The sequence below is a fragment of the Phaenicophaeus curvirostris genome, unplaced genomic scaffold, assembly GCF_032191515.1.
Source record: "Phaenicophaeus curvirostris isolate KB17595 unplaced genomic scaffold, BPBGC_Pcur_1.0 scaffold_213, whole genome shotgun sequence".
Lineage (NCBI taxonomy): Eukaryota > Metazoa > Chordata > Aves > Cuculiformes > Cuculidae > Phaenicophaeus > Phaenicophaeus curvirostris.
The window spans coordinates 1-71,480 of NW_027206828.1; the positions used below are offsets into that span (position 1 = coordinate 1).

The following is a 71,480-nucleotide window of genomic DNA, read 5'->3' on the forward strand; positions in this document are numbered from 1 at the left end:
CTGCACCAATCAGCGCTGTTCCCGCCTCCTCAAGCCCCGCCCCCTCACCCCTTATGTCAATCAAGCCTCTTCCCGCCTCCTCAAGCCCCGCCCCCAGCGCTCCTGCTCCAATCAAACCTCTTCCCGCCTCCTCAAGCCCCGCCCCCTCCTCCCCCGCACCAATCAGCGCTGTTCCCGCCCCCTCAAGCCCCGCCCCCTCACCTGTCATGTCAATAAAGCCCCTTCCCGCCTCCTCAAGCCCCGCCCCCCGCGCTCCTGCACCAATCAGCGCTGTTCCCGCCCCCCTCAAGCCCCGCCCCCAGCGCTCCTGCACCAACCAGCGCCGTTCCCGCCCGCTCAGGCCCCGCCCCTTCCGGCGTTGCCCCCGCCCCCTGGGCGGTGCCGTGGGAGCGGGAGGCGGCGCTGCCGCTGCTGCGGGGGGTGGCGGCGCCGCTCCGGGGGCGGCGGGAGGCGGAGCGGCTGCTGCGGGCGCTGGGCCGGGCCCGGCCCCTCCCCCGCCTGCCCCACGTCAAACGGCTCCGCGCGGGACCCGGCGGGGAGGAGGCCGCGCTGCTCATCTGCCTCGAGGGGCCTGGGGGTATGGGGGGGGGAGGGCTGAGAGGGGGTACAGGGGGGTACGGGGGGGGGTATTGGGGGGCTGAGGGGGGGGCTTAGGGGGGTATTGGGGGGCATTAGGGGGGCTGAGGGGGGGCTAAGGGGGGTATTGGGGGGCTGAGGGGGGGCTAAGGGGGGTATTGGGGGGCTGAAGGGGAGCTGAGGGGGGTATAGGGGGTATAAGGGGGGGTGTGGGGGGCTGAGGGGGGGCTAAGGGGGGTATTGGGGAGGTATAGGGGGACATTGGGGGGCTAAGGGGGGATTAGGGGGGCTGAGGGGGGTATTGGGGGGCTTGGGGGTGGCTAAGAGGGAGTATTGGGGGGCTAAGGGGGGTATTGGGGGGCTGAGGGGGGGCTAAGGGGGTATAAGGCATATAAGGAGGGCTGGGGGGGTTAAGGGTGGGTATAGGGGAGTTATAGGGGGGCTAAGGGGGGTATTGAGGGGCATAGGGGGGCTAAGGGGGGGATTAGGGGGGCTGAGGGGGGTATTGGGGGGCTTGGGGGGGCTAAGGGGGGTATTCGGGTTCTGAGGGGGGGCTAAGAGGGGGTATTGGGGGGCATTGGGGGGCTGAGAGGGGTATAAGGGGGTATAAGGGGGGTATAGGGGGGCTGAGGGGGGGCTAAGGGGGGTATTGGGGGGCTAAGGGGGGTATTGGGGGGCTGAGAGGGGGGTATGGGGGGCTGAGGGGGAGCTAAGAGGGGGTATTGGGGGTGTAGGGGGACATTGGGGGGTTATAGGGGGACATTGGGGGGCTGGGGGGGCTAAGAGGGGGTATAGAGGGACATTGGGGGGCTAAGGGGGGTGTTGGGGGCTCTAGGGGGACATTGGGGGGGTCTAGGGGAACATTAGGGGGGTCTAGGGGGGCATTAGGGGGGTATAGGGGGACATTGGAGGGGTTATAGAGGGACATTGGGGGGGTCTAGGGGGACATTGGGGGGTATTGGGGGACATTCGGGGGTATTGGGGGACATTAGGGGGACATTGGGGGGTATAGGGGGCAGTGGGGGCATCTAGGGGGACATTAGGGGGGTCTAGGGGGACATTAGGGGGGTCTAGGGGGACATTGGGGGGTCTAGAGGGGTCTAGGGGGACATTGGGGGGTCTAGGGGGACATTAGGGGGGTTTAGGGGGATATTGGGTGGGTATGGGGGACATTAGGGGGGTCTAGGGGGATATTGGGTGGGTATGGGGGACATTAGGGGGGTCTCGGGGGACATTGGGGGGTCTAGGGGGACATTGGGGGGGCATTGGGGGGTTGTGGGGGGGAGGGGCTGCACTGGGAGGGCACTGGGAGCTCTGGGGCCATCCGGCTGTTGGGACCCGGCAGGTTTCGAAGCCACCGCGGGACCCACCACTGGGAGCACTGGGGGCACTGGGAGCACTGGGAATGGCGGCTCGGGGGCCGCGGAACCCGCTGGGGACGCTGGAGCCACCACTGAGGCCACCGGGGACGCTGGAGATGGTGGAGACGTTGGTGCCACCACCAGGGACTCCGGAGATTCCATAATTTCTGGTGCCACCACCAAGGACTCCAGAGATTCCAGAACTTCTGGTGTCACCACCAAGGACACTGGAGATCCCAGAACTCCTGGTGCCACCACCAGGGACACTGAAGATGGTGGAGATGTTGGTGCCACCACCAGGGACTCCAGGGAGTCTGTAGATTCCACAACTTCTGGTGCCACCACCAAGGACACTGGAGATCCCAGAACTCCTGGTGCCACCACCAGGGACACTGGAGATGGTGGAGATGTTGGTGCCACCACCAGGGACTCCAGGGAGTCTGTAGATTCCACAACTTCTGGTGCCACCACCAAGGACACTGGAGATCCCAGAACTCCTGGTGCCACCACCAGGGACACTGGAGATGGTGGAGATGTTGGTGCCACCACCAGGGACTCCAGAGATTCCATAATTTCTGGTGCTACCACCAAGAACACTGGAGATCCCAGAACTCCTGGTGCCACCACTGTGGCCACCAAGGCCTCTGGAGATGATTCCGGACCTCCCGCCGCCCCCGTGGACGCCGCGTTGCCTCCTCTGCCCCCTCTGGAGCTCCTGCTGGGCCCGGAGGTGTCCCCGGAGGGCCTGGGCCCCCCGTTCCGGGTGGCGGTGCCGGCGCGGGTGCCGGCGCCGGGGGCCGAGACGGCGTGGGCGGTGGCCTCGGGGCTGTGGCCTTGGGTGACACGCGGTGGCTCGCAGGAGACGTCGCCGGCGCTGGGCCCCGAGGAGGAGGAGGAGGCGGCCGCCATGATGGAGGTGGCGGTGGCGGCGGCGCGGAGAGGGGCCCGGCGGGGGATGGTGCCGGTGGGAGCCGTCGTGGTGGAGCCGGGGACGCGGAAGGTCTTGGCCGTGGCCCACGACCAGCGCAGGGGACGCCACCCGCTGGCCCACGCCGTCATGGCCGCCCTGGCCGCACTGGCCCGGCGGCAACGGGGCCGGGAGGGAGGGGGCGGTGGAGATGACGTCGATGATGATGGGGTTGATGGTGATGGTCTTGGTGTTGATCATGATGGTGGCGTTGACTGTGGAGCCACCATGGGCCTTGATGTTGACCATGGAGCCACCATGGGTCTTGGCGTTGACGTTGACCGTGGAGCCACCATGGGTCTTGGTGTTGATGTTGACCATGGAGCCACCATTGGCCTTGGCGTTGACGTCGACCATGGAGCCACCATGGGCCTTGGCGTTGATGTTGACCATGGAGCCACCATGGGTCTTGGCCTTGAAGTTGAGCATGGAGCCACCATGGGTCTTGGCGTTGACGTTGACCGTGGAGCCACCATGGGTCTTGGTGTTGACGTTGACCGTGGAGCCACCATGGGCCTTGGCGTTGACGTTGACCATGGAGCCACCATGGGTCTTGGCGTTGACGTTGACCATGGAGCCACCATGGGTCTTGGCGTTGATGTTGACCATGGAGCCACCATGGGCCTTGGCGTTGACGTTGACCATGGAGCCACCATGGGTCTTGGCGTTGACATTGAGTGTGGAGCCACCATGGGCCTTGGCGTTGATCATAATGAAGAAGTCAATCATGGAGCCTCCATTGGCCTTGGTGTTGATCACAATGAAGATCATGGAGCCTCCGTGGGCCTCGGCGTTGATCCCGATGATGCAGCAGATCTTGGCGTTGACCATGGAGTCCCCATTGGCCTTGGCGTTGATCACAATGAAGTAGGAGATCATGGAGCCACCATTGGCCTTGACGTTGATCATGATGAAATAGAAGGTCATGGAGCCTCCATCAGCCTTGACGTTGGTCACGATGATGAAGTAGACCTTGGCGTTGATCATGATAAAGTAGAAGGTCATGGAGCCTCCATCAGCCTTGGCGTTGATCGTGATGAAGTAGAAGATCATGGAACCTCCATCAGCCTTGGCCTTGATCATGATGAAGTAGAAGATCATGGAGCCCCTATTGGCCTTGGCATTGATCATGATGAAGATCATGGAGTCTCCATTGATCATGATGAAGAAGTAGATCATGGAGCCTCCATGGGCCTTGACATTGATCATGGTGAAGAAGTCGATCATGGAGCCTCCATGGGCCTTGGTGTTGATCATGATGATGAAGTAGAAGATCATGGAGCCTCCATTGGCCTTGATGTTGATCATGATGATGAAATAGATCATGGTGTTGACGTTGACTGTGGAGGAGCCTCCATCGGCCTTGGCGTTGATCATGATGATGAAGTAGAAGATCATGGAGCCTCCATCAGCCTTGGTGTTGATCCCGATGAAGATCATGGAGCCTCTGTGGGCCTCGGCGTTGATCCCGATGATGAAGTAGATCATGGCATTGACATTGACCATGGATCCTCCATGGGCCTTGGCGTTGATCATGATGAAGTAGAAGATCATGGAGCCCCTCTTGGCCTTGGTGTTGATCCCGATGAAGATCATGGAGCCGCGGCAGGCGTTGCCGTTGGGCGCGGAGCGGCGGCGCCGTACCTGTGCACGGGCTGCGACGTGTACGTGACGCGGGAGCCGTGCGCGCTGTGCGCCATGGCGCTGCTCCACGCCCGCGCGCGCCGCGTCCTCTTCGGCGTCGCCGCCCCCCAGGGCGCCCTCAGCACCCGCTACGGCCTCCACGGCCGCCGCGCCCTCAACCACCGCTACCGCGTCTACGGCGGCGTCGGCGCCGCCGCCTGCGCCCGCCTGGACAGCCTCGACCGGCAACGCAGCCCACAATAAACCGTCCGCTGGGACCTGGGGGCACTGGGAGAACCTCGGAGAACGTGGGTCTTGGGGTCACGGGGGGAACTGGTGGGACTGGGAGAACCTGGGGGCACTGGGAGGACTGGGAGGACCTGAGAGAACGTGGGTCTTGGGGTCATGGGGGGCACTGGGAGGACCTGAGAGAACGTGGGTCTTGGGGTCATGGGGGGCACTGGGAGGACCTGAGAGAACGTGGGTCTTGGGGTCATGGGGGGCACTGGGAGGACCTGAGAGAACATGGGTCTTGGGGTCACAGGTGGCACTGAGAGGACTGGGGGCACTGGGAGGACTGGGAGAACCTCAGAGAACGTGGGTCTTGGGGTCACGGGTGGGACTGGTGGGACTGGGAGAACCTGGGGGCACTGGGAGGACTGGGAGGACCTGAGAGAACGTGGGTCTTGGGGTCATGGGGGGCACTGGGAGGACCTGAGAGAACGTGGGTCTGGGGGTCATGGGGGGCACTGGGAGGACTGGGGGCACTGGAAGGACCTGAGAGAATGTGGGTCTTGGGGTCCTGGGGGGCACTGGGAGGACTGGGGGGCCTTGGGAGGACCTGAGAGAACGTGGGTCTTGGGGTCATGGGTGGGACTGGGAGAACCTGGGGGCACTGGGAGGACTGGGAGGACCTGAGAGAACGTGGTCTTGGGGTCATGGGGGGCACTGGGAGGACTGGGAGAACCTCAGAGAACTTGTTCTGGGGGTCACAGGTGGGACTGGGAGAACTGGGGGCACTGGGAGGACCTGAGAGAACGTGGGTCTTGGGGTCATGGGGGGCACTGGGAGGACTGGGAGGACCTGAGAGAACGTGGGTCACGGGGGGCACTGGGGCCACTGGGAGCACTGGGGGTGCCAGTAGGGAGCAGGGGGACCCCAGCCGCATCCCAGTAGGGCCCCAGTATGGACCAGTCCACACCAGCAGGCAGCACCCCCCCCCCAGCTCCCCCAAAATGCCAATTTTTTTACCCCAAATCCCCTCAAAATTGCACCAAAAACGCAGCTTTTGCCTTAAATTTTCTCCAATTTCCCCTCAAATTCTCCAAAATCACCTTTTTTTCCCTCAAATCCCTTCACTAATTCCTGAAAAAAGCAACTTTTACCTCATTTTTTCTTCCATTTCCCCTCAAACTCTCCAGAAAATCTATTTTTTCACCCCAAATTCCCTCAAAATTTCACCAAAAATGCAACTTTTACCTCAAATCTTCTCAAATTTCCCCTCAAATTCTCAAAAATCACCTTTTTTCCCTCAAATCCCTTTGCTAATTCCTGAAAAAAGCAACTTTTACCTCAAATTTTCTCCGATTTCCCTTCAAACTCCCCCAAATTCATTTTTTAACCCCAAATCCCCTCAAAATTTCACCAAAAATGCAGCTTTTACCTCAAATTTTCTCCAATTTCCCCTCAAATCCTCCAAAATCACCTTTTTTCCCCTCAAATCCCTTCACTAATTCCTGAAAAAAGCAACTTTTACCTCAAATTTTCTCCGATTTCCCCTCAAACTCCCCAAAATCCCCCTTTTTAACCCCAAATCCCCTCAAAATTTCACCAAAAACGCAGCTTTTACCTCAAATTTTCTCCAATTTCCCCTCAAATCCTCCAAAATCACCTTTTTTCCCTCAAATCCCTTCACTAATTCCTGAAAAAATCAACTTTTACCTCAAATCTTCTCAAATTTCCCCTCAAATCCTCCAAAATCACCTTTTTCCCCTCAAATCCCTTCGCTAATTCCTGAAAAAAGCAACTTTTACCTCAAATTTTCTCCGATTTCCCCTCAAACTCCCCAAAATTCCCTTTTTCACCCCAAATCCCCTCAAAATTTCACCAAAAATGCAGCTTTTACCTCAAATTTTCTCCAATTTCCCTTCAAATTCTCAAAAATCACCTTTTTCCCCTCAAATCCCTTCACTAATTCCTGAAAAAAGCAACTTTTACCTCAAATTTTCTCCGATTTCCCCTCAAACTCCCCAAATCCCCCTTTTTAACCCCAAATCCCCTCAAAATTTCACCAAAAACGCAGCTTTTACCTCAAATCTTCTCAAATTTCCCCTCAAATTCTCCAAAATCACATTTTTTCCCTCAAATCCCTTCACTAATTCCTGAAAAAATCAACTTTTACCTCAAATCTTCTCAAATTTCCCCTCACATTCTCCAAAATCACCTTTTTTCCCTCAAATCCCTTCGCTAATTCCTAAAAAAAGCAACTTTTACCTCAAATTTTCTCAGATTTCCCCTCAAACTCCCCAAAATTCCCTTTTTAACCCCAAATCCCCTCAAAATTTCACCAAAAACGCAGCTTTTACCTCAAATTTTCTCCAATTTCCCCTCAAACTCCCCCCAAATCCCCCTTTTTAACCCCAAAATCCCCTTGACTCCAACCACTTTGCTGTGTTCGGGGCCTTTATTGCTGTGGGGCCCCCACTAGCCCCGTGGCCACCACTAGCCCCGTGGCCACCGCTCGCTGTGGGTCACTCCGTGAGTCCATCCCTGGGCCACCCCGTGTGGCCTGGTGGCCCCCACTAGCCCCGTGGCCACCATGTTCCCCACTAGCCCTGTGGCCACCATGGCCCCCAGTAGCCCAGTGGCCACTACTAGCCCCATGCCCCCACTAGCCCCGTGGTCCCCACTAGCCCCATGACCCCACTAGCCCCATGACCCCACTAGCCCCATGTCCCCCACTAGCCCCGTGTCCCCCACTAGCCCTGTGGCCACCATGTCCCCCAGTAGCCCAGTGGCCACCACCACCCCCATGTCCCCCACTAGCCCCGTGGCCACCATGTCCCCCGGTAGCCCAGTGGTCACCACCACCCCCATGTCCCCCACTAGCCCTGTGGCCACCACCAGCCCCGTGGCTTCCACCACCCCCATGTCCCCCAGTAGCCCCATGTCCCCCACTAGCCCTGTGGCCACCATGTCCCCCAGTAGCCTGGTGGCCACCACCACCCCCATGTCCCCCAGTAGCCCCATGTCCCCCACTAGCCCTGTGGCCACCATGTCCCCCAGTAGCCTGGTGGCCACCACCACCCCCATGTCCCCCAGTAGCCCACTGGCCCCCACTAGCCCCATGTCCCCCACTAGCCCAGTGGTCCCCACTAGCTCGGTGGCCCCCACTAGCCCTGTGTCCCCCATGTCCCCCCAGTAGCCCTGTGGCCACCACCAGCCCCATGTCCCCCCAGTAGCCCAGTGGCCACCACCACCCCCATGACCCCGCTAGCCCCATGTCCCCCACTAGCCCGGTGGCCCCACTAGCCTGGTGGCCACCACTAGCCCCATGACCCCACTAGCCCCATGTCCCCCCACTAGCCCCATGTCCCCCACTAGCCCCGTGGCCACCATGTCCCCCACTAGCCCGGTGGCCTTCACCACCCCCACGTCCCCCACTAGCCTGGTGGCCCCCGCTAGCCCTGTGGCCACCATGTCCCCCATGTCCCCCCAGTAGCCTGGTGGCCACCACCACCCCCATGTCCCCCCACTAGCCCAGTGGTCCCCACTAGCCCTGTGTCCCCCCACTAGCCCTGTGTCCCCCATGTCCCCCACTAGCCCCGTGGCCACCATGTCCCCCAGTAGCCTGGTGGCCACCACTAGCCCAGTGGTCCCCACTAGCCCCGTGGCCACCATGTCCCCCCACTAGCCCAGTGGTCCCCACTAGCCCTGTGTCCCCCATGTCCCCCCACTAGCCCCGTGGCCACCATGTCCCCCACTAGCCCAGTGGTCCCCATGTCCCCCCAGTAGCCCTGTGTACCCCACTAGCCCGGTGGCCACCCCCACCCCCATGTCCCCCACTAGCCCCATGTCCCCCATGTCCCCCAGTAGTCCCGTGGCCACCACGTCCCCCACTAGCCCCATGTCCCCCCACTAGCCCAGTGGCCACCACCACCCCCATATCCCCCACTAGCCCCATGTCCCCCATGTCCCCCACTAGCCCGGTGGCCACCGCGTCCCCCCAGTAGCCCGGTGGCCCCCACTAGCCGCGCGGCTGCCACCCCCCTCGGAGGCACCACTCGCGGGCGTTGTGGAACATGCGGAGCCAGGGGCTGCGGTGGCCTCGGCGGGGCCAGCCGGGGGGCCACCAGGGCCACTGCCAGGTAGCCACGGCTCGCTCGGGGTGGGGCATGGCGGCCAGGTGGCGGCCGCAGGGCGAGCAGAGGGCGGCCGCCGCGCCCCCCGACCCGTTGGGGTTCAGCGGGTAGCGGCCCGTGGGGCGCCCCGCGTCGTCCACGTAGCGCAGCGGCACTAGCCCCGCGGCTAGCGAGGCCTCCAGGGTGGCCGCCGACCGGAACTGGAAGCGGCCTGCCGGGGAAAACCAGCAGAAACCAGTAAGGAACCAGTAGGAACCAGTAAGGAACCAGCAGAAACCAGTAAGGAACCAGTAGGAACCAATAGGAACCAGTAAGGAACCAGTAGGAACCAGTAGGAACCAATAGGAACCAATAGGAACCAATAGGAACCAGTAAGGAACCAATAGGAACCAATAGGAACCAATAGGAACCAGTAAGGAACCAATAGGAATCAATAGGAACCAGTAAGGAATCAATAGGAACCAATAGGAACCAGTAAGGAACCAATAGGAACCAGTAAGGAACCAATAGGAACCAATAGGAACCAGTAAGGAATCAATAGGAACCAATAGGAACCAGTAAGGAATCAATAGGAACCAATAGGAACCAGTAAGGAATCAATAGGAACCAATAGGAACCAGTAAGGAACCAATAGGAACCAGTAAGGAACCAATAGGAACCAATAGGAACCAATAGGAACCAGTAAGGAATCAATAGGAACCAATAGGAACCAGTAAGGAGCCAATAGGAACCAATAGGAACCAGTAGGAACCAGTAAGGAATCAATAGGAACCAATAGGAACCAGTAAGGAACCAATAGGAACCAGTAAGGAACCAATAGGAACCAATAGGAACCAATAGGAACCAGTAAGGAATCAATAGGAACCAATAGGAACCAGTAAGGAGCCAATAGGAACCAATAGGAACCAGTAGGAACCAGTAAGGAATCAATAGGAACCAATAGGAACCAGTAAGGAGCCAATAGGAACCAGTAAGGAACCAATAGGAACCAGTAAGGAATCAATAGGAACCAATAGGAACCAGTAAGGAGCCAATAGGAACCAATAGGAACCAGTAGGAACCAATAGGAACCAATAGGAATCAATAGGAACCAGTAAGGAATCAATAGGAATCAGGAGAGAGGGAGCCCGGTTCAGCCAGAGAGGCCTCCCAGTGTCTCCCAGTGCCTCCCAGTATTTCCCAGTGCCCCATTCATCACTCCCAGTGCCTCCCAGTCCCCTCCCAGTCCCCCATTCATCACTCCCAGTGCCTCTTAGCGCCCCATTCATCACTCCCAGTCCCTCCCAGTCCCTCCCAGTCCCCTCCCAGTCCCTCCCAGTCCCCTCCCAGTCCCTCCCAGTCCCCTCCCAGTCCCTCCCAGTCCCTCCCAGTCCCCTCCCAGTCCCTCCCAGTCCCCTCCCAGTCCCTCCCAGTCCCCTCCCAGTCCCTCCCAGTCCCTCCCAGCCCCTCCCAGTCCCTCCCAGTGCCCTCCCAGGGCCTCCCAGTCCCCTCCCAGTCCCTCCCAGTCCCTCCCAGTCTGTCCCAGTGCTCCCAGTGCTCACCCTCTCCGTGGGCGACCCAGACCCCGAGCCGGGCCCCCTCCATCCCCCGCAGCATCAGCGCCGGCCCCGGCTCCACTCGCACCGACACGAAGCGCGACTCGAAGCGCCCCGAGACGTTGGGGCTCAGCACCACCTCGGGGGGGGCCCCCGGGGACCCTGCGCCCCCCCCAAAAACCATCAGGGACCCCCCCCAAAACCGAGATCCGCCCCCCCCGGGACCCCCAAAACCCACAGGGACCCCCCCAAAACTGAGATTCCCCCACCAGAGAACCCCAAAACCCACAGGGACCCCCCTAAACCCTACAAGGACCCCCCAAAACCCACAAGGACCCCCCTATAAACCCAGACTCCCCCCCAAGGGAGCCCCCAAAACCCACAGGGACCCCCAAAACCCACAGGGACCCCCCCAAAACTGAGATACCCCCCCCAAAACCGAGACCCCCTCCCCAGGGACCCCCCCAAAAATGAGATACCTGCCCCCAAAACCGAGATACTCCCCCCCGGGACCCCCAAAACCCACAGGGACCCCCCCAAAACCCACAGGGACCCCCCCAAAACTGAGATACCCCCCCCAAAACCAGGATACTCCCCCCCGGGACCCCCAAAACCCACAGGGACCCCCAAAACCCACAGGGAACCCCCCCAAAACCCAGAATCCCCCCCCTGGGACCCCCAAAACCCACAGGGAACCCCCCAAAACTGAGACCTTCCCCCCCCAGGGACCCCCAAAACCCACGGGGACCCCCTCAAAACCCACAGGGACTCCCCTAAAACCCAGAATCCACCCCCCAGGGACCCCCAAAACCCACAGGGACCCCCCCAAAACTGAGATCTACCCCACCAGGGACCCCCAAAACCCACAGGGACCCCCCCAAAACCGAGATCCGTCCCCCCCGGGACCCCAAAACCCACAGGGACCCCCCCAAAACCGAGATCCCCCCACCAGAGAACCCCCCAAAACCCACAGGGACCCCCCTAAAACCCAGAATCCCCCCCAAGGGAACCCCCCAAAACCCACAGGGACCCCCTTAAAACCCACAAGGACCCCCCAAAACCCACAAGGACCCCCCTATAAACCCAGACTCCCCCCCAAGGGAGCCCCCAAAACCCACAGGGACCCCCCCAAAACCCACAGGGACCCCCAAAACCCACAGGGACCCCCCCAAAACTGAGATACCCCCCCCCAAAACCGAGACACCCCCCCCCCCCAGGGACCCCCCCAAAAATGAGATACCTGCCCCCAAAACCGAGATACTCCCCCCCGGGACCCCCAAAACCCACAGGGACCCCCCCAAAACAGGGATACACCCCCCCGGGACCCCCAAAACCCACAGGGAACCCCCCCAAAACCGAGATCCCCCCCCCAAGGGACCCCCAAAACCCACAGGGACCCCCCCAAAACCCACAGGGAACCCCTCAAAACCCACAGGAACCTCCCCCAAAACCGAGATACCCCCCCCAGGGACCCCCAAAACCCACAGGGAACCCCCCAAAACTGAGACCTTCCCCCCCCAGGGACCCCCAAAATCCACAGGGAACCCCCCAAAACTGAGACCTTCCCCCCCCAGGGACCCCCAAAACCCACGGGGACCCCCTCAAAACCCACAGGGACCCCCCCAAACCGAGATACCCCCCCCCGGGACCCCCAAAACCCACAGGGACCACCCCAAAACCCCAACCCAACAAGGCTTTGAGGTGGAACCCATGGAGAACGTTGAGGTTGAAGGTTCCACCAAGGGTTCCTCCAGCACCCAAGGGACCCCAACTCATTCTAGGACCCCCCCCCCACCCCTGGGACCCCCCCAGCACCCATGGGACCCCCCAAAACCCATGGGACCCCCCGAAACCCCCATTAAGGGGGGGTCCAACCCAACCCAACAGGGCTTTGAGGTGGAACCCATGGAGAACGTTGAGGTTGAAGGTTCCACCGAGGGTTCCTCCAGCACCCATGGGACCCCAACTCATTTTAGGAGCCCCCCCTCACCCCTGGGACCCCCCCAGCACCCCTGGGACCCCCCCAAACCCACCAGAGGAGCCGCCGACCCAGCCGAGCAGGGCCATGAGCTGGCAGCCGTTGCAGACGCCGAGGCTGAAGGTGTCCGGGCGGTGGCGGAACCTCTCGAGAACCTCACGGGCTCGAGGGTTGAAGAGGACGGCGGCCGCCCAGCCTGGAAAAAGGGGAAAAGGGGGGGTCAGGACACCCCAAAAATGGGGGACAGCCCACCCACCCGGCACCCTCAAAACCAAGGAACCCCAAAAGGTGGAGAAGATCAAGTCCAAGGAGGCTCAAAAGGAAGGGAAGACGAAGCCTGGAGGAGCTCGAAGCTGAGGAACCTCAAAACATGGAGGAGCTCAAACCCAAGGAACCTCAGAACCTGGAGAACCTCAAACCCTGGAGAACCTCAAACCCTGGAGAACCTCAAACCCTGGAGAACCTCAGAACCTGGAGAACCTCAAACCCTGAAGAACCTCAAACCCTGGAGAACCTCAAACCCAAGGAACCTCAAACCCTGGAGAACCTCAAACCCTGGAGAACCTCAAACCCAAGGAACCTCAAACCCAAGGAACCTCAAACCCTGGAGAACCCCAAACCCTGGAGAACCCCAAGACTAAGGAACCTCAAACCCTGGAGAACCTGAAACCCAAGGAACCTCAAACCTTGGAAAATCTCAAACCCAAGGAACCTCAAACCCTGGAGAACCCCAAACCCTGGAGACCCTCAAACCCAAGGAACCTCAAATGCTGGAGAACCTGAAAACCAGGGAACCTCAAACCCTGGAGAACCTCAAACCCAAGGAACCCCAAACCCTGGAGAACCCCAAACCCTGGAGAACCTCAAACCCAAGGAACCTCAAACCCTGGAGAACCCCAAACCCTGGAGAACCTCAAACCCAAGGAACCTCAAACCCTGGAGAACCTCAAACCCTGGAGAGCCTCAAACCCAAGGAACCACAAACCCTGGAGCACCTCAAACCCTGGAGCACCTCAAACCCTGGAGAACCTCAAACCCTGGAGAACCTCAAAGCCTGGAGAACCTCAAACCCTGGAGACCCTCAAACCCAAGGAACCTCAAACCCTGGAGAACCTCAAACCCAAGGAACCTCAAACCCTGGAGCCCCTCAAAGCCGGGAGCCCCCCTCGCACCCTTGGCCGAGCCCAGGACGTCGGCGAAGCTGAAGCCCCCGACGAAGACGACGCCGCGGAAACCATCGAGGGTGGCGGAGCCCGAGCACAGGTCCTGGGTGGTGACGTCCCACACCTGGGGGGACACGGACACCGCGGGGGGACAGACGGACGCCGGGAGCCACGGCCACGGGGCCAGGGACACCCAGGGACACACGGACACGGGGATGGGGACACCGAGGGACACACGGACACGGGGACAGGGACACACGGACATGGGGACAGGGACACCGAGGGACACACGGACATGGGGATGGGGACACCCAGGGACACACGGACACGGGGCCAGGGACACCCAGGGACACACGGACACGGGGACGGGGACACCGAGGGACACACGGACACGGGGACGGGGACACCGAGGGACACACGGACATGGGGACAGGGACACCGAGGGACACACGGACATGGGGACAGGGACACACGGACACGGGGACAGGGACACCGAGGGACACACGGACATGGGGACAGGGACACCGGGGGACACATGGACATGGGGACGGGGACACCCAGGGACACACGGACACGGGGACAGGGACACTGAGGGACACACGGCCACGGGGACAGGGACACCCAGGGACACAGGGACATGGGGACGGGGACACCCAGGGACACACGGACATGGGGACGGGGACACACGGACATGGGGACAGGGACACCGAGGGACACACGGACATGGGGACAGGGACACACGGACATGGGGACAGGGACACCCAGGGACACACGGACACGGGGACAGGGACACTGAGGGACACAAGGACATGGGGACAGGGACACCCAGGGACACAGGGACATGGGGACGGGGACACCCAGGGACACACGGACATGGGGACGGGGACACACGGACATGGGGACAGGGACACCGAGGGACACACGGACATGGGGACAGGGACACACGGACATGGGGACAGGGACACCAAGGGACACACGGACACGGGGACAGGGACACCCAGGGACACACGGACATGGGGACAGGGACACCGAGGGACACACGGACATGGGGACGGGGACACCGAGGGACACACGGACACGGGGACAGGGACACCGAGGGACACACGGCCACGGGGACAGGGACACACGGACATGGGGACGGGGACACCGAGGGACACACGGACATGGGGACAGGGACACCAAGGGACACACGGACATGGGGACAGGGACACACGGACATGGGGACAGGGACACTGAGGGACACACGGACACGGGGACGGGGACACACGGACATGGGGACAGGGACACCGAGGGACACACAGACAAGGGGATGGGGACACACGGACACGGGGACAGGGACACCGAGGGACACACGGACATGGGGACGGGGACACAGACACGGGGACAAGGACACCATGGGACACACGGACATGGGGACAGGGACACCAAGGGACACACGGACACCATGGGAGAGGGACAGACGGACACCGAGAGCCATGGCCATGGGGACACCATGGGGTGGGGACACCAGGGACACAGGGACATGGAGCCGGGGACACCGAGGGACATATGGACAGGGGGACAGGGACACCGAGGGACAGACGGACACGGGGCCGGGGACACTGAGGGACATATGGACAGGGGGCCAGGGACACCAAGGGACACACGGACACCACGGGAGAGGGACAGACGGACACCGAGAGCCATGGCCATGGGGACACCATGGGGCGGGGACACCAGGGACACTGGGACACGGGGCCAGGGACACCAAGGGACACAGGGACAGGGGGCCAGGGACACCGAGGGACAGACGGACACGGGGCCGAGGACAGACGGCCGCGGTACCTGGAAGCCGGCCATGGCGAAGGCGGCCGCCATCTCGCGGTCCCCGTTGCTGCCCTCCTCCCGCAGCACGGCCACCCGCGGGCCACCGCCCTCTGCCCACGGCCACCAGTCAGGGACCCCCGGGGACCAGAGGGACCCCAGAGGGACCATAGGGACCGTAGGGACCCACAGGGACCCACAGGGAATATAGAGACCCCATAGGGACCCATAGAGACCATAGAGACCCATAGAGACCAATAGAGACTCATAGAGACCCCATAGAGACCCCACAGAGACCCCATAGAGACCTATAGGGACCCCATAGACCCCATAGAGCCCATAGAGACCCCATAGGGACCCCACAGAGACCCATAGAGACCCCATAGGGACCCCCCAAGACCCATAGAGACGCCCCAAGACCCATAGAGACTCATAGGGACTCATAAAGACCATAGAGACCAATAGAGACCCATATAGACTCATAGAGACCCTTGGAGACCCATAGAGACAATAGAGATCCCATAGAGACCCTATAGAGACCCATAGGGACCCATAGAGACCCCATAGAGACCCCACAGAGACTCATAGAGACCAATAGAGACTCATAGAGACTCATAGAGACCCCATAGAGATCCCACAGAGACCTTATAGAGACCTATAGGGACCCCATAGGGACCCATAGAGACCCCATAGAGACCCCACAGAGACCCCACAGAGACCCATAGAGACTCATAGAGACTCATAGAGACCCCATAGAGACCCCATAGAGACCTATAGAGACCCCACAGAGACGCATAGAGTCCCATAGAGTCCCATAGAGACCCCATAGAGACCCCATAGAGACCCCATAGAGACCCCACAGAGACCCCATAGAGACCATAGGGACCCATAGAGACCCATAAAGACGCATAGAGACCCATAGAGACCCATAGAGACCCCATAGAGACCCCATAGAGACGTATAGGGACCCACAGAGACCCATAGAGACCCCATAGAGACCAGTAGAGACCCATAGGGACCCAAAGAGACCCAGTAGAGACCCCACAGAGACCCATAGAGACTCATAAAGACTCATAGGGACCCATAGAGACCCCATAGAGACCAATAGAGACCCATAGAGACCCCATAGAGACCCCACAGAGACCCCACAGAGACCCCACAGAGACCCATAGAGACCCCATAGAGACCCCACAGAGACCCCACAGAGACCCCACAGAGACCCCATAGAGACCTATAGAGACCCCACAGAGACCCCATAGAGACCCCACAGAGACCCCACAGAGACCCCATAGCGACCCATAGAGACCCCACAGAGACCCCACAGAGACCCCACAGAGACCCCATAGAGACCCATAGAGACCCCACAGAGACCCCACAGAGACCCCACAGAGCCCCATAGCGACCCCACAGAGACCCACAGAGACCCCACAGAGACCCCATAGAGACCCCACAGAGACCCCATAGAGACCCCACAGAGACCCCACAGAGACCCCATAGAGACCTATAGAGACCCCACAGAGACCCCATAGAGACCCCACAGAGACCCCACAGAGATCCCATAGAGACCCCACAGAGACCCCATAGAGACCTATAGAGACCCCACAGAGACCCCATAGAGACCCCATAGAGACCCCACAGAGACCCCACAGAGACCCCACAGAGACCCCACAGAGATCCCATAGAGACCCCACAGAGACCCCATAGAGACCTATAGAGACCCCACAGAGACCCCATAGAGACCCCACAGAGACCCCACAGAGACCCCATAGCGACCCATAGAGACCCCACAGAGACCCCACAGAGACCCCACAGAGACCCCATAGAGACCCATAGAGACCCCACAGAGACCCCACAGAGACCCCACAGAGACCCCATAGAGACCCCACAGAGCCCCATAGCGACCCCACAGAGACCCACAGAGACCCCACAGAGACCCCACAGAGACCCCATAGAGACCCCACAGAGACCTATAGAGACCCCACAGAGACCCCATAGAGACCCCACAGAGACCCCATAGAGACCCCATAGAGACGCCACAGAGACCCCATAGAGACCCCACAGAGACCCCATAGAGACCCCACAGAGACCCCATAGAGACCTATAGAGACCCCACAGAGACCCCATAGAGCCCCATAGAGACCCCACAGAGACCCCATAGAGCCCCATAGAGACCCCATAGAGACCCCACAGAGACCCCATAGAGACCCCACAGAGACCCCAGAGACCCCACAGAGACCCCATAGAGACCCCATAGAGACCCCATAGAGACCTATAGAGACCCCACAGAGACCCCACAGAGACCCCACAGAGACCCCATAGAGACCTATAGAGACCCCACAGAGACCCCATAGAGCCCCATAGAGACCCCACAGAGACCCCACAGAGACCCCACAGAGACCCCATAGAGCCCCATAGAGACCCCACAGAGACCCCATAGAGACCCCACAGAGACCCCACAGAGACCCCATAGAGACCCCACAGAGACCCCACAGAGACCCCACAGAGACCCCACAGAGACCCCATAGAGACCCCATAGAGACCTATAGAGACCCCACAGAGACCCCATAGAGACCCCACAGAGACCCCACAGAGACCCCACAGAGACCCCATAGAGACCTATAGAGACCCCACAGAGACCCCACAGAGCCCCATAGAGACCCCACAGAGACCCCACAGAGACCCCACAGAGACCCCATAGAGACCCCATAGAGACCCCATAGAGACCCCACAGAGACCCCACAGAGACCCCACAGAGACCCCATAGAGACCTATAGAGACCCCACAGAGACCCCACAGAGACCCCACAGAGACCCCATAGAGACCTATAGAGACCCCACAGAGACCCCACAGAGCCCCATAGAGACCCCACAGAGACCCCACAGAGACCCCACAGAGACCCCACAGAGACCCCATAGAGACCTATAGAGACCCCACAGAGACCCCATAGAGCCCCATAGAGACCCCACAGAGACCCCATAGAGACCCCACAGAGACCCCACAGAGACCCATAGAGACCCCATAGAGACCCCACAGAGACCCCATAGAAACCCCACAGAGACCCCACAGAGACCCCACAGAGACCCCATAGAGACCCCATAGAGACCCCATAGAGACCCACAGAGACCCCACAGAGACTCATAGAGACCCCATAGAGACCCCATAGAGACCCCATAGAGACCTATAGAGGCCCATAGAGACCATAGGGACCCATAGAGACTCATAAAGACCCATAGAGACCCATAGAGACCCATAGAGACCCCACAGAGACCCCATAGAGACCCCATAGAGACCCACAGAGCCCCCATAGAGACCTATAGGGACCCACAGAGACCCACAGAGACCCCATAGAGACCCATAGGGACCCACAGAGACCCACAGAGACCCCATAGAGACCCCATAGAGACCCCACAGAGACCCACAGAGCCCCCATAGAGACCTATAGGGACCCATAGAGACCCACAGAGACCCCATAGAGACCCCATAGAGACCCCATAGAGACCCCATTGAGACCCATTGAGACCCCATTGAGACCTATTGAGACTCATAGAGACCCATAGAGACCCCATAGAGACCCATAGCGACCCCATAGAGCCCCATAAAGACCTATAGGGACCCACAGAGACCCATAGAGACCCCATAGAGACCCCACAGAGACCCCACAGAGCCCCATAGCGACCCCACAGAGACCCCATAGAGCCCCATAAAGACCTATAGGGACCCACAGAGCCCCATAGGTGTCCCCGTCCCCCCCCCCCAGGTGCCCCCCAGGTGCCCCCTGACCCAGGTGGCGCAGCAGGGGGGGCTCGAGGCTGGGGTCGAAGGTGAGGAGGAGGCTGGGGCCGCGGCGGCGCCGCAGGTCGCTCTCCTCCTGCTCCACGCAGGCCACGGCCGCCTGCTCCCTCTCCAGACGGAAGCTGGTGGCCTCCCAGACGGCTCGGAGGTCCCCGACGGGCTCGGCCAACACGGAGACCCCCCCGAGCACCACCTCCACCTGGCCGGGAGGACGAGGAGAAGGTGAGAGGAACGTGAGGAACGTGAGGAACGGGGGCCACCAGCATCTCGACCCGCTTGAGATGAGGAGGAACGTAGGGTCAGGGCCACCACCACCTCTCGGGGTCCCCCCCCTCACCGTGGCCTCGGGGCCGTAGGGGCCGCTGTGGCCGATGGGGACGCAGGTGACCCCGGCCACCCGGTAGCGCCGGCAAACGTCCTCGGTGGCATCTACGGGGACCTCCAGGACGAGACCCGGCTCCTCGGCGAAGAGCACGGCCAGCGCTGTGGGGACAGAGGACACGGAGATGATGGAGACGTGGAGAAGATGAGGGGGTGGGGACATGGGGACATGGAGAACATGGACATGGGGAACATGAGGACATGGGGACATGGAGAAGATGGAGACGTGGAGAAGATGGGGGTGTGGGGACATGGAGAGCATTGAAGAACATGGGGACATGGAGAACATGGAGAACATGGACATGGAGAGCATTGAAGAACATGGGGACATGGAGACATGGAGAACATGGACATGGGGAACATGGAGGACATGGGGACATGGGGACATGGAGAACATGGAGAACATGGACATAGGGACACGGAGAACATGGGGACATGGAGACATGGAGAACATGGGGACATGGAGACATGGAGAACATGGGGACATGGGGACATGGAGAACATGGGGACATGGGGACATTGAGGACATGGAGAAGATGGAGACGTGGAGAAGATGAGGGTGTGGAGACATGCGGACGTGGAGACATGGAGAAGATGGGGACATTGAGGACATGGAGAACATGGGGACATTGAGGACATGGGGAAGATGGAGACGTGGAGAAGATAGGGGTGTGGGGACACTGAGGACGTGGAGAGCATTGAAGAACCTGGGGACATGGAGAACATGGGGACATTGAGGACATGGAGAACATGGGGACATGGGGACATTGAGGACATGGAGAAGATGGAGACGTGGAGAAGATGGGGGTGTGGGGACATGGGGACATGGAGAAGATGGACATGGGGACATGGAGAAGATGGGGACATGGGGACATTGAGGACATGGAGAAGATGGGGGACATGGGGACATGGAGAACATGGACATGGAGAACATGAGGAGATGGGGACATGGAGAAGATGGAGACGTGGAGAAGATGGGGGGCTGGGAACATGGGGACATGGAGAGCATTGAAGAACATGGGGACATGGAGACATGGAGAACATGGAGGACATGGGGACATGGAGGACATGGGGACATGGAGGACATGGGGACATTGAGGACATGGAGAACATGGGGACATTGAGGACATGGAGAACATGGAGACGTGGAGAAGATGAGGATGTGGAGACATGGGGACATGGAGACATGGAGAAGATGGGGACATTGAGGACATGGAGAAGATGGAGACATGGAGAAGATGAGGGTGTGGGGACATGGGGACATGGAGAACATTGAAGAACATGGCGACATGGAGAACATGGACATGGGGACATTGAGGACATGGAGAAGATGGAGACGTGGAGAAGATGGGGGTGTGGGGACATGGAGAGCATTGAAGAACATGGGGACATGGAGAACATGGACATGGGGAACATGGAGAACATGGGGACATGGGGACATGGAGACATGGAGAACATGGGGACATGGGGACATGGAGAACATGGGGACATGGGGACATGGAGAACATGGGGAGATTGAGGACATGGAGAACATGGGGACATGGGGACATTGAGGACATGGAGAAGATGGGGAACATTGAGGATATGGAGAAGATGGAGACGTGGAGAAGATGGGGGGCTGGGGACATGGGGACATGGAGAGCATTGAAGAACATGGGGACATGGAGAACATGGAGAACATGGGGACATGGGGACATTGAGGACGTGGAGGACATGGGGACATGGAGAACATGGAGAACATGGAGAACATGGAAGACATGGAGAACATGGGGACATGGGGACATGGAGGACATGGGGACATGGAGAACATGGGGACATGGAGAACATGGGGACATGGAGGACATGGAGAAGATGGAGACGTGGAGAAGATGAGGGTGTGGGGACATGGGGACATGGAGAAGATGGACATGGGGACATGGAGAACATGGGGACATTGAGGACATGGAGAAGATGGAGACATGGGGACATGGAGAACATGGACATGGAGAAGATGGAGACGTGGAGAAGATGGGGGGCTGGGGACATGGGGACATGGAGAGCATTGAAGAACATGGGGACATGGAGACATGGAGAACATGGACATGGGGAACATGGAGAACATGGGGACATGGGGACATTGAGGACATGGAGAAGATGGAGACGTGGAGAAGATGGGGGCTGGGGACATGGGGACATGGAGACATGGAGAACGTGGACATGGGGAACATGGAGAACATGGGGACATGGGGACGTTGAGGACCTGGAGAAGATGGGGGACATGGGGACATGGAGAACATGGACATGGAGAACATGAGGACATGGGGACATGGAGAGCATTGAAGAACATGGGGACATGGAGAACATGGGGACATGGAGACGTTGAGGACATGGAGATGATGGAGGACATGGAGAACATGGACATGAAGAAGATGGAGGACATGGGGACGTGGGGGACATGGGGACATGGAGACATGGAGAAGATGGACATGGGGACATGGAGAACATGAGGACATGGGGACGTTGAGGACGTGGAGAATATGGGGGACATGGGGACGTTGAGGACATGGAGAAGATGGAGACGTGGAGAAGATGGGGGTGTGGGGACATAGGGACATGGAGAGCATTGAAGAACATGGGGACATGGAGAATATGGGGACATTGAGGACGTGGAGAAGATGGGGGACACGGGGACATGGATATGGGGAACATGGACATGGGGGACCTGGGGACATGGAGAACATGGGGACATGGAGAACATGGGGGACATGAACACATGGAGAACGTGTTGATATGGGGAATGTGGACATGGAGGACATTGAGAACATGGAGGACAAGGGGGACACGGAGAACATGGGGACATGGATACGGGGACATGGGGAACATGGGGAACATGGAGAACATGGAGAACACGGGGACATGAAGAACATGGGGGACATGGAGAACAAGGGGGATATGGACATGGTGAACATTGAGAACATGGGGACATGAGGACATGGAGAACACGAGGACATGGGTATGAGAAACATGGACATGGGGGACGTGGGGACATGAAGCCATGGAGAACATGGGGACGTGGAGAACGTGGGGATGTGGATATGGGGAACATGGACATGGAGAACATGGGGGATATGGAGAATGTGGACATGGGGACATGGAGAACATGGGGACATGGAGAACATGGGGACATGGAGAACGTGGAGAACATGGATATGAGGAACATGGACATGGAGAACATGTGGGACATGGGGACAAGGAGAACATGAGGACATGGAGAACATGGAGAACATGGAAGACAGGGATATGGGGAACATGGACATGGGGGACCTGAGGACATGGGGAACATGGAGAACAGGAAGGACATGGAGAACATGGGGACATGGGGAACATGGACATGGAGAACGTGGGGGACATGAAGACATGGAGAACGTGTTGATATGGGGAACGTGGACATGGAGGACATGGAGAACATGGAGGACAAGAGGGACACGGAGAACATGGGGGACATGGACAACAAGGGGGACATGGGGATATGGGGACATGAAGACATGGAGAACGTGGACATGGGGAACATGGACATGGAGACCACGGGGGACATGGAGAACAAGGAGGACACGGGGGGACAAGAAGCCATGGAGAACATGGAGAACAAGAAGGGCATGGAGAACATGGAGATGGAGACCACGGGGAGATGGAGACCACAGGGAGATGGAGACCATGGAGAGATGGAGAACATGGAGAGATGGAGACCATGGAGAGAAGGAGACCATGGAGGACGTGAGGAGCAGGAGAAGGTGCGGACGGGGTCGGGGTCAGGGGGGGTTGGAAGGTCTCACGGGTGGCTGCGGCGGGGAGGTCCCCGAGGTCGAGGCGGAGGCCGCAGTTGCCGGCGAAGGCCATCTCCAGCGCCGCCCCCACCAGGCCCCCGTCGCTCACGTCGTGCCCCGCGCTCAGCACCCGCCCTGGGCCGCGAGGGCACCCGGCTCAGCCCGCGACAGCAAACCCGCACCCCAAAACCCCCTTTTTACACCCCAAACCCCACTTTTTCCTCCAAATTCCACCCCAAACCCCCTTTTTACACCCCAAACCCCACTTTTTCCTCCAAATTCCACCCCAAAACCCCCTTTTTACACCCCAAACCCCCCTTTTTCCTCCAAAATCCACCCCAAAACCCCCTTTTTACACCCCAAACCCCACTTTTTCCTCCAAATTCCACCCCAAAACCCCCTTTTTACACCCCAAACCCCACTTTTTCCTCCAAATTCCACCCCAAAACCCCCTTTTTACACCCCAAACCCCCCTTTTTCCTCCAAAATCCACCCCAAAACCCCCTTTTTACACCCCAAACCCCCCTTTTTCCTCCAAAATCCACCCCAAACCCCCCTTTTTAGACCCCAAACCCCACTTTTTCCTCCAAAATCCACCCCAAACTCCCCTTTTTAGACCCAAACCCACCTTTTCCCCCTCAAAATTCACCCCAAACCCCCCTTTTTAGCCCCAAATCCCCCTTTTTACACCCCAAATCCCCCTCTTCAGACCCCAAATCTCCCTTTTTAGCCCCAAACCCCCCTTTTTAGCCCCCAAACCCCCACTTTTTCCTCCAAAATCCACCCCAAAACCCCCTTTTTACACCCCAAACCCCCCTTTTTCCTCCAAATTCCACCCCAAAACCCCCTTTTTACACCCCAAACCCCACTTTTTCCGCCAAAATCCACCCCAAAACCCCCTTTTTACACCCCAAACCCCACTTTTTCCTCCAAAATCCACCCCAAAACCCCTTTTTTAGACCCAAACCCCACCTTTTTCCTCCAAAATCCACCCCAAACCCCCCTTCTTACACCCCAAACCCCAATTTTTCCTCCAAATTCCACCCCAAAACCCCCTTTTTACACCCCAAACCCCACTTTTTCCACCAAAATCCACCCCAAAACCCCCTTTTTAGACCCCAAACCCCCCTTTTTCCTCACAATTCCACCCCAAACCCCACTTTTTCCACCAAAATCCACCCCAAACCCCCTTTTTAGACCCCAAACCCCCCTTTTCCCCCTCAAATTCCACCCCAAACCCCACTTTTTCCACCAAAATCCACCCCAAACCCCCTTTTTAGGCCCCAAACCCCCCTTTTCTCCCTCAAATTCCACCCCAAACCCCACTTTTTCCTCCAAAATCCACCCCAAAACCCCCTTTTTAGACGTCCAAACCCCCTTTTCCCCCTCAAATTCCACCCCAAACCCCTCTTTTTAGACCCCAAACCCCCCTTTTTAGACCAAAACCCCCCTTTCCCCCTCAAATTCCACCCCAAACCCCACTTTTTAGCCCCAAAACCCCCTTTTTAGACCCCAAACCCCCCTTTTTCCTCCAAAATCCACCCCAAAACCCCCTTTTTAGACCCCAAACCCCCCCTTTTTCCCCTCAAATCCCACCCCAAACCCCCCTTTTTGTCCCCAAACCCCCTTTTTTTCCCCCCCAAACCCCTTTCCCCTCCCCCAAATCCCCCTTATTTTTGGGGTCCACCCCTCATTTTGGGGGTCCCCCTTTTATTTTGGGCCCCCCCCTTTATTTTGGGGCCCCCCCTTTATTTTGGGGCCCCCCCCTTTATTTTGGGGGCCCCCCCACTCACCCTTGATGAGCTCCTGGGTGACCTCGAAGGCGGCGACGAGGTTTTTGGGGTCCTCGAGGTCGGGGCAGGCGTCCCCCAACTGAGCGAAGACCTGAGCCAGGGCGCTGCCCCCCAAGCGGTGTCGCCCCGGGCTCAGCGGCACCCACAGCACCGCGCCTGCGCCCCCCCAAAAAAACCACATCAGGGCACCCCAAAAACGGGACCGGGCATCTCGAAATACCCCCCAACCGCCCCAAAATGCACCAAAACCGCTCGAAAATAACCCCGAACCATCCCAAACTGCCCCAAAATACCTCGAAACCACCCTAAAATATCCCAGACTCCCCTAAAATCCCCCCCCAACAGCCCTAAAATCCCCCCAAACTGCCCCAAAATACCTCGAAACCACCCTAAAATATCCCAGACTCCCCTAAAATCCCCCCAAACAGCCCTAAAATCCCCCCAAACTGCCCCAAAATACCTCAAAACCACCCTAAAATATCCCAGACTCCCCTAAAATACCCCCAAAATGCACCAAAATCCCCCCAAAATGCCCCAAAATACCTCAAAACCACTCAAAATACTCCAAAGCCACCCCAAAACCCCTCAAAATACCCCAATAACTCCCCAAAATGCCCCCAAACCAGCTCAAAATACCCCCAAACCTCCCCGAAATACCTCAAAACCACCCCAAAACCCCTTAAAATGCCCCCAAACCCCTCAAAATGCCCCAAAACCCCTCAAAACACACCCAAACCCCTCAAAATACCCCCAAAATACCCTAAAACCTCCCCAAAACACCCCAAAATACCCCAAAACCCCTCAAAATACCCCCAAAATACCCTAAAACCTCCCCAAAACACCCCAAAATACCCCAAAACCCCTCAAAATACCCCCAAATCACTCAAAATACCCTAAAACCTCCCCCAAATACCCCCAAGCCAGCTCAAAGTACCCCAAAAATCACTCAAACCCCCTCAAAATACCCCCAAACCACTCAAAAGTTCCAAAACCACCCCAAAATCACTCAAAATACCCCCAAACCTCCCCAAAATCACTCAAAATACCCTAAAACCTCCCCCAAATACCTCAAAACCACCCCAAAACCCCTCAAAATACCCCAAAACACCCCAAAATCACTCAAAATCCCCTAAAACCAGCCCAAACCTCCTCAAAATACCCCAAAACCACCCTAAACCCCCTCAAAATACCCCAAAATCACTCAAAATACCCCAAAACACCCCAAAATCACTCAAAATACTCCAAACCTCCTCAAAATACCCCAAAACCCCTCAAAATACCCCCAAACCACCCCAAAACCCCTCAAAATGCCCCAAAATTCCTCAAAATACCCCCACAAAGCCCTCAAAATACCCCCAAATCCCTCAAAACCAGCTCAAAATACCCCAAAACCCCTCAAAATACCCCCCAAACCCCTCAAAATGCCCCAAAATGCCTCAAAATACCCCCAAAACCCCTCAAAATGCCCCAAAACCCCTCTAAATGCCCCCAAAACCCCTCTAAATGCCCCCAAAACCCCTCAAAATACCCCAAAATCCCTCAAAATCCCTCAAAACCAGCTCAAAATGCCCCAAAACCCCTCAAAACACCCCAAAATCCCTCAAAACGCCCCCAAACCCCTCAAAACACCCCAAAACCCCTCAAAACGCCCCCAAAACCCCTCAAAACACCCCAAAACCCCTCAAAATACCGCAAAACCTCCTCAAAACACCCCAAAACCCCTCAAAATGCCCCAAAATCCCTCAAAACCCCCCAAAATCCCTCAAAATACCCCACAACACCCCAAAATCCCTCAAAATACCCCAAAACCCCTCAAAACACCCCAAAACCCCTCAAAATGCCCCAAAACCCCTCAAAACACCCCAAAACCCCTCAAAATACCCCAAACCCCCCCAAAATGCCCCAAAACCCCTCAAAACACCCCAAAACCCCTCAAAACACCCCAAAACCTCCTCAAAACGCCCCCAAATCCCTCAAAACACCCCAAAACCCCTCAAAATACCCCAAAATCCCTCAAAATGCCCCAAAACCCCTCAAAACACCCCAAAACCCCTCAAAATACCCCAAAACCCCTCAAAATGCCCCAAAATCCCTCAAAATGCCCCCAAACCCCTCAAAACGCCCCAAAACCCCTCAAAATGCCCCAAAATCCCTCAAAACACCCCAAAACCCCTCAAAACGCCCCAAAACCCCTCAAAACACCCCAAAACCCCTCAAAACACCCCAAAACGCCCCAAACCCCCCAAAATGCCCCCCGGTTGCCGGTGCCGCCGGTCTCACCTCTGCCCTGGGGACACTTGAGGTCGGGGGTGACGGTGGCCGTGATGTCGGGGCACACGGCGTAGGCCGAGACCACCAGGGTTCCTGGGGGGACGGGGGGGGGGGACCCCAAAACCTTCATCAGCCTCATGGGGACACCAAGACCATCCTCGGGGTGGCCCCAGGACCCAGCATGGTGGCCCCAGGACCCATTGTGGTGGCCCCAAGACCCATTGTAGTGACCCCAAGACCATCATCATGGTGACCCCAAAACATCATGATGACCCCAAAACCATCATCATGGTGACCCCAAACCCATCATGGTGGCCCCAAGACCCATTGTGGTGGCCCCAAGACCATCCTTGTGGTGGCCCCAAGACCCATTGTAGTGACCCCAGGCCCATCGTGGTGACCCCAAGACCATCCTCATGTTGACCCCAGGACCATCGTGGTGGCCCCAGGACCCATCATGGTGACCCCAAAACCATCATGGTGACCCCAAGACCCATTGTAGTGGCCCCAAGACCATCCTCATGTTGACCCCAGGACCATCATGGTGGCCCCAGGACCCATCATGGTGACCCCAAGACCCATCGTGGTGACCCCAAGACCCATTGTGGTGACTCCAGGACCATCATGGTGACCCCAAACCCATCATGGTGACCCCAAGACCATCCTCATGGTGGCCCCAAGACCCATTGTAGTGACCCCAGGCCCATCGTGGTGGCCCCAAGACCCATCATGGTGGCCCCAGGCCCATTGAGGTGACCCCAGGTCCATCATGGTGGCCCCAAGACCATCCTCATGGTGACCCCAAGACCATCCTCATGGTGACCCCAAGACCCATTGTAGTGACACCAAACCCATCATGGTGACCCCAAAACCATCATCATGGTGACCCCAGGCCCATCATGGTGACCCCAAGACCCATCGTGGTGACCCCAAGACCATCATCATGGTGACCCCAGGCCCATCATGGTGACCCCAAGACCCATCGTGGTGGCCCCAAGACCCATCGTGGTGGCCCCAAGACCATCATCGTGGTGACTCCAAGACCCATTGTAGTGACCCCAAACCCATCATGGTGACCCCAAAACCATCATCGTGGTGACCCCAAACCCATCATCATGGTGGCCCCAGGACCATCGTGGTGACCCCAAACCCATCATGGTGACCCCAAAACCATCGTGGTGGCCCCAAAACCATCATGGTGACCCCAAACCCATCATGGTGGCCCCAAGACCATCATGGTGACCCCAAGACCATCCTTGTGGTGGCCCCAAGACCCATTGTAGTGACCCCAGGCCCATCGTGGTGACCCCAAGACCATCCTCATGTTGACCCCAGGACCATCATGGTGGTCCCAGGACCCATCGTGGTGACCCCAAAACCATCGTGGTGACCCCAAGACCATCATGGTGGCCCCAAGACCCATTGTAGTGACCCCAGGCCCATCGTGGTGACCCCAAGACCATCCTCATGTTGACCCCAGGACCATCATGGTGGTCCCAGGACCCATCGTGGTGACCCCAAAACCATCGTGGTGACCCCAAGACCATCATGGTGGCCCCAAGACCCATTGTAGTGACCCCAGGCCCATCGTGGTGACCCCAAGACCCATCGTGGTGGCCCCAAGACCCATCGTGGTGACCTCAAGACCCATCGTGGTGGCCCCAGGACCCATCGTGGTGACCCCAGGACCATCATGATGGCCCCAAACCCATCGTGGTGACCCCAAAACCATCATGGTGGCCCCAAGACCCATTGTAGTGACCCCAAAACCATCATGGTGGCCCCAAACCCATCGTGGTGACCCCAAGACCATCATGGTGACCCCAAACCCATCGTGGTGACCCCAAACCCATCATGGTGACCCTCAAAACCCATCATGGTGACCCCAAACCCATCATGGTGACCCCAAAACCATCATCATGGTGACCCCAAACCCATCATGGTGACCCCAAGACCCATCGTGGTGGCCCCAGGACCATCATGGTGACCCCAAAACAATCATGGTGACCCCAAACCCATCATCATGGTGACCCTAAAACCATCGTGGTGACCCCAGGCCCATCATGGTGACCCCAAGACCATCCTCACATTGACCCCAGGACCATCATGGTGGTCCCAGGACCATCGTGGTGGCCCCAGGACCATCGTGGTGGCCCCAGGACCCATCATGGTGACCCCAAAACCATCATCATGGTGACCCCAGGCCCATTGAGGTGACCCCAGGCCCATCGTGGTGGTTTCATCCATGGGTTCCTCTCCCTGGTGGTGACCCCAAACCCATCATGGTGACCCCAAGACCATCATGGTGACCCCAGGCCCATCGTGGTGACCCCAAGACCATCGTGGTGACCCCAGGCCCATGGTGGTGACCCCAGGACTCACCGGGGGCCATGACAGTCTGGGGCCCGACGCGGGCGGCCATGCTGAGCGAGTCCTTCCCGCCGTCGATGGCCACGCCGAGGCGGTGGAGAAGCTCCACCAGGGCCTCGCAGGCCGCCACCAGCGCCCCCCCCTCGGCCCCCGTCTTGCCGCCCCACATCCAGTTCCCCGAGCACTTCACGTCCTGCAGGAACGGGGACAACGGGGACACGGACCTCAGGGGGGACCCGGAGCTCACGGAGCCACCAGGAACCCCCTGGAGGCACCAGGAACCCCATGGAGAAACCTGGAGCTCATGGAGGCACCTGGAGCTCATGGAGACACCAGGACCCCCCTGGAGACACCAGGAATCCCGTGGAGAAGCCTGGAGCTCATGGAGGCACCAGGAACCCCATGGAGAAACCTGGAGCTCATGGAGACACCAGGAATCCCGTGGAGAAGCCTGGAGCTCATGGAGGCACCAGGAACCCCATGGAGGAACCTGGAGCTCATGGAGGCACCAGGAACCCCATGGAGGAACCTGGAGCTCATGGAGGCACCAGGAACCCCATGGAGAAGCCTGGAGCTCATGGAGGCACCAGGAACCCAATAGAGAAACCTGGAGCTCATGGAGGCACCAGGAACCCCATGGAGAAACCTGGAGCTCACGGAGGCACCAGGAACCCCATGGAGACACTAGGAACCCCATGGAGAAGCCTGGAGCTCATGGAGAAACCTGGAGCTCATGGAGGCACCAGGAACCCCCATGGAGAAGCCTGGAGCTCATGGAGGCACCTGGAGCTCATGGAGGCACCAGGAACCCCATGGAGAAACCTGGAGCTCATGGAGGCACCTGGAGCTCATGGAGGCACCAGGAACCCAATAGAGAAACCTGGAGCTCATGGAGGCACCAGGACCCCATGGAGACACCTGGAGCTCATGGAGTAACCAGGAACCCCCTGGAGACACCTGGAGCTCATGGAGGCACCTGGAGCTCATGGAGGCACCAGGAACCCAATAGAGAAACCTGGAGCTCATGGAGGCACCAGGAACCCCATGGAGAAACCTGGAGCTCATGGAGGCACCAGGAACCCCCTGGAGAAACCTGGAGCTCATGGAGGCACCAGGAACCCAACAGAGAAACCTGGAGCTCATGGAGGCACCAGGAACCCCATGGAGACACTAGGAACCCCATGGAGAAGCCTGGAGCTCATGGAGGCACCAGGAACCCCATGGAGAAACCTGGAGCTCATGGAGAAACCTGGAGCTCATGGAGGCACCAGGAACCCCCTGGAGAAACCTGGAGCTCATGGAGGCAGCAGGAACCCCCTGGAGAAACCTGGAGCTCATGGAGGCACCTGGAGCTCATGGAGGCACCAGGAACCCCATGGAGAAACCTGGAGCTCATGGAGAAACCTGGAGCTCATGGAGAAACCTGGAGCTCATGGAGGCACCAGGAACCCCATGGAGGAACCTGGAGCTCATGGAGGCACCAGGAACCCCATGGAGAAACCTGGAGCTCATGGAGACACCAGGAGCTCATGGAGGCACCAGGAACCCCATGGAGAAACCTGGAGCTCATGGAGAAACCTGGAGCTCATGGAGGCACCAGGAACCCCCATGGAGAAGCCTGGAGCTCATGGAGGCACCAGGAACCCCATGGAGAAACCTGGAGCTCATGGAGGTACCTGGAGCTCATGGAGGCACCAGGAACCCAATAGAGAAACCTGGAGCTCATGGAGGCACCAGGACCCCATGGAGACACCTGGAGCTCATGGAGTAACCAGGAACCCCCTGGAGACACCTGGAGCTCATGGAGGCACCTGGAGCTCATGGAGGCACCAGGAACCCAATAGAGAAACCTGGAGCTCATGGAGGCACCAGGAACCCAACAGAGAAACCTGGAGCTCATGGAGGCACCAGGAACCCCATGGAGACACTAGGAACCCCATGGAGAAGCCTGGAGCTCATGGAGGCACCAGGAACCCCATGGAGAAACCTGGAGCTCATGGAGAAACCTGGAGCTCATGGAGGCACCAGGAACCCCATGGAGAAACCTGGAGCTCATGGAGGCACCTGGAGCTCATGGAGGCACCAGGAACCCAATAGAGAAACCTGGAGCTCATGGAGGCACCAGGACCCCATGGAGACACCTGGAGCTCATGGAGGCACCAGGAACCCCATGGAGACACTAGGAACCCCATGGAGAAGCCTGGAGCTCATGGAGGCACCAGGAACCCCATGGAGAAACCTGGAGCTCATGGAGAAACCTGGAGCTCATGGAGGCACCAGGAACCCCATGGAGAAACCTGGAGCTCATGGAGGCACCTGGAGCTCATGGAGACACCAGGACCCCCCTGGAGACACCAGGAATCCCGTGGAGAAACCCGGAGCTCATGGAGGCACCAGGAACCCCCTGGAGAAACCTGGAGCTCATGGAGGCACCAGGAACCCCATGGAGAAGCCTGGAGCTCATGGAGGAACCTGGAGCTCATGGAGGCACCAGGAGCCCCATGGAGACACCAGGACCAGAGAAGGAGGACACGGAGACACCGGGAACCCCATGGAGACACCAGGAGCTCATGGAGACACCAGGACCCCATGGAGACACCAGGAACCCCATGGAGAAACCTGGAGCTCATGGAGGCACCAGGACCCCATGGAGACACCAGGAACCCCATGGAGACACCAAGCCCAGGGAAGGAGAACATGGAGCCACCAGGAACCCCATGGAGACACCAGGACCAGGGAAGGAGAACATGGAGAGCCACCAGGAACCCCATGGAGACCCCAGGACCAGGGAAGGAGAACATGGAGAGCCACCAGGAACCCCATGGAGACACCAGGAACCCCATGGAGACACCAGGACCAGGGAAGGAGAACATGGAGCCACCAGAAGCAGGAGGTCTCACCTTGAGGGCCGTGACGCGGGCGAAGACCAGGTTGGTGAGGGCCTCGGTGAGGGCCAGGCGGGCGCCGGCCGCGGGGTCCAGGAGGCCCTTGATGGGCTGCTCGCCCAGGGCGGTGGCCGCCCCCACCGTGTCCCAGTGGGACAGGGCCACCACGGCCACGTCGGCCAGCGGCGTGTGCAGGGGGCCCACGCACTGCTGCTGGGCCACCAGCCCCGTCACCGAGCGGTCCACCTGCCCGGGCCACCAAGAAGGGGTTGGGGGCCACCAGGAAGGGGTTGGTGGCCACCAAGGAGGTTGGAGATACAAGGGGTTGGGGATATGAAGGGGTTGGGGGCCACCAAGAAGGGGTTGGGGGCCACCAAGAAGGTTGGAGATACAAGGGGTTGGGGATATGAAGGGGTTGGGGGCCACCAAGAAGGGGTTGGGGGCCACCAAGAAGGGGTTGGGGGCCACCAAGAAGGGGTTGGAGATACAAGGGGTTGGGGATATGAAGGGGTTGGGGGCCACCAAGAAGGTTGGAGATACAAGGGGTTGGGGATATGAAAGGGTTGGGGGCCACCAAGAAGGGGTTGGGGGCCACCAAGAAGGTTGGAGATACAAGGGGTTGGGGATATGAAGGGGTTGGGGGCCACCAAGAAGGGGTTGGGGGCCACCAAGAAGGTTGGAGATACAAGGGGTTGGGGATATGAAGGGGTTGGGGGCCACCAAGAAGGTTGGAGATAGAAAGGAGTTGGTGGCCACCAAGAAGGTTGAGGATATGGAGGGGTTGGTGGCCACCAAGAAGCTTGGAGATACAAGGGGTTAGGGATATGAAGGGGTTGGGGGCCACCAAGAAGGGGTTGGGGGCCACCAAGGAGGTTGGAGATACAAGGGGTTGGAGATACAAGGGGTTGGGGGCCACCAAGAAGGGGTTGGTGGCCACCAAGAAGGTTGGAGATACAAGGGGTTGGGGATATGAAAGGGTTGGGGGCCACCAAGAAGGGGTTGGGGGCCACCAAGAAGGTTGGAGATACAAGGGGTTGGGGATATGGAGGGGTTGGGGGCCACCAAGAAGGGGTTGGGGGCCACCAAGGAGGGGTTGGGGGCCACCAAGGAGGGGTTGGGGGCCACCAAGGAGGGGTTGGAGATATGAAGGGGTTGGGGGCCACCAAGAAGGGGTTGGGGGCCACCAAGAAGGGGTTGGGGGCCACCAAGGAGGTTGGAGATACAAGGGGTTGGAGATACAAGGGGTTGGGGGCCACCAAGAAGGGGTTGGGGGCCACCAAGAAGGGGTTGGGGGCCACCAAGAAGGTTGGAGATACAAGGGGTTGGGGATATGGAGGGGTTGGGGGCCACCAAGAAGGGGTTGGGGGCCACCAAGGGGGTTGGAGATACAAGGGGTTGGTGGCCACCAAGAAGGTTGAGGATATAGAGGGGTTGGTGGCCACCAAGGAGGTTGAGGATATGGAGGGGTTGGTGGCCACCCAGGCTGGAGGTCCAGGAGCTGCAGGGTGGCTGCGAGGCCCCTCGGTGGTGGCCCCAGGTACCTTGTTGGTGAGGTAGCGCTTGCTGGCCACCGCCGGCAGCCGCAGGACCCTCTCGAGCGCCTGGCGCAGCGTCAGCCCCGGGGGCAGCTCCAGCGGCCGCAGCCTGGGACGCGTCTTCTGCAGCACGAACTCCTGCCAGAAGGTCACCGGGGGCCACCCTCAGGGGGGCCTCAAGGCCATCGGGTGGCCCTCAAACCCTTCTGGTGGTCCTGAAGACCTTTAGGTGGTCCTCAAGCCCATCTCATGGTCCTCAACCCATCTCATGGTCCTCAACCCATCTCATGGTCTTCAAGCCCATCAGGGGGTCCTCAAGCTCATCGCATGGTCCTCAAGCCCATCAGAGGGTCCTCAAGCCCATCAGAGGGTCCTCAAGCCCATCAGAGGGTCCTCAAGCCCATCAGGGGGTCCTCAAGCCCATCAGAGGGTCCTCAAGCCCATCTCAAGGTTCTCAAGACCATCTCAAGGTTCTCAAGCCCATCGCATGGTCCTCAAGACCTTTAGGTGGTCCTCAAGCCCATCGCATGGTCCTCAAGCCCATCTCAGGGTCCTCAAGCCCATCGCATGGTCCTCAAGCCCATCAGAGGGTCTTCAAGCCCATCTCATGGTCCTCAAGACCATCAGGGGGTCCTCCAGCCCATCTCATGGTCCTCAAGACCATCAGAGGGTCCTCAGCTCATCGCATGGTCCTCAAGCCCATCTCATGGTCCTCAAGACCATCAGGGGGTCCTCAAGCCCATCACATGGTCCTCCAGCCCATCGCATGGTCCTCCAGCCCATCGCATGGTCCTCAAGCCCATCGCATGGTCCTCAAGACCATCTCATGGTTCTCAAGCCCATCGCATGGTCCTCAAGCCCATCGCATGGTCCTCCAGCCCATCACATGGTCCTCAAGACCATCTCATGGTTCTCAAGCCCATCGCATGGTCCTCAAGACCATCTCAAGGTCCTCAAGCCCATCGCATGGTCCTCAAGCCCATCTCATGGTCTTCAAGACCATCAGGGGGTCCTCAAGCTCATCGCATGGTCCTCAAGACCATCGCATGGTCCTCAAGCCCATCGCATGGTCCTCAAGACCATCGCATGGTCCTCAAGCCCATCGCATGGTCCTCAAGTCCATCTCAAGGTTCTCAAGACTATCGCATGGTCCTCAAGCCCATCTCATGGTCCTCAAGACTATCGCATGGTCCTCAAGCCCATCTCATGGTCCTCAAGACCATCTCATGGTCCTCAAGACCATCTCATGGTCTTCAAGACCATCTCATGGTCTTCAAGACCATCGCATGGTCCTCAAGCCCATCAGGGGGTCCTCAAGCCCATCTCATGGTCCTCAAGCCCATCTCAGGGTCCTCAAGCCCATCGCATGGTCCTCAAGCCCATCTCATGGTCCTCCAGCCCATCTCATGGTCCTCAAGCCCATCTCATGGTCTTCAAGCCCATCAGGGGGTCCTCAAGCTCATCGCATGGTCCTCAAGCCCATCTCAAGGTCCTCAAGCCCATCGCATGGTCCTCAAGCCCATCGCATGGTCCTCAAGTCCATCTCAAGGTTCTCAAGACCATCTCATGGTCCTCAAGACCATCTCATGGTCTTCAAGCCCATCAGGGGGTCCTCAAGCTCATCGCATGGTCCTCAAGCCCATCAGGGGGTTCTCAAGCCCATCGCATGGTCCTCAAGCCCATCGCATGGTCCTCAAGCCCATCAGGGGGTCCTCAAGCCCATCAGGGGGTCCTGAACCACCATCATGATGATCTTCAACCCCTTTGAGATGGTCTCCTCCATCCTGATGGGCTCCAGCCTCATCATCACGGTGTCTCCAACCCCACTGAGATGGTCTCCAACCCCTTTGAGATGGTCTCCTCCACCCTGATGGGCTCCAGAACCACCATCATGGTGTCTCCAACCCCTTTGAGATGGTCTCCAACCCCCTTGAGATGGTCTCCATCACCCTGATGGGCTCCAGAACCACCATCGTGGTGTCTCCAACCCCCTTGAGATGGTCTCCAACCCCTTTGAGATGGTCCCCATCACCCTGATGGGCTCCAGCCCCATCCAGGAGGCCCCACTGGGAGGTTCCCACCACCACGCTGGTCTTGGACCCCCCCCGAGGTCCTGGTGGTGGCCCCTCCGTCCTCACCTTTCGGGGCATCTTGCCCAGGACCCACTCCAGCTCCAGGTTGACGGGGGTGGGGAGCCCCTCGTGGGACGCCCCCTCGGCCACCGGCGCCGCCAGGTCGTCCACCAGCACGATCTGGGGTGGGATGGAGGGTCAGGACCTCCAGAGACCAACCAGGGACCTCCAGAACCCAACCAGGGACCTCCAGGGACCAACCAGGGACCTCCAAAACCAACCCAGGGACCTCCAGAGCCACCCCAGGGACCTCCAGAACCCAACCAGGGACCTCCAGAGCCACCACAAGGACCTCCAGAGCCACCCAGGGACCTCCAGAGCCCAACCAGGGACCTCCAGAGCCCAACCAGGGACCTCCAGAGCCACCACAAGGACCTCCAGAGCCACCCCAGGGACCTCCAGAGCCACCCCGGGACCTCCAGAGCCACCCCAGGGACCTCCAGAGCCACCCAGGGACCTCCAGAGCCACTCAGGGACCTCCAGAGCCACCACAAGGACCTCCAGAGCCACCCAGGGACCTCCAGAGCCCAACCAGGGACCACCCACTTGGTGGCCACCAACCCCTTTCTATCTCCAACCTTCTTGGTGGCCACCAACCCCTCTATATCCTCAACCTTCTTCGTGGCCACCAACCCCTCTATATCTCCACCCATCTTGGTGGCCACCAACCCCTCCATATCCTCAACCTTCTTGGTGGCCACCAACCCCTCCATATCCTCAACCTCCTTGGTGGCCACCAACCCCTCCATATCCTCAACCTCCTTGGTGGCCACCAACCCCTCCATATCCTCAACCTTCTTGGTGGCCACCAACCCCTCTATATCCTCAACCTTCTTGGTGGCCACCAACCCCTCCATATCCTCAACCTTCTTGGTGGCCACCAACCCCTCCATATCCTCAACCTTCTTGGTGGCCACCAACCCCTCTATATCCTCAACCTTCTTGGTGGCCACCAACCCCTCCATATCCTCAACCTTCTTGGTGGCCACCAACCCCTCTATATCCTCAACCTTCTTGGTGGCCACCAACCCCTCCATATCCTCAACCTTCTTGGTGGCCACCAACCCCTCCATATCCTCAACCTCCTTGGTGGCCACCAACCCCTCCATATCCTCAATCTTCTTAGTGGCCACCAACCCCTTTCTATCTCCACCCATCTTGGTGGCCACCAACCCCTCTATATCCTCAACCTTCTTGGTGGCCACCAAGCCCTCCATATCCTCAACCTTCTTGGTGGCCACCAAGCCCTCCATATCCTCAACCTCCTTGGTGGCCACCAACCCCTCTATATCCTCAACCTTCTTGGTGGCCACCAAGCCCTCCATGTTCTCAAGATCCTTGGTGGCCAGCGCCCACCTTGCCGTGGCCGGTGATGGTCCCCACGGCCTGGAGGGGACACCTCTCGCGCTCGCCGAGCTCCCGCAGGCGCCGCAGCCCCCCGGGGGCCACCAGCAGCGCGTTGGACTCCTGGTACTCGGCCCCCCACAGCTCCAGCACGCTCAGCGTCGGGTCCCCCCGCTGCCCGACACCAAACTGGGGTTACTGGGGGGGACTGGGAGGGACTGGGGGGGACTGGGAGGGACTGGGGGGGACTGGGAGGGACTGGGAGGGACTGGGAGGGACTGGGAGGGGACTGGGAGGGACTGGGAGGGGACTGGGAGGGACTGGGAGGGACTGGGAGGGGACTGGGAGGGACTGGGAGGGACTGGGGGGGACTGGGAGGGACTGGGAGGGACTGGGAGGGACTGGGAGGGGACTGGGAGGGACTGGGAGGGGACTGGGAGGGACTGGGAGCACTGGGAGCACCTGGAAGCGGCTGGCGTAGATGAGGGCCCCCGCGGGGTCACTGAGCTCCTTGAGGACGTTCCCTGGGGACAACGAGGACACGGACCTCAGGGACCTCGGGGACCTCAGGGACCTCCACATCCTCCACCTTCTCCTCATCTCCAGCTCCTCAAGGTCCTCCAGGATCTTCTCCCACCCCCACATCCTCCACCTTCTCCACCTCTCCAGCTCCTCAATGTCCTCCAAGATCTTCTCCCACCTTCTCCACATCTCCAGCTCCTCAAGGTCCTCCAGGATCTTCTCCCACCCCCACGTCCTCCACCTTCTCCACCTCTCCAGCTCCTCAAGGTCCTCCAGGATCTTCTCCCACCCCCACGTCCTCCACCTTCTCCACCTCTCCAGCTCCTCAAGGTCCTCCAAGATCTTCTCCCACCCCCCCATCCTCCACCTTCTCCACATCTCCAGCTCCTCAATGTCCTCCAGGATCTTCTCCCACCCCCCCATCCTCCACCTTCTCCACATCTCCAGCTCCTCAAGGTCCTCCAGGATCTTCTCCCACCTTCTCCACCTCTCCAGCTCCTCAAGGTCCTCCAGGATCTTCTCCCACCCCCACGTCCTCCACCTTCTCCACACCTCCAGCTCCTCAAGGTCCTCCAAGATCTTCTCCCACCCCCCTGTCCTCCACCTTCTCCACATCTCCAGCTCCTCAATGTCCTCCAGGATCTTCTCCCACCCCCACGTCCTCCACCTTCTCCTCATCTCCAGCTCCTCAAGGTCCTCCAGGATCTTCTCCCACCTTCTCCACCTCTCCAGCTCCTCAAGGTCCTCCAAGATCTTCTCCCACCCCCCCGTCCTCCACCTTCTCCACATCTCCAGCTCCTCAATGTCCTCCAGGATCTTCTCCCACCCCCACATCCTCCACCTTCTCCACATCTCCAGCTCCTCAATGTCCTCCAGGATCTTCTCCCACCTTCTCCACATCTCCAGCTCCTCAATGTCCTCCAGGATCTTCTCCCACCCCCACGTCCTCCACCTTCTCCACATCTCCAGCTCCTCAAGGTCCTCCAGGATCTTCTCCCACCTTCTCCACATCTCCAGCTCCTCAAGGTCCTCCAAGATCTTCTCCCACCCCCCCGTCCTCCACCTTCTCCACATCTCCAGCTCCTCAATGTCCTCCAAGATCTTCTCCCACCTTCTCCACCTCTCCAGCTCCTCAATGTCCTCCAAGATCTTCTCCCACCTTCTCCACATCTCCAGCTCCTCGAGGTCCTCCAGGATCTTCTCCCACCCCCACATCCTCCACCTTCCCCACATCTCCAGCTCCTCAATGTCCTCCAGGATCTTCTCCCACCCCCCCATCCTCCACCTTCTCCACCTCTCCAGCTCCTCAAGGTCCTCCAAGATCTTCTCCCACCCCCACGTCCTCCACCTTCTCCTCATCTCCAGCTCCTCAATGTCCTCCAGGATCTTCTCCCACCTTCTCCACCTCTCCAGCTCCTCAATTTCCTCCAGGATCTTCTCCCACCCCCACGTCCTCCACCTTCTCCACCTCTCCAGCTCCTCAAGGTCCTCCAGGATCTTCTCCCACCCCCACATCCTCCACCTTCTCCACATCTCCAGCTCCTCAAGGTCCTCCAGGATCTTCTCCCACCCCCACCTTCTCCACCTTCTCCACATCTCCAGCTCCTCAAGGTCCTCCAGGATCTTCTCCCACCCCCCCGTCCTCCACCTTCTCCACCTCTCCAGCTCCTCAAGGTCCTCCAGGATCTTCTCCCACCCCCACGTCCTCCACCTTCTCCACATCTCCAGCTCCTCAAGGTCCTCCAAGATCTTCTCCCACCTTCTCCACCTCTCCAGCTCCTCAAGGTCCTCCAAGATCTTCTCCCACCCCCACGTCCTCCACCTTCTCCACATCTCCAGCTCCTCAAGGTCCTCCAAGATCTTCTCCCACCCCCACATCCTCCACCTTCTCCACCTCTCCAGCTCCTCAAGGTCCTCCAGGATCTTCTCCCACCCCCACGTCCTCCACCTTCTCCACATCTCCAGCTCCTCAATGTCCTCCAAGATCTTCTCCCACCTTCTCCACCTCTCCAGCTCCTCAAGGTCCTCCAGGATCTTCTCCCACCCCCACGTCCTCCACCCTCTCCACATCTCCAGCTCCTCAATGTCCTCCAAGATCTTCTCCCACCCCCACGTCCTCCACCTTCTCCACATCTCCAGCTCCTCAATGTCCTCCAGGATCTTCTCCCACCCCCACGTCCTCCACCTTCTCCACATCTCCAGCTCCTCAATGTCCTCCAGGATCTTCTCCCACCTTCTCCACATCTCCAGCTCCTCAATGTCCTCCAGGACCTTCTCCCACCCCCACATCCTCCACCTTCTCCATCCCCGTTGACCTCCCCGTCCCCATCAAGTCCTCCCCAGGACCTCCAGGTTGTCCCCGTGTCCCCCCCCCGGTACCGTTGCCGCCGGCGCCCTGGTCGTGGATGCTGAGGATGGGGTTGTCCTCCCCGCTCTCCACGCAGCCGCGCAGCACCCGGTTCAGCTTCTGCTCCATCTCCGCGTCCCCGCGCTGCACGGCCCCCAGGTCCCTGTCCTCCGCGTTGTCCCCCTGCACCTGCACCGGGGACATTGGGGACCTTCCAGGTCATGGGGACCCCCCAAAACCCACCTCGAACCACCCCAAACCACAAGGTTCCACCTCAAAGCCCCCCTAGATCCCTCAAAGCCCCCCTAGATCCCTCAAAGCCCCCCTAGATGCCTTCAAGCCCCCCTAGATGCCTTCAAGCTCCACTAAAATCCATCCGGATCTTCTCAACCCCATCCAGATCTTCTCAATCCTCAATGTTGAGGACCCCCAAGGACCTTCCGACTCATGGGGACCCCCCAAAACCCACCTCAAACCACCCCAAACCACAAAGGTTCCACCTCAAAGCCCCCCTAGATCCCTCAAAGCCCCCCTAGATGCCTTCAAGCCCCCCTAGATGCCTTCAAGCTGCACTAAAACCCCCCCAGATCTTCTCAATCCTCAACGTTGGGGAGCCCCAAGGACCTTCCAACTCATGGGGACCCCCCCAAACCACCAGGTCCCACCTCAAAGCCCCCCTAGATGCCTTCAAGATCCACTAAAATCCATCCGGATCTTCTCAACCCCACCAAGATCTTCTCAGTCCTCAACACTGGGAAGCCCCAAGGACCTTCCAACTCATGGGGACCCCCCAAAACCACCAGGTCCCACCTCAAAGCCCCCCTAGATGCCTTCAAGCTCCACTAAAATCCATCCGGATCTTCTCAACCCCACCCAGATCTTCTCAGTCCTCAACATTGGGAAGCCCCAAGGACCTTCCAACTCATGGGAACCCCCCAAAACCACCAGGTCCCACCTCAAAGCCCCCCTAGATGCCTTCAAGCTCCAGTAAAACCCACACAGACCTTCTCAGTCCTCAATGTTGGGGACCCCCAAGGACCTTCCAACTCATGGGGACCCCCCAAAACCACCAGGTCCCACCTCAAAGCCCCCCTAGATGCCTTCAAGCTCCACTAAAATCCATCCGGATCTTCTCAACCCCCCCAGATCTTCTCAGTCCTCAACATTGGGAAGCCCCAAGGACCTTCCGACTCATGGGAACCCCCCAAAACCACCAGGTCCCACCTCAAAGCCCCCCTAGATGCCTTCAAGCTCCAGTAAAACCCACACAGACCTTCTCAGTCCTCAATGTTGGGAAGCCCCAAGGACCTTCCAACTCATGGGGACCCCCCAAAACCCACCTCAAACCACAAGGTTCCACCTCAAAGCCCCCCTAGATCCCTCAAAGCCCCCCTAGATGCCTTCAAGCTCCAGTAAAACCCACACAGACCTTCTCAGTCCTCAATGTTGGGGACCCCCAAGGACCTTCCAACTCATGGGGACCCCCCAAAACCCACCTCAAACCACCCCAAACCACAAGGTGCCACCTCAAAGCCCCCCTAGATTCCTCAAAGCCCCCCTAGATGCCTTCAAGCTCCACTAAAATCCATCCGGATCTTCTCAACCCCCCCCAGATCTTCTCAACCCCCTCCAGAACTTGAGGTCCCCCCCAAACTTGAGGTCCCCCCCTACCTGGATGGAGGAGGCGGCGCCGCCCCCAACCCCGATACGGTAGACGGGACCCCCGACCTTCACCACCAACATCCCTAGGGGGGGACACGGAGGGGGGTTAGGGGGTCAGGGAGGTGGTTTTGGGGTCCCACCAGGCTCAGGAGGAGGTTTTGGGGGTCAGGGAGGTGGTTTTGGGGTCCCACCAGGCTCAGGAGGAGGTTTTGGGGGTCAGGGAGGTGGTTTTGGGGTCCCACCAGGCTCAGGAGGAGGTTTAGGGGGTCAGGGAGGTGGTTTTGGGGTCCCACCAGGCTGAGGAGGAGGTTTAGGGGGGTCAGGGAGGTGGCTTTGGGGTCCCACCAGCCTCAGGAGGAGGTTTTGGGGGTCAGGGAGGTGGTTTTGGGGTCCCACCAGGCTCAGGAGGAGGTTTTAGGGGGTCAGGGAGGTGGTTTTGGGGTCCCACCAGGCTCAGGAGGAGGTTTAGGGGGGTCAGGGAGGTGGTTTTGGGGTCCCACCAGGCTCAGGAGGAGGTTTTAGGGGGTCAGGGAGGTGGTTTTGGGGTCCCACCAGGCTCAGGAGGAGGTTTAGGGGGGTCAGGGAGGTGGTTTTGGGGTCCCACCAGGCTCAGGAGGAGGTTTAGGGGGTCAGGGAGGTGGTTTTGGGGTCCCACCAGGCTGCGGGGGCTCCTTGCGGACGTGAATGTCCTCGATGGCGCCGATGCCACCGCTGAACATGATGGGTTTGATCCACTCGCGACGTTCTCCGTCCGGCAGGACCTGCCCGAAGGAGCGAGCGAAGCCTGCGCAGACACCGCAACGTCCTCAGCACCCTCGAGGTTCTCTGAGGTTCCTCAAGATCCTCAAGCTCCTCAAGATCCTCAAGGTTCTCTGAGGTTCCTCAAGATCCTCAAGATCCTCGAGATCCTCGAGGTCCCTCAAGATCCTCAAGATCCTCAAGGTTCTCTGAGGTTCCTCAAGATCCTCAAGATTCCTCAAGGTTCCTCAAGGTTCTCAGAGGTTCCTCAAGGTTCTCAGAGGTTCCTCAAGGTTCTCTGAGGTTCCTCAAGATCCTCAAGATTCCTCAAGGTTCCTCAAGGTTCTCAGAGGTTCCTCAAGGTTCTCAGAGGTTCCTCAAGATCCTCAAGGTCCCTCAAGATCCTCAAGATCCTCAAGGTCCCTCAAGATCCTCAAGGTTCCTCAAGATCCTCAAGGTTCTCGAGATCCTCAAGGTTCCTCAAGATCCTTAAGGTCTTCAAGGATCCTCAAGATCCTCAAGGTTCCCTGAGGTTCCCCAAGACCGTGGAGCTCATTGGATGCCACCTAGAGCTTCTCCAAGGTTCTCTGAGGATCCTCAAGATCCTCAAGGTCCCTCAAGATCCTCAAGGTTCCCCAAGACCGTGGAGCTCATTGGACACCATCTAGAGCTTCTCCGAGGTTCTCTGAGGATCCTCAAGATTCTCAAGGTTCTCTGAGGTTCCTCAAGATCCTCAAGGTTCCTCAAGGTCCTCAAGGTTCCCTGAGGTTCCTCAAGATCCTCAAGGTTCCTCAAGGATCCTCAAGGTTCTCAGAGGTTCCTCAAGGTTCCCCAAGACCGTGGAGCTCATTGGACGCCACCTAGATCTTCTCCGAGGTTCTCTGAGGATCCTCAAGGTGCCCCCCCGGGCTCCTCCCAGGCCCTGGAGGTCCCCGTTGTCCCCCCCCCCACCTCCTCACCGGCCAGGACGGGTTCTCCAAACTTGTTGCCGTAGTCGCTGGCTCCGTCGCTGGCGCCGATGGCCACCTCGGCCGGCCGGGCGAAGGACGACGGGTACGGCAGCGACGGGTCCTCCCAGGGCAGCGGGTAACCTGGGGGGGGGGGGGACACGGGGTCACCTGGGGTGGGGGCGCGGGAGAAGGTCCCGTGGACCTGGAGAAGGTCCCATGGATTTGGGAGGGACCCTAAGGTGGAGTTTGAGGTTCTCAGAGGGGGTTTTGGAGGGTCTCGTGGGGGGTTTGGAGGGTCTCGTGGTGGTTCTGGAGGTTCTCGTGGTGGTTCTGGAGGTTCTCGTGGTGGTTTTGGAGGTTCTCGTGGTGGTTCTGGGTTCTCCAGGTGGGTTTCGGGCTTCAAGGGTGGGTTTGGAGGGTCTCATGGCGGTTTTGGAGGTTCTCATGGTGGTTTTGGGCTTCAAGGGTGGGTTTGGAGGGTCTCGTGGGGGGTTTGGAGGGTCTCCAGGTGGGTTTTGGGCTTCAAGGGTGGGTTTGGAGGGTCTCATGGTGGTTTTGGAGGGTCTCATGGTGGTTTTGGAGGTTCTCGTGGTGGTTCTGGGTTCTCCAGGTGGGTTTTGGGCTTCAAGGGTGGGTTTGGAGGGTCTCATGGCGGTTTTGGAGGGTCTTATGGTGGTTCTGGAGGTTCTCATGGTGGGTTTGGGCTTCAAGGGGGGGTTTGGAGGGTCTCATGGCGGTTTTGGAGGGTCTTATGGTGGTTCTGGAGGTTCTCATGGTGGTTTTGGGCTTCAAGGGTGGGTTTCAAGAGTCTTATGGTGGGTTTGGAGGTTCTCGTGGGGGGTTTGGAGGGTCTCGTGGGGGGTTTGGAGGGTCTCGTGGGGGGTTTGGGCTTCAAGAGTGGGTTTGGAGGGTCTCGTGGGGGGTTTGGAGGGTCTCGTGGGGGGTTTGGGCTTCAAGAGTGGGTTTGGAGGGTCTCGTGGGGGGTTTGGAGGGTCTCGTGGGGGGTTTGGAGGGTCTCGTGGTGGGTTTGGGCTTCAAGGGTGGGTTTTGAGGTTCTCATGGTGGTTTTTGAGGTCCTCATGGTGGTTTTTGAGGTCCTCATGGTGGTTTTTGAGGGTCTCCATGGAGATTTTGGGCTTCCAGGGTGGGTTTGGGGGCTCCTAAGGGGGGATTTTGAGGTTCTCATGATGGTTTTGGGTTCTCCATGGTGGCTTTTGAGGTTCTCATGGTGGTTTCTGGGTTCTCCATGGAGATTTTGGGCTTCCAGGGTGGGTTTCAGGGCTCCTAAGGGTGAATTTTGAGGTTCTCATGATGGTTTTGGGTTCTCCAGGGTGGTTTTGGGCTTCAAGGGTGGGTTTCGGGGCTCCTAAGGGGGGATTTTGAGGTTCTTATGGTGGTTTTGGGTTCTCCATGGAGATTTTGGGCTTCCAGGGTGGATTTTGAGGTTCTCATGACGGTTTTGGGTTCTCCAGGGTGGTTTTGGGCTTCAAGGGTGGGTTTTGGGGCTCCTAAGGGGGGATTTTGAGGTTCTCATGATGGTTTTGGGTTCTCCATGGTGGCTTTTGAGGTTCTTATGGTGGTTTTGGGTTCTCCATGGTGGCTTTTGAGGTTCTCATGGTGGTTTTGGGGCTCCTAAGGGGGGATTTTGAGGTTCTCATGATGGTTTTGGGTTCTCCATGGTGGCTTTTGAGGTTCTTGTGGTGGTTTCTGGGTTCTCCATGGAGCTTTTGGTCTCCCAGGGTGGGTTTTGGGGCTCCTAAGGGTGGATTTTGAGGTTCTCATGATGGTTTTGAGTTCTCCATGGTGGCTTTTCAGGTTCTCATGGTGGTTTTGGGGCTCCTAAGGGGGGATTTTGAGGTTCTCATGATGGTTTTGGGTTCTCCATGGTGGCTTTTGAGGTTCTTATGGTGGTTTTGGGTTCTCCATGGTGGCTTTTGAGGTTCTCATGGTGGTTTTGGGGCTCCTAAGGGGGGATTTTGAGGTTCTCATGATGGTTTTGGGTTCTCCATGGAGCTTTTGGTCTCCCGGGGTGGGTTTGGGGGCTCCTAAGGGTGGATTTGGGGGGCTCGGAGGTCTCACCAGGCAGCAGGAGGTTCCCGAAGCTGTAGCCGGCGGTGCCCGCGATGACGTGGGCGCCTCTCCCCGTGCACTGGACGTCCCGGATGCGGCCACCGGTGCCCGTGGTGGCTCCGCTGAACGGCGCCACCGCTGGTGGGACGAGAAGAAACCACCCTCAGGTCCCACCCCGGCTCGTCCCGTCCCACCGCACCCCACCCCAACCCCGAGGACCAACCGGTGGGGAAGTTGTGGGTCTCGGCGGTGAAGATGACGTGGCGGATGGTGGTTTTCAGGTGGAAGGCGCTGGGCTTGGCGGGGTCACCAGGCCATAAAGACGTGACCGGGACCCCTCGGATGGCGCTGGGGGGGGACAAGGAACCATAAGTGGGGTCTTCAAGCTTCATCTCATGGGTGGTGGGACCTCAAAACTTCATCGTATCATCACCTCGTGGGTGGTGGGACCTCCAAACTTCATCCTCTCATCACCTCGTGGGTGGTGGGACCTCCAAACTTCATCCTCTCATCACCCCGTGGGTGATGGGACCTCAAAACTTCATCCTCTCATCACCCCGTGGGTGGTGGGACCTCAAAACTCCATCCTCTCATCACCTATGGGTGATGGAACCTCTCCCGAGCTCCACAGCATCATCATTTATGGCTGGTGGAGCTCCTCAACCTTCACGTTCTCATCCCCCGTGGGTGGTGGGACCTCAAAACTTCATCCTCTCATCACCTATGGGTGATGGAACCTCTTCTGAGCTCCATGTCATCATCCCCATGGGTGGTGGGACCTCAAAACTTCATCCTCTCATCACCTATGGGTGGTGGAACCTCTCCCGAGCTCCACAGCATCATCATCTACAGCTGGTGGAGCTCCTCAACCTTCACGTTCTCATCCCCCCGTGGGTGGTGGGACCTCAAAACTTCACGTCACGGTCCCCCCCCGGGTGGTGGGACCTCCCGAGCGTGGTCCCCACCTGCTGTTGTCGCTGAACTTGATGACGTTGTTGGGGTTGCTGGAGCTCTGGGTGCCCATGATGCTCTGGAAGAGCGACTGGGGCTTCTCCTGCCCGTCCACCACCAGGCGCCCCTTGAAGAACCAGTGGCGACTGTGCTCGCTGCGGACACCGGGGGGGTCAGCGGGGACATGGGGACACCGGGGGGGGGTCAGTGGGGACACCACGTGAGGTCAATGGGGTCAATGGGGACACCAGGTGAGGTCAATGGGGTCAATGGGGTCAATGGGGACATGGGGATGGAGGTGGGGTCAATGGGGACAGCAGGTGAGGTCAATGGGGTCAATGGGGTCAATGGGGACACCAGGTGAGGTCAATGGGGACACCAGGTGAGGTCAATGGGGTCAATGGGGACACCAGGTGAGGTCAATGGGGACATGGGGATATGGGGATGGAGGTGGGGTCAATGGGGACATCGGGGGGGGTCAATGGGGACATGGGGACACTGGGGGGGGGGTCAGTGGGGTCAATGGGGACATGGGGACACTGGGGGGGGTCAGTGGGGTCAATGGGGACATGGGGATGGAGGTGGCATCAAGGGGGACATGGGGACACCAGGTGAGGTCAATGGGGTCAATAGGGACATGGAGATGGAGGTGGGGTCAATGGGGACACCAGGGGGGGTCAATGGGGACACTGGGGGGAAGGTCAGTGGGGTCAATGGGGACACCAGGGGGGGTCAATGGGGACACTGGGGGGAAGGTCAGTGGGGTCAATGGGGACACCAGGGGGGGTCAATGGGGACACTGGGGGGAAGGTCAGTGGGGTCAATGGGGACACCAGGGGGGGTCAATGGGGACATGGGGACAGTGGGGCGGGTCAGTGGGGTCAATGGAGACATGGGGACACGAGGTGGGATCAATGGGGACACCAGGTGAGGTCAATGGGATCAATGGGGTCAACGGGGAGGAGGTGGGCTCAAGGGGGACATGGGGACACCAGGAGGGGTCAATAGGGTCAATGGGGACATGGGGATGGAGGTGAGGTCAATGGGGACACCAGGGGGGGTCAATGGGGACACTGGGAGGAGGGTCAGTGGGGTCAATGGGGACACCAGGGGGGGTCAATGGGGACATGGGGACACCAGGTGAGGTCAATGGGGACATGAGGTGAAGTCAATAGGGTCAAGGGGGACATGGGGACACCAGGTGGGGTCAATGGGGACATGGGGATGGAGGTGGCATCAAGGGGGACATGGGGACACCAGGGGGGGTCCCCGGGGCCCAGGGGGAGGTGGTGCCGGCCGGGGGTGTCCCCCGGGGCGGTGGGGGTGGCCGCGGGGACCTGTTGGACTGGGCCAGGTCGAAGCACTCCACCGAGGTGGGGTTGCGGCCGGCCTGGACGAAGAGCCGCGTGTAGAACTGGACGTCCCAGGGGTCGAAGGCGAGACCTGGGGACAACAGCGGCCCGTCACCTCGCAGCTCGACTTCTCCACGTCCCACGTCCTCCAAGTTCTCACATCTCAACTTCTCCAGCCCTCCAAGTTCTCACATCTCAAGTTCTCCAGCCCTCCAAGTTCTCACATCCCAAGTTCTCTGTGTCCTACATCCTCCAAGTTCTCACATCTCAACTTCTCCATCTCCCACGTCCTCCAAGTTCTCACATCTCAACTTCTCCAGCCCTCCAAGTTCTCACATCTCAGGTTCTCCATGTCCTACGCCCTCCAAGTTCTCACACCTCAAGTCCTCCAGCCCTCCAGGTTCTCACATCTCAAGTTCTCCAGCCCTCCAAGTTCTCACATCTCAACTTCTCCATGTCCCACGTCCTCCAAGTTCTCACATCTCAACTTCTCCAGCCCTCCAAGTTCTCACATCTCAACTTCTCCAGCCCTCCAAGTTCTCACAGCTCAGGTTCTCCATGTCCTACGCCCTCCAAGTTCTCACACCTCAAGTCCTCCAGCCCTCCAAGTTCTCACATCTCAGGTTCTCCAGCCCTCCAAGTTCTCACATCTCAACTTCTCCATGTCCCACGTCCTCCAAGTTCTCACATCTCAACTTCTCCAGCCCTCCAAGTTCTCACATCTCAACTTCTCCAGCCCTCCAAGTTCTCACATCTCAGGTTCTCCAGCCCTCCAAGTTCTCACATCTCAACTTCTCCATGTCCCACGTCCTCCAAGTTCTCACATCTCAACTTCTCCAGCCCTCCAAGTTCTCACATCTCAACTTCTCCAGCCCTCCAAGTTCTCACAGCTCAGGTTCTCCATGTCCTACGCCCTCCAAGTTCTCACACCTCAAGTCCTCCAGCCCTCCAAGTTCTCACATCTCAGGTTCTCCAGCCCTCCAAGTTCTCACATCTCAACTTCTCCACGTCCCACATCCTCCAAGTTCTCACACCTCAAGTTCTCCAGCCCTTCAATTTCTCACACCTCAACTTCTCCATGTCCCACTTCCTCCAAGTTCTCACATCTCAGGTTCTCCAGCCCTCCAAGTTCTCACACCCCACGTTCTCCATCTCCCAGTGTTCTCCACATCCTCTCAGTCCCATCTTCTCCACGTTCTCCACATCCCATGTTCTCCATCTTCTCCAAATCCCATGTCCTCCATGTCCTCCACGTCCCACCATGTTCTCCATCCTCTCCAAGTCCCACGTTCTCCACGTTCTCCAAGTCCTCCCCCACCCCGTTCTCCACGTTCTCCGTGTCCCTCACCCAGCTCCCGGTCGGCCTCCTCCAGGGCGCGGGCTCCTCCTCCCAGGACGTCGATGCTGGTGACGGGGACGGGCTTGACGGGGACCTCGAAGGTCACCAAGGGCTCCGGGTAGAGCTGCTCGGTCATCGGGTCCCTCAGCGCCCGCCCCAGGCGCTCGGCCGCCCCCGACGGTGGCCGCCCCTCGAACTGGGGACACGGGGACACAGGGGTCACCTCCAGCCACCCCACGGGGACATGGGGACACCTCCAGCCACCCCAGAGGGACACCAGGGTCACCTCCAGCCACCCCATGGGGACACCAGGGACACGTCCAGCCACCCCATGGGGACACCGGGGTCACCTCCAGCCACCCCATGGGGACACCGGGGTCACCTCCAGCCACCCCAGAGGGACACGGGGACACCTCCAGCCACCCCATGGGGACACCGGGGTCACCTCCAGCCACCCCATGGGGACACGGGGACACCTCCAGCCACCCCATGGGGACACGGGGACACCTCCAGCCACCCCATGGGGACACCGGGGTCACCTCCAGCCACCCTAGAGGAACACGGGGACACCTCCAGCCACCCCATGGGGACACCAGGGTCACCTCCAGCCACCCCATGGGGACACCGGGGTCACCTCCAGCCACCCCATGGGGACACCGGGGTCACCTCCAGCCACCCCAGAGGGACACGGGGTCACCTCCAGCCACCCCAGAGGAACACGGGGACACCTCCAGCCACCCCATGGGGACACCAGGGTCACCTCCAGCCACCCCAGAGGGACACGGGGTCACCTCCAGCCACCCCACGGGGACACCAGGGTCACCTCCAGCCACCCCATGGGGACACGGGGGTCACCTCCAGCCACCCCATGGGGACACGGGGATCACCTCCAGCCACCCCATGGGGACACCGGGGTCACCTCCAGCCACCCCAGGGGGACACGGGGATCACCTCCAGCCACCCCATGGGGACACCAGGGTCACCTCCAGCCACCCCACGGGGACACCAGGGTCACCTCCAGCCACCCCAGAGGGACACCGGGGTCACCTCCAGCCACCCCACGGGGACACGGGGATCACCTCCAGCCACCCCATGGGGACACCGGGGTCACCTCCAGCCACCCCAGGGGGACACGGGGGTCACCTCCAGCCACCCCAGAGGGACACGGGGACACCAGGGTCACCTCCAGCCACCCCAGAGGGACACGGGGACACCTCCAGCCACCCCATGGGGACACCAGGGTCACCTCCAGCCACCCCATGGGGACACCGGGGTCACCTCCAGCCACCCCAGAGGGACACGGGGACACCTCCAGCCACCCCATGGGGACACCAGGGTCACCTCCAGCCACCCCATGGGGACACGGGGGTCACCTCCAGCCACCCCATGGGGACACGGGGGTCACCTCCAGCCACCCCAGAGGGACATGGGGACACCTCCAGCCACCCCATGGGGACACCGGGGACACCTCCAGCCACCCCATGGGGACACCAGGGTCACCTCCAGCCACCCCAGAGGGACACGGGGACACCTCCAGCCACCCCATGGGGACACCGGGGTCACCTCCAGCCACCCCATGGGGACACCGGGGACACCTCCAGCCACCCCATGGGGACACCGGGGTCACCTCCAGCCACCCCAGAGGGACACAGGGACACCTCCAGCCACCCCATGGGGACACCAGAGTCACCTCCAGCCACCCCATGGGGACACGGGGTCACCTCCAGCCACCCCATGGGGACACCAGGGTCACCTCCAGCCACCCCAGAGGGACACCGGGGACACCTCCAGCCACCCCATGGGGACACCAGGGTCGCCTCCAGCCACCCCAGAGGGACACGGGGACACCTCCAGCCACCCCATGGGGACACCTGGGTCACCTCGACCCACCCCATGGGGACACCGGGGTCACCTCCAGCCACCCCACGGGGACACCGGGGTCACCTCCAGCCACCCCATGGGGACACAGGGACACCTCCAGCCACCCCATGGGGACACCAGGGTCACCTCCAGCCACCCCAGAGGGACACGGGGTCACCTCCAGCCACCCCATGGGGACACCGGGGTCACCTCCAGCCACCCAGAGGGACACGGGGTCACCTCCAGCCACCCCATGGGGACACCAGGGACACCTCCAGCCACCACATGGGGACACCGGGGACACCTCCAGCCACCCCAGAGGGACACGGGGACACCAGGGTCACCTCCAGCCACCCCATGGGGACACCGGGGTCACCTCCAGCCACCCCATGGGGACACCAGGGTCACCTCCAGCCACCCCAGAGGGACACCAGGGTCACCTCCAGCCACCCCAGAGGGACACGGGGTCACCTCCAGCCACCCCATGGGGACACCGGGGTCACCTCCAGCCACCCCATGGGGACACCGGGGTCACCTCCAGCCACCCCATGGGGACACCAGGGTCACCTCCAGCCACCCCAGAGGGACATGGGGACACCTCCAGCCACCCCATGGGGACACCGGGGTCACCTCCAGCCACCCCATGGGGACACCGGGGTCACCTCCAGCCACCCCAGGGGGACACGGGGACACCGGGGTCACCTCCAGCCACCCCAGAGGGACACGGGGTCACCTCCAGCCACCCCACGGGGACACCAGGGTCACCTCCAGCCACCCCATGGGGACACCAGGGTCACCTTCAGCCACCCCAGAGGGACACGGGGACACCTCCAGCCACCCCAGAGGGACACCGGGGTCACCTCCAGCCACCCCAGAGGGACACCGGGGTCACCTCCAGCCACCCCATGGGGACACCGGGGTCACCTCCAGCCACCCCAGATGGACACGGGGACACCTCCAGCCACCCCATGGGGACACGGGGACACCTCCAGCCACCCCACAGGGACACCGGGGTCACCTCCAGCCACCCCATGGGGACACCGGGGTCACCTCCAGCCACCCCAGAGGGACACGGGGTCACCTCCAGCCACCCCATGGGGACACCAGGGTCACCTCCAGCCACCCCATGAGGACACTGGGGTCACCTCCACCCACCGCAGGGGGACACGGGGACACCTCCAGCCACCCCATGGGGACACCAGGGTCACCTCCAGCCACCCCAGAGGGACATGGGGACACCAGGGTCACCTCCAGCCACCCCATGGGGACATGGGGACACCTCCAGCCACCCCATGGGGACACGGGGCCACCTCCAGCCACCCCAGAGGGACACGGGGACACCTCCAGCCACCCCATGGGGACACCAGGGACACCTCCAGCCACCCCATGGGGACACCAGGGTCACCTCCAGCCACCCCAGAGGGACACGGGGACACCTCCAGCCACCCCATGGGGACACCAGGGTCACCTCCAGCCACCCCATGGGGACACCGGGGTCACCTCCAGCCACCCCAGAGGGACACGGGGTCACCTCCAGCCACCCCACGGGGACACCGGGGTCACCTCCAGCCACCCCAGAGGGACACTGGGGTCACCTCCAGCCACCCCAGAGGGACACGGGGTCATCTCCAGCCACCCCAGAGGGACACGGGGTCACCTCCAGCCACCCCACGGGGACACCAGGGTCACCTCCAGCCACCCCAGAGGGACACCAGGATCACCTCCAGCCACCCCATGTGGACACGGGGTCACCTCCAGCCACCCCAGAGGGACACCGGGGTCACCTCCAGCCACCCCATGGGGACATTCTTGGGACCCCAAGACTGGAGGGGACCCCAAGGACCCCAAGGACACAGGGGACAGGGGGACCCCAAGGGGACCCTGAAGGACATGGGGACACTGGGACCCCAGTCCCCTCCCCCTTGTTCCCAGTCCCTCCCAGTGGCTCCCAGTCACCGTGAGCAGGAGGCGCCGGGCCCTCTCCAGGCGCCGCACCCTCCCCAGTCCGGCCGCGCGGCACAGGGCGACGGCGTTGGTGGAGTCGGCCGTGCAGACCCCCAGCCTGGAGGGGTCGGGGAGCACCCATGGGACCCCCCCCCTCACCCCAAAACCCCCCAGCACCCATAAAACCTTCCCCAGCACCCATGGGTGCTCCCCCCCCCCAAGGCTTTGAGGTGGAACCCATGGAGAACGTTGAGGTTGAAGGTGCCACCAAGGGTTCCTCCAGCACCCACGGGACCCCAACTCATTCTAGGAGCCCCCCCTCACCCTGAGACTCCCCAGCACCCATAAAACCTTCTCCAGCACCCATGGGACCCCCCCAAACACCCATTAAAGGGGGGTCCTACCCAACCTAACTGGGCTTTGAGGTGGAAACCATGGAGAACGTTGAGGTTGAAGGTGCCACCGAGGGTTCCTCCAGCACCCATGGGACCCCAACTCATTCTAGGACCCCCCCCCCACCCCTGGGACCCCCCCCCCCCAGCACCTATAGGAGACGCCCAGCACCCCTGGGACCCCAGGAACCTCCATCCATGGGACACCAGGACCTTCCAGCACCCCAGGAACCTCAATCTATGGACCTCCTGGACCCCTAGGACCCCAGGAACCTCCATCCATGGGACACCAGCACCCCTAGGACCCCAGGAACCTCCATCCATGGGACACCAGCACCCCTAGGACCCCAGGAACCTCCATCCATGGGACACCAGCACCCCTAGGACCCCAGGAACCTCCATCCATGGGACACCAGCACCCCTAGGACCCCAGGAACCTCCATCCATGGGACACCAGCACCCCTGGGACCCCAGCAACCTCCATCCATGGGACACCAGCACCCCTAGGACCCCAGGAACCTCCATCCATGGGACACCAGCACCCCTAGGACCCCAGGAACCTCCATCCATGGGACACCAGCACCCCCAGGACCCCAGGAACCTCCATCCATGGGACACCAGCACCCCCAGGACCCCAGGAACCTCCATCCATGGGACACCAGCACCCCAGGACCCCAGGAACCTCCATCCATGGGACACCAGCACCCCCAGGACCCCAGGAACCTCCATCCATGGGACACCAGCACCCCTAGGACCCCAGGAACCTCCATCCATGGGACACCAGCACCCCCAGGACCCCAGGAACCTCCATCCATGGGACACCAGCACCCCAGGAACCTCCATCCATGGGACACCAGCACCCCCAGGACCCCAGGAACCTCCATCCATGGGACACCAGCACCCCTAGGACCCCAGGAACCTCCATCCATGGGACACCAGCACCCCCAGGACCCCAGGAACCTCCATCCATGGGACACCAGCACCTCTAGGACCCCAGGGATCTCCATCCATGGGACACCAGCACCCCTGGGACCCCAGGAACCTCCATCCATGGGACACCAGCACCCCAGGAACCTCCATCCATGGGACACCAGCACCCCTGGGACCCCAGGAACCTCCATCCATGGGACACCAGCACCCCTGGGACCCCAGCAACCTCCATCCATGGGACACCAGCACCCCAGGAACCTCCATCCATGGGACACCAGCACCCCTGGGACCCCAGCAACCTCCATCCATGGGACACCAGCACCCCCAGGACCCCAGGAACCTCCATCCATGGGACACCAGCACCCCCAGGACCCCAGGAACCTCCATCCATGGGACACCAGCACCCCTAGGACCCCAGGAACCTCCATCCATGGGACACCAGCACCCCTGGGACCCCAGCAACCTCCATCCATGGGACACCAGCACCCCCAGCACCCCAGGAACCTCCATCCATGGGACACCAGCACCCCTAGGACCCCAGGAACCTCCATCCATGGGACACCAGCACCCCTAGGACCCCAGGAACCTCCATCCATGGGACACCAGCACCCCAGGAACCTCCATCCATGGGACACCAGCACCCCAGGAACCTCCATCCATGGGACACCAGCACCCCTAGGACCCCAGGAACCTCCATCCATGGGACACCAGCACCCCCAGGACCCCAGGAACCTCCATCCATGGGACACCAGCACCCCCAGGACCCCAGGAACCTCCATCCGTGGGACACCAGCACCCCTAGGACCCCAGGAACCTCCATCCATGGGACACCAGCACCCCTAGGACCCCAGGAACCTCCATCCATGGGACACCAGGATCCCTAGGACCCCAGGAACCTCCATCCATGGGACACCAGCACCCCCAGCACCCCAGGAACCTCCATCCATGGGACACCAGCACCCCAGGAACCTCCATCCATGGGACACCAGCACCCCTAGGACCCCAGGAACCTCCATCCATGGGACACCAGCACCCCTGGGACCCCAGGAACCTCCATCCATGGGACACCAGCACCCCCAGCACCCCAGGAACCTCCATCCATGGGACACCAGCACCCCCAGGACCTCAGGAACCTCCATCCATGGGACACCAGCACCCCTAGGACCCCAGGAACCTCCATCCATGGGACACCAGCACCCCTAGGACCCCAGGAACCTCCATCCATGGGACACCAGCACCCCAGGAACCTCCATCCATGGGACACCAGCACCCCCAGGACCCCAGGAACCTCCATCCATGGGACACCAGCACCCCTAGGACCCCAGGAACCTCCATCCATGGGACACCAGCACCCCAGGAACCTCCATCCATGGGACACCAGCACCCCCAGGACCCCAGGAACCTCCATCCATGGGACACCAGCACCCCTAGGACCCCAGGAACCTCCATCCATGGGACACCAGCACCCCTAGGACCCCAGGAACCTCCATCTATGGGACACCAGCACCCCTAGGACCCCAGGAACCTCCATCCATGGGACACCAGCACCCCTAGGACCCCAGGAACCTCCATCTATGGGACCTCAGGACCTCCCAGCACCCATGGGACCTCAGGACTTGCCCCCCCATGGTCCCCCCCGTACCTGGGTCCGATCTCCAGGAGCACCTGGGTGTCCGTGGGGCTCAGGAAGCTCCGTGAGGCCACGTCCTCCCCCCCGGCCAGTGGTGACCCCAGCACCCAGCGCAGGACACGGGCCTCGCCCGCCCCGGGGGGCTCGTCTCCTGCACCACCAGCACCTTCAAGCTCTCCAGGTGCTCCATGGACCCACCTCCTCCCATGGCTCCACCTCCTCCATGGCTCCACCTCCTCCCATGGCCCCACCTCCTCCATGGACCCACCTCCCACCTCCTCATGGTGTCCTCATGACCTCCCGTCCCCATGTTCTCCAGGGCCTTGTGTCCTCCTGTCCTCCATGGACCCACCTCCCACGTCCCCGTGGTGTCCCACGTCCTCCATGACCCAGGTCTCCATGTCCCCACGATGTCCCCTCATGACCTGGTGTCCCCATATCCCACGTCCTCCATGTCCCACGTTCTCCAGGTCCTCCATGTTCTCCATGGCTCCACCTCCCACGTCCCCATGAGGTCCCCTCACAACCTGGTGTCCCCATATCCCACGTTCTCCAGGTCCTCCAAGTTCCATATTCCATGTTCTCCATGTCCTCCATGGCTCCACCTCCCATGTCCCCTCACGACCTGGTGTCCCCATATCCCACGTCCTCTAGCTCCTCCATATTCCATGTTCTCCATGTCCTCCAGGTCCCCATGTCCCCCATGGACCCACCTCCCATGTCCCCTCAAGACCTGGTGTCCCCATATCCCACATCCTCCATGTCCCACGTCCTCCAGGTCCCCATATCCCACGTTCTCCATGTTCTCCAGGTCCCCACGATGTCCCCTCAAGACCTGGTGTCCCCATATCCCACGTTCTCCACGCCCCACGTCCTCCAGGTCCCCATATCCCGCGTTCTCCATGTTCTCCTTGATGTCCCCTCAACACCTGGTGTCCCCATACCCCACGTCCTCCACGTCCCACGTCCTCCAGGTCCCCATACCCCACGTCCTCCATGTCCCACGTCCTCCAGGTCCCCATATCCCACGTTCTCCATGTTCTCCATGATGTCCCCTCAAGACCTGGTGTCCCCATATCCCACGTCCTCCACGTCCCACGTCCTCCAGGTCCCCATATCTCACGTTCTCCATGTCCCCACGATGTCCCCTCAACACCTGGTGTCCCCATATCCCACGTCCTCCATGTCCCACGTCCTCCAGGTCCCCATATCCCATGTTCTCCACGTTCTCCAGGTCCCCACGATGTCCCCATATCCCACGTCCTCCATGTCCCACGTCCTCCAGGTCCCCATATCCCATGTTCTCCATGTTCTCCAGGTCCCCACGATGTCCCCATACCCCACGTCCTCCATGTTCCATGTTCTCCAGGTCCTCATATTCCACGTTCTCCAGGTCCCCAGGTCCCCACGATGTCCCCTCAAGACCTGGTGTCCCCATATCCCACGTCCTCCACGTTCTCCATGTCCCCACGATGTCCCCCCGCCCCGTACCGTCCCACTCCAGGTAGTAGCAGATCTCGCAGGTGACCCCGGTGACCGCCGGCTCCACCGCTCGGGCCACTCGCAGGGGGGACCCCAACCCCACCCCTTGGGGGGCCCCCCCGGACCCTTCCTTGGCCCCTTGGGGACCCCCCGAACCCTCGGGGGGGGCCGGACGCACGTAGAACCTCAGCAACTGCATCTGGGGGGGGGGGGGGGGGTTGGAGACCCAAAAAGTTGGGGACCCCCCCTTCTCAGACCCCCCCCAAACCCCCTGAGAACCCCTCAGACTTGACCGCCCCCCCCAAACCCCCCCTGGACCCCCCCAAAAAAAATTGGGACCCCCCCCCAAAAAACTTTGGGACCCCCCCAAAACCCATGGGAACCCCTCAAACTTGACCCCCACACACACTTTCACCCCCTCCTTGCACCCCAAAACCCATGAGGACCCCCCCTCAAACTTTGGGACCCCCCCAAAACCCCCTGGGACCCCCTCAAACTTGACCCCCCCACACACTTTTACCCCCCCCTTGCACCCCAAAACCCATGAGGACCCCCCCTCACACTTTGAGACCCCCCCAAAACCCCCCGGGACCCCCTCAAACTTGACCCCCCCTCACTTTTACCCCCCCTTGCACCCCAAAACCCACGAGGACCCCCCCCAAAACCCTGAGAACCCCCCAAACTTGCCATTCCCCCACCCCAAAACCCCCCAGGACCCCCCCAAATCCTCCCCCTGCACCCCAAGCCCCCCCCAGGACCCCCCCAAATCCCCCCCCTGCACCCCAAATCCCCCCCCTGCACCCTAAACCCCCCCAAATCCCCCCTTGCATGCCAAAACCCCCCCAGGACCCCCCTAAATCCCCCCCTGCACCCCCAAACCCGCCCCGGGACCCCCCCAAATCCCCCCCCTGCACCCCAACCCCCCCAGGACCCCCCCAATTCCCCCCCCTGCACCCCAAAACCCCCCCAAATCCACTCCCTACACCCCAAAACCCCCCCAGGACCCCCCCAAATCCCCCCCCTGCACCCCAACCCCCCCCCAGGACCCCCCTCAAATCCCCCCCCTGCACCCCAAAACCACCCCAGGACCCCCCCAAATACCCCCCGCACCCCAAAAACCCCCCAGGACCCCCTCAAATCCCCCCCCTGCACCCCAAAATCCCCCAAATCCCCCCCCTGCACCCCAAGCCCCCCCAGGACTCCCTCAAATCCCCCCCCTGCACCCCAAAACCCCCCCAGGACCCCCCTGAATCCACTCCCTACATCCCAAAACCCCCCCAGGACCCCCCTAAATCCCCCCCCTGCACCCCAACCCCCCCCAGGACCCCCTTAAATTCCCCCCCCTGCACCCCCAAACCCCCCCAGGACCCCCCCTAAATCCACTCCCTACACCCCAACCCCCCCCCAAAAATTAGAGACCCCCCCAAAACCCCTTGGGAACCCCCCAAACTCGCCCCCCCCACCCCCTAAACCCCCCCACCCCCCCAAAATTTAGCCCCCCCCCCCATCCTCCAAAACCCTCGAGAACCCCCAAACCCAGGCCCCCCCCAAAGCCTGGACCCCCCCCAACCTCTCCCCCCACTCCTTGCACCCCAAACCCCCCCCCTCCCCCCTCAATCCCCCCCCCCGAGGTGCCCCCACCCCCCCCCGCACCACACGCGGCTCCGCAGCCTCTGACCCCTCCGGCCCCGCGGGGCCGCGACCAGAGGGGAGGGGGCGGGGTCTGGAGGGAGGGAAGGGGGCGTGGTCACCCCAAGCCACGCCCCCTTCTTCCATATATAGTCATTAGGGGCGTGGTCTTCGCGGCGAGGCGCGCCACGCGGGCTCGGAGGGGGGCGTGGTCACCTCAAGCCACGCCCCCTTCCGTTAGAGGCTATGGAGGGGGCGTGGCTTGAGGAGAGGGGGCGTGGCTTGAGGTGGCCACGCCCCCTCCGCGCGCTGCGGCCGCGCGGGAAATGAGCTTCCCCCCCCCACTATGGAGAGAGGAGCGGGGGGGGGACTGGGGGTACTGGGAGGGGACTGGGAGCACTGGGAGGGGGCTGGGAGCATGGGGGGGGCACTGGGAGATGCTGGGAGGGAGCTGGGAGGGTACTGGGGGGAACTGGGAGCACTGGGAGGGAGCTGGGAGCATGGGGGGGGCACTGGGAGCATGGGGGGGCTGGGAGACTGGGAGCACTGGGGGAACTGGGAGCACTGGGAGCATGGGGGGGGCTGGGAGAACTGGGGGACTGGGAGCACTGGGAGGGAGCTGGGAGCACTGGGAGGGCACTGGGAGGGAGCTGGGAGCATGTTGGGGCTGGGAGAACTGGGGGACTGGGGGGAACTGGGAGCACTGGGAGGGCACTGGGAGGCACTGGGAGGGTACTGGGAGATACTGGGAGGGAGCTGGGAGCGCTGGGAGGGCACTGGAAGCACTGGGAGGGAGCTGGGAGCACTGGGAGCACTGGGGGGGGCACTGGGAGCAGTGGGGGGGCACTGGGAGCACTGGGGGGGCACTGGGAGCACTGGGAGGACTGGGAGGGCACTGGGAGCACTGGGAGGGCTCTGGAGGCACTGGAGGGGGCACTGGGAGCACTGGGGGGGGCACTGGGAGGCACTGGGAGCACTGGGGGGGCACTGGGAGCACTGGGGGGGCACTGGGAGGCACTGGGAGCAGTGGGGGGGCACTGGGAGCACTGGGGGGGCACTGGGAGGGCTCTGGAGGCGCTGGGGGGGGCACTGGGAGCACTGGGGGGGGCACTGGGAGGGCTCTGGAGGCACTGGGGGGGCACTGGGAGCACTGGGAGCACTGGGGGGGCACTGGGAGGGCTCTGGAGGCGCTGGGGGGGGCACTGGGAGCACTGGGGGGGGCACTGGGAGGGCTCTGGAGGCGCTGGGGGGGGCACTGGGAGCACTGGGGGGGCACTGGGAGGGCTCTGGAGGCGCTGGGGGGGGCACTGGGAGCACTGGGGGGGCACTGGGAGGGCTCTGGAGGCGCTGGGGGGGGCACTGGGAGCACTGGGGGGGGCACTGGGAGGGCTCTGGAGGCACTGGGGGGGCACTGGGAGCACTGGGGGGGCACTGGGAGGGCTCTGGGGGCGCTGGGGGGGGCACTGGGAGCACTGGGGGGGCACTGGGAGGGCTCTGGAGGCACTGGGGGGGCACTGGGAGCACTGGGAGCACTGGGGGGGCACTGGGAGGGCTCTGGAGGCGCTGGGGGGGGCACTGGGAGCACTGGGGGGGGCACTGGGAGGGCTCTGGAGGCGCTGGGGGGGGCACTGGGAGCACTGGGGGGGCACTGGGAGGGCTCTGGAGGCGCTGGGGGGGGCACTGGGAGCACTGGGGGGGCACTGGGAGGGCTCTGGAGGCGCTGGGGGGGGCACTGGGAGCACTGGGGGGGGCACTGGGAGGGCTCTGGAGGCACTGGGGGGGCACTGGGAGCACTGGGGGGGCACTGGGAGGGCTCTGGGGGCGCTGGGGGGGGCACTGGGAGCACTGGGGGGGCACTGGGAGGGCTCTGGAGGCGCTGGGGGGGGCACTGGGAGCACTGGGGGGGGCACTGGGAGGCACTGGGGGGGGCACTGGGAGCACTGAGGGGAGCACTGGGAGGCACTGGGAGCACTGGGAGGCACTGGGAGCACTGGGGGGGCACTGGGGGCAGTGGGGGAGGGGTGCGGTTACCCACAATCCTTTGCGCCCCCAAGGCCGGGGGGGGGGGCGGGTTGGGGGGCGGGGAAGGTCACTGGTGACGTCATCGATGACGTCATCGGGGGGGTGACACAACCGGTGGCCTTGGACTGGGGGGAGGAGGGGGGGGAACTGGGAGCACTGGGGGTTACTGGGGCTCCCAGGGCCTCCCAGTGGCCTCCCAGTAGCCCCAGTGCCCCCCCAGTACCTCCCAGTAGCCTCCCAGTGCCTCCCAGTGCCCTCCCAGTACCCCTAGTCCCCTACCAGTCACCTCCCAGTGCCTCCCAGTTCATCCCAGTACCCTCCCAGTGCCTCCCAGTGCCCTCCCAGTATCCCCAGTACCCTCCCAGTGCCTCCCAGTGCCTCCCAGTGCCCCATTCATCACTCCCAGTTCCTCCCAGTGCCTCCCAGTTCCTCCCAGTGCCCCATTCATCACTCCCAGTTGCTCCCAGTGCCTCCCAGTGCCCCATTCATCACTCCCAGTGCCTCCCAGTGCCCCATTCATCACTCCCAGTGCCTCCCAGTGCCTCCCAGTGCCCTCCCAGTGCCTCATTCATCACTCCCAGTTCCTCCCAGTTCCTCCCAGTGCCCTCCCAGTGCCTCCCAGTGCCCCCCAGTGCCTCATTCATCACTCCCAGTTCCTCCCAGTTCCTCCCAGTGCCCTCCCAGTGCCTCATTCATCACTCCCAGTTGCTCCCAGTGCCTCCCAGTGCCCCATTCATCACTCCCAGTGCCCTCCCAGTGCCCCATTCATCACTCCCAGTTCCTCCCAGTGCCCTCCCAGTGCCTCATTCATCACTCCCAGTTGCTCCCAGTGCCTCCCAGTGCCCTCCCAGTGCCTCATTCATCACTCCCAGTTGCTCCCAGTGCCTCCCAGTGCCTCATTCATCACTCCCAGTTGCTTCCAGTGCCTCCCAGTGCCCCATTCATCACTCCCAGTCCCCTCCCAGTGCCCCATTCATCACTCCCAGTGCCTCCCAGTGCCTCATTCATCACTCCCAGTCCCCTCCCAGTGCCCCATTCATCACTCCCAGTGCCTCCCAGTGCCCCATTCATCCCTCCCAGTTGCTCCCAGTGCCCTCCCAGTGCCCCCCAAGCTCCCTCCAGGACCACGCGGGGCTGAGGAGCCACCAACTTTACTCTGAGTCGTGGGGTGGGAGAGGAACCAGGGGGGTTGGGGACACCACGAGGACCTTGGGGACCATCCAAGGGGGTTGGAGAAGGTCTGAGGGGGTTGGAGGAGATCTGAGGGGGTTGGAGAAAGATCTAAGGGGGTTGGAGAAGATCTGAGGGGGTTGGAGAAGGATCTGAGGGGGTTGGAGAAAGATCTGAGGGGGTTGGAGAAAGATCTAAGGGGGTTGGAGAAGATCTGAGGGGGTTGGAGAAAGATCTAAGGGGGTTGGAGAAGGTCTGAGGGGGTTGGAGAAGATCCAAGGGGGTTGGAGAAGGATCTGAGGGGGTTGGAGAAGATCTAAGGGGGTTGGAGAAGATCTAAGGGGGTTGGAGAAGGTCTGAGGGGGTTGGAGAAGATCTGAGGGGGTTGGAGAAAGATCTAAGAGGGTTGGAGAAGATCTAAGGGGGTTCGAGAAAGATCTGAGGGGGTTGGAGAAGATCCGAGGGAGTTGGAGAAGATCCAAGGGGGTTGGAGAAGGATCTGAGGGGGTTGGAGAAGATCTAAGGGGGTTGGAGAAGATCTGAGGGGGTTGGAGAAGGTCTGAGGGGGTTGGAGAAGGTCTGAGGGGGTTGGAGAAGATCTGAGGGGGTTGGAGAAAGATCTGAGGGGGTTGGAGGAGATCTGAGGGGGTTGGAGAAGGTCTGAGGGGGTTGGAGAAGATCTGAGGGGGTTGGAGAAAGATCTGAGGGGGTTGGAGGAAGATCTGAGGGGGTTGGAGAAGATCTGAGGGGGTTGGAGGAGATCTGAGGGGGTTGGAGAAGATCTGAGGGGGTTGGAGAAGATCTGAGGGGGTTGGAGGAGATCTGAGGAGGTTGGAGAAGATCTAAGGGGGTTGGAGGAGCTCCAGGAGGTTGGAGAAGCTCCATGGAGGCTGGAGGAGATTGGTGGGAGAAGATCTAAAGGGGTTGGAGAAGATCTAAGGGGGTTGGAGAAAGATCTGAGGAGGTTGGAGAAGATTTAAGGGGGTTGGAGGAGCTCCATGGGGGCTGGAGAAGCTCCAAGGAGGTTGGAGGAGATGGGTTGGAGAAGATCTAAGGGGGTTGGAGGAGATCTGAGGGGGCTGGAGGAGCTCCAAGGGGGTTGGAGAAGATCTAAGGGGGTTGGAGGAGCTCCAGGAGGTTGGAGAAGCTCCAAGGAGGTTGGAGGAGATTGGTTGGAGAAGATCTAAGGGGGTTGGAGGAGCTCCAAGGGGGTTGGAGAAGATCTAAGGGGGTTGGAGGAGATCTGAGGAGATCCAAGGAGCTCCAAGGAGGCTGGAGGAGCTCCAGGAGGTGGGGTGGGGGAGGAGGCCCTCAGATGGCGATGCTCTCCTGGACGCAGGCCGGGTCCAGGTAGGGGTAGGGCAGGTCGAGGTCCCGGTTGCGGCTCCGGATGCGCCGGGAGATGGTGGCCAAACGGCGGCGGAAGGCGGCCACCAGGCGCCGGGGGGCGGCCCCCGTCAGCAGGTCCTGAGAGCGAGAGCCCAGCGGCCGCTGCGGGAGGAGGACACGAGGTCATGGAGGACCCACCACCACGCCTGGGGGTCACGGGAGCCCCACCAGGACTTGTGGGACCCATGGAGCTCATGGGTTCCCACCAGGACCCTCGGATCTCATGAAGATCATGGGTTCGCACCAGGACCCTTGGATCCCATGAAGCTCATGGGAACCCACCAGGATTCTTGGATCCCATGAAAATCATGGGTTCCCACCAGGATTCTTGGAGCTCATGGGTTCCCACCAGGATTCTTGGGTCTCTTGGGGGTCATGAGGTGGTTCCTTGGATCTCATGAGGTTCATGGGTTCCCACCAGGACCCTCGGATCTCATGGAGCTCATGGGTTCCCACCGGGATTCTTGGATCTCATGAAGATCATGGGTTCCCACCAGGACCCTTGGATCTCATGAAGCTCATGGGTTCCCACCAGGATTTCTGGGTCTCTTGGGGATTGTGAGGTGGTTCCTTGGATGCGTGAGGACCATGAGGTCCCCACCAGGCCCTCTGGGTCTCATGGAGCTCATGGGAACCCACCAGGATTCTTGGATCCCATGAAAATCATGGGTTCCCACCAGGATTCTTGGAGCTCATGGGTTCCCACCAGGATTCCTGGGTCTCTTGGGGGTCATGAGGTGGTTCCTTGGATCTCATGAAGTTCATGGGTTCCCACCAGGACTCTTGGATCTCATGAAGCTCATGGGAACCTACAAGGATTCTTGGGTCCCATGAAGCTCATGGGTTCCCACCAGGACCCTTGGGTCTCATGAAGCTCATGGGTTCCCACCAGGATTCTTGGGTCTCTTGGGGATCGTGAGGTGGTTCCTTGGATGCGTGAGGACCATGAGGTTCCCACCAGGACCTCTGGGTCTCATGGAGCTCATGGGAACCCACCAGGATTCTTGAATCTCATGAAGCTCATGGGTTCCCACCAGGATTCATGGAGCTCATGGGTTCCCACCAGGATTCTTGGGTCTCTTGGGGATCGTGAGGTGGTTCCTTGGATGCGTGAGGACCATGAGGTCCCCACCAGGCCCTCTGGGTCTCATGGAGCTCATGGGTTCCCACCAGGACCCTTGGATCCCATGAAGCTCATGGGAACCCACCAGGATTCTTGGGTCCCATGAAGCTCATGGGTTCCCACCAGGATTCTTGGGTCTCTTGGGGGTCATGAGGTGGTTCCTTGGATCTCATGAAGCTCATGGGTTCCCACCAGGACCCTCGGATCTCATGAAGCTCATGGGTTCCCACCAGGACTCTTGGATCTCATGAAGCTCATGGGAACCTACAAGGATTCTTGGGTCCCATGAAGCTCATGGGTTCCCACCAGGATTCTTGGGTCTCTTGGGGGTCATGAGGTGGTTCCTTGGATGCCTGAGGACCATGAGGTCCCCACCAGGACCTCTGGGTCTCATGGAGCTCATGGGTTCCCACCAGGACCCTTGGATCTCATGAAGATCATGGGAACCCACCAGGATTCTTGGAGCTCATGGGTTCCCACCAGGATTCCTGGGTCTCTTGGGGGTCATGAGATGGTTCCCTGGGTCTCATGAAGTTCATGGGTTCCCACCAGGATTTCTGGGTCTCTTGGGGGTCATGAGATGGTTCCTTGGATCTCATGAAGTTCATGGGTTCCCACCAGGACTCTTGGATCTCATGAAGCTCATGGGAACCCACCAGGATTCTTGGGTCCCATGAAGCTCATGGGTTCCCACCAGGATTCTTGGGTCTCTTGGGGATTGTGAGGTGGTTCCTTGGATGCGTGAGGACCATGAGGTCCCCACCAGGCTCTCTGGGTCTCATGGAGCTCATGGGAACCCACCAGGATTCTTGGATCTCATGAAGCTCATGGGTTCCCACCAGGATTCTTGGGTCTCTTGGGGGTCATGAGGTGGTTCCTTGGATCTCATGAAGCTCATGGGTTCCCACCAGGACCCTCGGATCTCATGAAGCTCATGGGTTCCCACCAGGACCCTTGGATCTCATGAAGCTCATGGGTTCCCACCAGGACCCTTGGATCTCAGGAAGCTCATGGGTTCCCACCAGGATTCCTGGGTCTCTTGGGGGTCATGAGGTGGTTCCTTGGATCCCATGAAGCTCATGGGTTCCCACCACGATTTCTGGATCTCTTGGTGGGTCATGAGATGGTTCCTTGGCTGCGTGAGGCCCATGAGGTCCCCACCAGGCCCTCGGTGTCCCCTGAAGGTCCCGGGTGGCCCCCCAGGCCCCCACCTCGTGGTGTCCCCTCACCGCTTCTCCTCCCTCGTAGCTGACCACGCTGAGCAGGGCCAGCAGGGCCCCGGTGGCCTCGGGGCTGGGGAGGCTCTCCAGGAGCAGCTCCGGGGTGGCCTCCTCCTTGGAGGCCGGTGGGGGCCTCCTCAGCGTCCCCGGCGTGTTGGGCATCCAGGCCGCGTAGTCGTACTGGGGGGGGAGGGGCGGGGGAAGGGGTCACCGGGGGGTCATGGGACCTTCTCCACCTCCTCTGGGGCCACCAGGTCCCACCAGGTCCCACCAAGACCAACCAGGTCCCTCCAGGTCCCACCAGGTCCCTCCAGGTCCCACCAAGACCAACCAGGTCCCTCCAGGTCCCACCAGGTCCCTCCAGGTCCCACCAAGACCAACCAGGTCCCTCCAGGTCCCTCCAGGTTCCTCCAGGTCCCACCAAGACCAACCAGGTCCCTCCAGGGCCACCTGGACCCCACCAGATCTCTCCAGGTCCCTCCAGGTCCCACCAAGACCAACCAGGTTCCTCCAGGGCCACCTGGACCCCGCCAGGTCCCACCAGGTCCCACCAGGGCCACCTGGATCCCTCCAGGTCCCTCCAGGTCCCACCAGGTCCCTCCAGATCCCTCCAGGTCCCACCAAGACCACCCAGGTCCCTCCAGGGCCACCTGGATCCCACCAGGTCCCACCAGGTCCCTCCAGGTCCCTCCAGGACCAACCAGGTCCCTCCAGGTCCCTCCAGGTTCCACCAGGTCCCATCAGGTCCCACCAAGACCAACCAGGTCCCTCCAGGTCCCACCTGGATCCCACCAGGTCCCTCCAGGTCCCACCAGGTCCCACCAGGTCCCACCAGATCTCTCCAGGTCCCTCCAGGTCCCACCAAGACCAACCAGGTCCCTCCAGGTCCCACCAGGTCCCACCAAGACCAACCAGGTCCCTCCAGGTCCAACCAGGTCCCTCCAGGTCCCACCAGGTCCCTCCAGGTCCCACCAAGACCAACCAGGTCCCTCCAGGTCCAACCAGGTCCCTCCAGGTCCCACCAGGTCCCTCCAGGTCCCACCAAGACCAACCAGGTTCCTCCAGGGCCACCTGGACCCCGCCAGGTCCCTCCAGGTCCCACCAGATCCCTCCAGGTCCCTCCAGGTCCCTCCAGGTTCCACCAGGTCCCATCAGGTCCCTCCAGGTCCCACCAGGTCCCTCCAGATCCCACCAAGACCAACCAGGTCCCACCAGGTCCCACCAGATCCCTCCAGGTTCCTCCAGGTCCCACCAAGACCAACCAGGTTCCTCCAGGGCCACCTGGATCCCTCCAGGTCCCTCCAGGTCCCACCAAGACCAACCAGGTCCCACCAGGGCCACCTGGATCCCTCCAGGTCCCTCCAGGTCCCACCAAGACCAACCAGGTCCCACCTGGATCCCACCAGGTCCCTCCAGGGCCACCTGGACCCCACCAGGTCCCTCCAGGTCCCTCCAGGTCCCACCCAGGTCCCTCCAGGTCCCTCCAGGTCCCACCAAGACCAACCAGGTCCCACCAGGTCCCACCAAGACCAACCAGGTCCCTCCAGGGCCACCTGGACCCCACCAGGTCCCTCCAGGTCCCTCCAAGACCAACCAGGTCCCTCCAGGGCCACCCAGGTCCCACCAGGTCTCTCCAGGTCCCTCCAGGTCCCACCAAGACCAACCAGGTTCCTCCAGGTCCCTCCAGATCCCTCCAGGTCCCTCCAGGTCCCACCAAGACCACCCAGGTCCCACCTGGATCCCTCCAGGTCCCACCAAGAGCAACCAGGTCCCTCCAGGTCCCTCCAGGTCCCACCAAGACCAACCAGGTCCCTCCAGGTCCCACCAGGTCCCTCCAGGTCCCTCCAAGACCAACCAGGTCCCTCCAGGTCCCACCAGGTCCCACCAGGGCCACCTGGATCCCTCCAGGTCCCTCCAGGTCCCACCAAGACCAACCAGGTCCCTCCAGGTCCCACCTGGATCCCTCCAGGTCCCACCAAGACCACCCAGGTCCCACCTGGATCCCTCCAGGTCCCACCAGGTCCCTCCAGATCCCTCCAGGTCCCACCAAGACCAACCAGGTCCCACCTGGATCCCTCCAGGTCCCACCAAGACCAACCAGGTCCCTCCAGATCCCTCCAGGTCCCTCCAGGTCCCACCAAGAGCAACCAGGTCCCACCAGGTCCCACCAGGTCCCACCAGGTCCCACCAAGACCCCACCAGCTCCCACCCGGACATGGAGACCCCTCCAAGCCCTCTGTGGCCACCAAGGGGGAGCCTGGTGGCCACCATGGCGCCTCCACATGTCCCTCCAAATCCCTTGGTCCACACCAGGTCCCACCAGGGCTGGAGAGGTCTCCAAGCCCTCTGTGGCCACCCAAAAGGGGGCTTGGTGGCCCCCCCGGAGCCACCGCGAGGCCCTGGGAGGTCCCTGCGGGTCCCTCCTGGGTTGCCACCTGGCCACTGTTGACGGCCGCGTGCCGGGCCGAGCAGCAGAAGATGATCATGGTGAGGAACTTCACCAGCTCCGGGCGGCTGCGCAGCTTGGACGGGAAGCCTAGGGGGGCCCAGGAACCCGCTGAGATCCAGCCCACGTCCTCACCACCCCCAGGACATGGAGGAGGAGAAGGAGAAGAAGGAGGTGACCACGTCCATCTCCATCCCACGTCCTCACCACCCCCAGAACATGAAGGAGAAGAAAGAGGTGACCACGTCCATCTCCATCCCACGTCCTCACCACCCCCAGGAGCTGGAGGAGAAGGAGGTGACCACCCCCAGGACGTGGAGGAGGAGAAGGTGACCACCCCCAGGTCCATCCCACGTCCTCTCCACCCCCAGGACATGGAGGAGAAGGAGGTGACCACCCCCAGGATGTGGAGAAGGAGAAGGTGACCACCCCCAGGTCCATCCCACGTCCTCACCACCCCCAGGACATGAAGGAGAAGGAGGTGACCACCCCCAGGACATGGAGGAGGAGAAGGTGACCACCTCCAGGTCCATCCCACGTCCTCACCACCCCCAGAACATGAAGGAGAAGAAGGAGGTGATCAGGTCCATCTCCATCCCACGTCCTCACCACCCCCAGGATGAGGAGGAGGAGAAGGAGGTGACCACCCCCAGGACATGGAGGAGGAGACGGTGACCACCCCCAGGACATGGAGGAGGAGACGGTGACCACCCCCAGGTCCATCCCAGGTCTTCACCACCCCCAGGACATGGAGGAGAAGGAGGTGACCACCCCCAGGTCCATCCCACATCCTCCCCACCCCCAGGACATGGAGGAGGAGAAGGAGGTGACCACCCCCAGGTACATCCCACATCCTCACCACCCCCAGAACATGAAGGAGAAGAAAGAGGTGACCAGGTCCATCTCCATCCCACGTCCTCACCACCCCCAGGATGTGGAGGAGAAGGAGGTGACCGCCCCCAGGACATGGAGAAGGAGAAGGTGACCACCCCCAGGTCCATCCCACGTCCCCACCACCCCCAGGACGTGGCGAAGGTGACCAGGCCCGTGTCCCCCACCTGTCTTCTCGTTGCCCAGGACGCCGTAGGTGAAGATCTCGCCCACCCACACCTGGAGCTCGTGGTCCTGGGCCACGTCGCTGTCCTCCAGGTAGTAAAGAGCCACGATGCCCTCCACGAAGCTGAGGGGACCAGGGGACCTTCTCAGCCGGGGCCACCAACCCCCTTCTCTCCATCCTTGATGTCCCCACGTCTCCATCTCCATCATCTCCATCCCTGATGTCCCCACATCTCCATCTCCATCATCTCCATCCCTGATGTCCCCACGTCTCCATCTCCATCATCTCCATCCTTGATGTCCCCACGTCTCCATCTCCATCATCTCCATCCTTGATGTCCCCACGTCTCCATCTCCATCATCTCCATCCCTGATGTCCCCACATCTCCATCTCCATCATCTCCATCCCTGATGTCCCCACATCTCCATCTCCATCATCTCCATCCCTGATGTCCCCACGTCTCCATCTCCATCATCTCCATCCTTGATGTCCCCACATCTCCATCTCCATCATCTCCATCCCTGATGTCCCCACGTCTCCATCTCCATCATCTCCATCCCTGATGTCCCCACATCTCCATCTCCATCATCTCCATCCCTGATGTCCCCACATCTCCATCTCCATCATCTCCATCCTTGATGTCCCCACATCTCCATCTCCATCATCTCCATCCCTGATGTCCCCACGTCTCCATCTCCATCATCTCCATCCTTGATGTCCCCACATCTCCATCTCCATCATCTCCATCCCTGATGTCCCCACGTCTCCATCTCCATCATCTCCATCTTTGATGTCCCCACGTCTCCATCTCCATCATCTCCATCCTTGATGTCCCCACATCTCCATCTCCATCATCTCCATCCCTGATGTCCCCACGTCTCCATCTCCATCATCTCCATCCTTGATGTCCCCACGTCTCCATCTCCATCATCTCCATCCTTGATGTCCCCACGTCTCCATCTCCATCATCTCCATCCCTGATGTCCCCACATCTCCATCTCCATCATCTCCATCCCTGATGTCCCCACGTCTCCATCTCCATCATCTCCATCCCTGATGTCCCCACGTCTCCATCTCCATCATCTCCATCCTTGATGTCCCCACATCTCCATCTCCATCATCTCCATCCCTGATGTCCCCACGTCTCCATCTCCATCATCTCCATCCTTGATGTCCCCACGTCTCCATCTCCATCATCTCCATCCCTGATGTCCCCACATCTCCATCTCCATCATCTCCATCCCTGATGTCCCCACATCTCCATCTCCATCATCTCCATCCCTGATGTCCCCATATCTCCATCTCCATCATCTCCATCCCTGATGTCCCCACATCTCCATCTCCATCATCTCCCTCCTGGTTGTCCCCATCCTTGATGTCCCCACATCTCCATCTCCATCATCTCCATCCCTGATGTCCCCACATCTCCATCTCCATCATCTCCATCCTTGATGTCCCCACATCTCCATCTCCATCATCTCCATCCCTGATGTCCCCACGTCTCCATCTCCATCATCTCCATCCCTGATGTCCCCACATCTCCATCTCCATCATCTCCATCCTTGATGTCCCCACATCTCCA

General features: G+C 60.6%; 2 protein-coding genes and 2 pseudogenes across 2 annotated transcripts; 1 reads left to right on the forward strand and 3 right to left on the reverse strand.

Annotated features, from left to right (window-relative positions):
- Positions 1-340: 340 nt before the first annotated feature.
- LOC138734766 (fibroin heavy chain-like) lies at positions 341-4,819 on the forward strand (the record flags this gene model as incomplete). Its single annotated transcript, XM_069882569.1, has 2 exons — positions 341-577; positions 1,922-4,819. Coding segments are annotated over 2 exons (3,107 nt in total), but the record flags the coding sequence as incomplete, so codon positions are not given.
- Positions 4,820-8,747: 3,928 nt separating this feature from the next.
- On the reverse strand, positions 8,748-59,524 carry PFAS (phosphoribosylformylglycinamidine synthase). Its single transcript, XM_069882576.1, has 29 exons — positions 59,496-59,524; positions 57,852-58,041; positions 56,373-56,511; positions 53,421-53,526; positions 49,614-49,800; positions 48,251-48,356; positions 46,928-47,068; positions 46,186-46,310; positions 45,972-46,100; positions 43,902-44,033; positions 42,860-42,988; positions 42,214-42,287; positions 40,575-40,731; positions 38,136-38,197; positions 37,686-37,847; positions 36,336-36,449; positions 34,204-34,335; positions 32,678-32,908; positions 29,790-29,970; positions 27,417-27,500; positions 25,137-25,292; positions 23,353-23,478; positions 19,497-19,642; positions 19,148-19,358; positions 15,389-15,480; positions 13,574-13,688; positions 12,457-12,597; positions 10,430-10,585; positions 8,748-9,099 (listed from the first exon to the last, which is right to left on the reverse strand). The coding sequence occupies exons 2-29, from the start codon at positions 58,039-58,041 to the stop codon at positions 8,774-8,776; spliced, it is 4,050 nt and encodes a 1,349-aa protein (XP_069738677.1). The 5' UTR covers positions 59,496-59,524; the 3' UTR covers positions 8,748-8,773.
- LOC138734764 (shematrin-like protein 2) lies at positions 15,798-17,416 on the reverse strand (annotated as a pseudogene).
- Positions 17,687-19,069, reverse strand: LOC138734776 (uncharacterized; annotated as a pseudogene).
- Positions 59,525-71,480: the final 11,956 nt, after the last annotated feature.

Excerpts from the sequence above, each read along its gene's own strand:
- PFAS (XM_069882576.1), bottom strand. The coding sequence starts at position 58,041 with ATGCAGTTGCTGAGGTTCTACGTGCGTCCGGCCCCCCCCGAGGGTTCG. Across the intron at positions 29,971-32,677 it reads CCCGCGTCACGGCCCTCAAG|GACGTGAAGTGCTCGGGGAA; the intron begins GTGAGACCTCCT and ends CCGTTCCTGCAG. Across the intron at positions 19,643-23,352 it reads CCTCCCCGCCGCAGCCACCC|CGCTGGCCGTGCTCTTCGCC; the intron begins GTGAGACCTTCC and ends CTGTCCCCACAG.